Source organism: Osmerus mordax, chromosome 15 (assembly GCF_038355195.1).
Source record: "Osmerus mordax isolate fOsmMor3 chromosome 15, fOsmMor3.pri, whole genome shotgun sequence".
In the NCBI taxonomy this organism is placed as follows: Eukaryota; Metazoa; Chordata; class Actinopteri; order Osmeriformes; family Osmeridae; genus Osmerus; species Osmerus mordax.
In genome coordinates, this window is record NC_090064.1 from 17,068,151 (window position 1) to 17,140,239 (window position 72,089).

A 72,089-nucleotide genomic window follows, 5' to 3' on the forward strand; every position below is an offset into this window, starting at 1 on the left:
GACTTTACTACAGGAACTAACAGCTGTACGTGCAAATCATGCAGATAAATCAATTACCCAGGCCTATGTACTGTAAACGCACCCATTAATTAAGCAATGTCAGATACATGAACCGTGAAGTTCATCACATCTCCTGCAGTCGTGTTGTTAGGAGAGAGAAGCACTGGCTCACCTCTCATCCCGGTCTCTCTCAAACCCTGCTCTCTCTCATCTCGGTGTCTCTCATCCCGGTGTCTCTCACCCTGCTCTCTCTCATCCCGGTGTCTCTCATCCCGGTGTCTCTCATCCCGGTGTCTCTCACCCCGGTGTCTTCCTGTCTGACTGCTGTCACTCTCTCCACTCCCCCAGCATGGCTGTGCCCCGGGGAACAGGGTGTGTGTGTGTGCGTGTGCATGGCTGTGCCCCGGGGAACAGGGTGTGTGTGTGTGCGTGTGCATGGCTGTGCCCCGGGGAACAGGGTGTGTGTGCGTGTGCATGGCTGTGCCCTGGGGAACAGGGTGTGTGTGCGCGTGCGTGTTTTTATTTAACCTTTCACATATGGCGTCTGGGTGCAGCTTTGCCTAGTGGAGGGAAGAAATCACATGACTTCTCTCACGCACACAGGATGTTTGTGTGTTTGCTGGCATGCATGTGTGTATGTGGATCTATGCATGTGTGTGTATGTGTGTGTATGTGTGTGTGAGCACTTGCATAGCGTGTAATCTCATGACCCTGTGTGTCATGCTGGCTGCAGTATTTAAGATGACAGTGGGAGAGAGGAGAGGTGAAGGAAGGGAGAGAAGGGGACAAAAGAGGTGACGGTAACATAGGTTAAATGTTATGTTTGTGTTGGTTGTGATTGTATAGGGGATATGTTATGTTTGTGTTGGTCGTGATTGTAACTTCCAGTGTTCAAGGGAACGAGACACAACTCTGACTGCAGGATTAAAGTTATTCAATAAAGTAAGTCTAGTAATTAGACTTTGAAATGGGAAAACAACAAGGTGTGCTGTTTTTTTGTTGTTGTTAGAATCCTTTTTATGTTTAAGATTCTTATTGTATCTTCACAGCTGAATAAGAAATAGCAGAGCAAACCATATCCATGTAAATATTTATGTGAATTGAATATGCCTTCAAACAAGCCTGGTGGAACCACAAGCCTCTCTGTGATCTGGGAAGATGTTCCAGTACAGCAGAGAGGCGTTCACAGTCCGGAAACACAATTATATTTAAACATCAAACAAAGAACACAATGCTGCAGATGAAGTTGGTGAAACATCCTTAATACGCATTTACAGTTCAGTCAGTGAGAGAAAGAACATGTTCTTGATCAAAAGAAATGTGTTTCCCATCACACCTGCTGCTCACAGCACCTGACAGGAACGGCTGAATTTGAATCCCTTTTATTTAGTCAGACCACTTTAACTTTAATTCAAATGAATCGCCGCAGCCAAGAACAGCCTGCAGAGACGCCTTCTCTCTGCGCCGCAGTGCTCAGCGATCAGCGCTGCACGTCTGAACACAGCGCTTCTGCAGCACAGGCTGAGGGCCACATCTATATAGAATTAGACAAAGTGTTATTTCTTTTATGTCTTTTCTCCCCCCCCCCCCCCACTCCCCATTCACAAGCAACACCCCAGGTTCTGGGCTGTGCAGATGTATACGCCGCCTACTTCAAAAAGTTGCAGCTCCCTCATGATAGAGCTGAAAAAGCCTTTTTCTTTTAACTTAAATCAGCAAATGTGAAGCAGAGACCTAGGGCCATCCTGCTCCTGGGGATCGATTTGAAATTTAAATCGCAGTGAAACGGTGTTTGTCATTAGCAATCAAATATTGGAATACTTTTAAGTCTCCAGGTTGGAGTTGTTTGTGCTGCGCGGGGCAGCGTGAGAGCGGCTCCTGAGGTGAGAATAGTTCACATGAAGAGAGAGCAGGAAGACAAAGCAAAAGCGTTCATCAAATGTTTACAAGCTATTTACATATCCAACACATAATGAGACTGGGATGTAATAATGCATCCCTGGTCTGCTGGTGTTTCTGCTTCACACCATCAAGCACACAGCTAGCAGAACAATCTATTGCTGGAATTGACCGTAGAATGTGTGTCTGTGTGATGTGAATGCGTTTGCATTGTTCAAGAATATGAAATAGCTGACTTTGCAAGTAAGAATGGAAGGTGTTTTGTGTGTGAATGTGTGTGTGAGCGGGTGAGTGTGTGTGTATTTAGGTAAGTAGGTGTGAGCCTGTGTATTCTATGGACAGAGCAGGCCCTTGTCTCTAAGTAGCAGAGTCTGCAGCCTTCATTAGCAGCCTGATTGAATTGGAGAGTGTAGCTCTGTCACTGCTAATGGAGTATCTCTAACTGGAGACATGACCTCCACAGGCTCTGGTCAACATCACAGAGGCAGGCAGGCAGGCAGGCAGTATAAGAGATGTTTTTGTCCTTAAGGAAATTTGTCTTGGACACATACAATTTCTGCGGTTAAAATACTAATGACATAGTGCATCCATCATGCCCAGACACCCAGGTGAGCAGAAGACCAGAGCCAGGGAGACGACCCCTCCAGCCCCCGAATGGCCGACCCAGCACACCCGTCCCTGCCAGAACCTGAGCCGTAATGGCCGCCCATAAAGGGAAATCATCATCAATGAAAATGACAGGTTATTAAGGTCCTGGTATGAGGGCTATGGGTTTAGTATGATAGGTTATCTATAAAACCTTTACAACCTAGCGCGTCCCGAACACATTCCAGCGCCCGCAAACCGCACCTCCGACACATGTTAATAAGCTCACAACCTTTAATTAAGCAATATGTATAAGTAGGTTCCCATTAACCACTGATTTGTGGGCTGATTCATTACGTCAAGCCTTGGCCAGGAGACACATTTTCAATACAAATCAAGAAGGCACGAATATTATCCTGCTTAATGTGGGACCGAATATTGATATTTTATCACACGGTTGTGATGTAGTGACTTTTAGAATCTTAATGTTTCATGGTGTGGAAGCACTAGAGATGGACTTCTACCACCAGGGAAGACATTAAAACCAGCTGTGTATTACCTGCTGGACACTCGCTCTTTGGAAGAAACACATTTGTCACAGCGACCATCCGCAACGATTATAAACTGTACATGTTTGTAGGCAGTGTCTTGTCTGAGTTGAGTCTGTGGTTCTGGAGTGTTAGTCTACAATGAATACACAGTGTCTTTAGTGTTCTGTACATATGTGATGTAGGAGGATGAAGGAGAAAAATAAGAAAAATTTCCTCTCTGGATGGAAAAGAAAGTTTTATTCTGTTCTATACAATTCCAATGTCACACATCACACAGAAACAGTGTCCAGAGCATCTCTCTCCATCTCTGCAAGTGGGTTTAGCTGAGTGGCAGAGCATCTAAATACAGTTTAAGAGGTTGCAGGTTGAAATTTCCCCCACTGTATGTTACCTGATAAAAGTGAATTGTGATGATTGACAGCCAGTTCTTGGAGCTCATTGGTTAAGGTCTTGCAGAGCGATGCTGGAGACACACCCACTTCCTCCCAGCGGCTCCACGCGACGAGAACCTGAGGAGAACAGCTGTCATGTGACTAAACATTTGACAGGAAGTGACAACACAGAGAGCGATGAGAGCACACGCACGCAGGAGAGGCTTCCTCCTCTTCCTCTCCCTCAGGTGGGCGGGGAAAGAGCCCTCCTCTTCCTTCCAATTGGTCGACCTTTGACCTGAGCTGGGCTCCATGCTGGCTTCTGGCTCCGCCCCCTCCAGGTCACCAATCACCTTCAAGGAACACAAGTGTTTGATGAAGAGCCCACTGAGTACAAATATTCCACGTTCACATGCAGCCCTTATCTCAGCGTTATCATCCATGCCTAATGCTGCTTTTCTAGGCTCCCTAACTATTTATTACTGCAAAAGGCCTCATCCCCGGATGTGCTTCGCAAATGATGCAGAAAGCAGAGAAGCAGAGCAGGAGAGCGTCTCCTGCAGGCTGCTGTGTAGAGGAGAGACCTGCAGGCTTCTGTGTGGAGGAGAGACCTGCAGACTGCTGTGTGGAGGAGAGACCTGCAGGCTGCTGTGTGGAGGAGAGACCTGCAGGCTGCTGTGTAGAGGAGAGACCTGCAGGCTTCTGTGTGGAGGGGAGACCTGCAGACTGCTATGTGGAGGAGAGACCTGCAGACTGCTGTGTGGAGGAGAGACCTGCAGGCTGCTGTGTGGAGGAGAGACCTGCAGACTGCTGTGTGGAGGAGAGACCTGCAGACTGCTGTGTGGAGGAGAGACCTGCAGGCTGCTGTGTGGAGGAGAGACCTGCAGACTGCTGTGTGGAGGAGAGACCTGCAGGTTGCTGTGTGGAGGAGAGACCTGCAGGCTGCTGTGTGGAGGAGAGACCTGCAGACTGCTGTGTGGAGGAGAGACCTGCAGGCTTCTGTGTGGAGGAGAGACCTGCAGGATACGGGGTACTTCAGAGAGGTTATTCTGCTCAGCAGATATAGCTGGCAGGGAGGGATTAGTCTCCCCACGTTACACACAAGGCCAAGGACATCTCTGCAGCACACACACGCACGCACACACACACACACACACACACAAACACACACACACAACACACACAGAACACACACAGAACATAAACACACAGACACAGAAAAACAGACACACCCACACACACGGCTCACTCACTTCCTGTTTAAATCTGATTAATATTTCTGAGGGCTTGTGATGACCTCACAACAACTGAAGCGTGGTTCTGGCTTCTACGCAGCGATCAGAGGAGAGTAATTACTGCAGAGGCAGGACTCAGGATTGATGCAGTTTGTCGATTAATGTTGCTGCAAGGTGTTTTTGAAAGGTTAAATTCTTTGTTTTCCCGAATGCCAAATTAGGTCAATATTGGCCGTCGAGGAGTCATCTGTGGATGTGAAGACCTGAGTCACTAAAGAGATATTAGCCGTCGAGGAGTCATCTGTGGATGTGAAGACCTGAGTCACTGAAGAGAAGACAAAGGATTGTGGGTAATGAGAGGTTTGATGGATTATTAGGCCATACAGGCCTGACATGGGATAGCATCTCACCCTCTTTCTCTCCATCACTCCATATTCCTTCTGTCCCTTTGTTTGACTCCCCTCCCTCTACCCCTCTCCATCTCTGTCTCTCTCTCTCCATCCCTGTCTCTCTCTCCATCCCCCTCCCTCTACCCCTCTCCATCCCTGTCTCTCTCTCTCCATCCCTGTCTCTCTCTCCATCCCCCTCCCTCTACCCCTCTCCATCCCTGTCTCTCTCTCTCCATCCCCCTCCCTCTACCCCTCTCCATCCCTGTCTCTCTCTCTCCATCCCTGTCTCTCTCTCCATCCCCCTCCCTCTACCCCTCTCCATCCCTGTCTCTCTCTCTCCATCCCCCTCCCTCTACCCCTCTCCATCCCTGTCTCTCTCTCTCCATCCCTGTCTCTCTCTCCATCCCCCTCCCTCTACCCCTCTCCATCCCTGTCTCTCTCTCTCCATCCCCCTCCCTCTACCCCTCTCCATCCCTGTCTCTCTCTCTCCATCCCTGTCTCTCTCTCTCCATCCCCCTCCCTCTACCCCTCTCCATCCCTGTCTCTCTCTCTCCATCCCTGTCTCTCTCTCTCCATCCCCCTCCCTCTACCCCTCTCCATCCCTGTCTCTCTCTCTCCATCCCCCTCCCTCTACCCCTCTCCTTCCCTGTCTCTCTCTCTCCATCCCTGTCTCTCTCCATCCCTGTCTCTCTCCATCCCCCTCTCTCCATCCCTCTGTCTCTCTCTCTCCATCCGTCTCTCTCTCTCTGTCTCTCTGTCTCATGTTCTTGAGGGCTGGAATGACAATTGTTAATCTGCTACTATTCTTCACAAAGCCTCCATTCAAACTCTGTTTCTGTAATAACGATTAATTCAATTCAAGTTACACTCTGAAGACAGGCCCCACATCAGTGTTTATGAATGAGATGTAATATGAAAGTGTTCGATCTAACCTCCGCAGACAGAAAACTTCAAAAGCTGTATTTTTCTTCTTTTTTTTCTCCTGGCCAAGCAAAAATGATGAAATCGCATACAGAAGTGTTTTTATTTACTGCGCAGTTTAACGTGCATCAGCGTGTTAACGTGCATCAGCGTTTTTTGCGAGCCATAAATAATTTGCAGAGAGGTAATATCCAAGCTGGTGAAGCTGTAGTTGTGCATCTTTAATGGAAGTTTCCAGAAGCCGAGGCAGGTCTCGCTACACATGGAGCAGGAGAGAGGAGGCTCACAGTTGGCCCATCTTATCTGTTTTACAAGTCTGAAGGCACTTAAACACTCGCCCCAGAGCACTAAGCACACAGGCTCAGATAAACCCACTGTGGTTTTAGCACAGAAGATAATCATTTCACCCACGTTTTAATTCTTCCGCCATCTTGTTTTCCCCAGACGAAGCGCTGCCTGGCTGTCTGACACTGACACAGTCACTGGCTGCTGCAGCAGCTGGTTGGCAGCTGGCTGCATGAAGTTAATGTCTGAATGTAATGGTAGTTTGGAAAGTTGGTCCTCATTCTAACTTCCTCTAAGTCGACGTCTGTTTTCAGGTTAGTTTAAAGCTGCAGTGACCCAACGAAGGTGATCAAGTCGTGTGATAGGAGACCAGCAATGATGTATCTCATGTTCAAGATAAGGATTTATAACGTCCCATAATGGAGTCATGTATAATGTATCCATGTAAACGCTGTGGATTTAATGGATGTGTGTCTTCAAGATGTATCCTTGAGGGGAAACCGTCTGTCCAATCAAACTACCCATATCAAACGTTAAAAACACACACACACGCGCGCGCACACGCACACGTACACAGCCGTCAGCATGTGTGTATGGGAAGGACTCTGTTGTCAGTCCCAACGTTCTCTGAACCCACAACAGCAAAGAGACCCGTGTAACTGCCATCTCCCTCCATCTCCACGCTGGGGGCGTCTCTTCCAGCCTGTGCAGGCCGTTAGCAGCACTGCATTCTGGGAATGAAGGAGCGGATCACGTGACCAGCCCCTGCAGCTGTTGTTTGAGGTCCTCTGGGCATAGCTTTCCAGGAAGCTGTCTGACAAAACTGCTCCTTTTAGTGCAAATGAAGACTTCTGTCAACATTACCTCAGTACACTAAGTCAACAATAATTCTTCTGTTTTCTTCAGACTCAAGAATTAAGCAACATTCATGTCGTCTGTGCTGCTGGGGATGTGCTACTAACCCTAACCCTGATGACATTTGATCGTGATGTATTCTTCTAACCCTAGCCTCAGACTCAGGTGGTTTCATATTGGAGATGTTTCACTTTGCACATAAACAAGTCAGATGTTTAAATGATGATGAGCTGGTTTAGAGACTGCACACACGCGAGCACACACACGGGTGCGCAAACACACACACACAGCTGCAGACATACTGATGCATGCTTACACACACAACACATACACACAAAGACATACAGATACACAGATAAATACTAAACTGAACTAATAGATACGTTCCAGTCATCACTCACAGTTAGACAGTTAGACACTGCCCAGATCTACTGTCAACTTCCCGACACATCAATCTCTCCTTTCTTTTTTTTCTCACCTCGACGTCCAAACAGTGAAACATGAATCTGCTCAGGATGATTCTGTATGCTCGGAGGGGAAGGAGGGAGGGAATGCGTTTGCTAGCAGTTGTAACAACGAAGAATCAGTCCTACTTTTAATTAGACTGCAATCTGTGCATCAGTCTGTTCATCCTGACTGTGTGTGTGTGTGTGTGTGTGTGTGTGTGTGTGTGTGTGGGGGGGGGGGGGTAAGAAAGAGCAGGGTTTTGACTGGGGAAGGGAACAACAGGCAGCCAGTCTGACCGTAGGTCAGTTATGTGGGTTAGAACATGGATGGGGAAGGTCACACATACAGATCTCCCTCCATCTCCTCCTCTTCCTCCCTCTCCTCCTCTTCCTCCCTCTCCTCCTCCATCTCAAGTCTCTTGTTCCAGTACACAGACACAAACAAATCTCTATGATACCACACACACACCTCCACGATGGCCCCATCAGAGTGGCGCAGGAAGTGTCTGTGTCTCTGTCGCAGCCCGCTGGTGAACAGCGTATACACAGACACATGGGTGCTGCTGCCAGCCTCCCTGGGGGGGGCTCCAGGTGGGCCCAGGGTCAGGGAGGGGTGCTCCTCTGTCCAGGTGTAGTCACACACTGCCACCTGGTGAGACACAGGGAGGGGGGAAGTCAGTAGAGACCCCTCCATCTGAGACACACATACAGTACACACACACACACATATACAGTACACACACACACACATATACAGTACACACACACATACACACACACACACACATATACAGTACACACACACACACACACACACACATACAGTACACACACACACACACACATACAGTACACACACACACACACATATACAGTACACACACACACACAATACATACACGCACACACACACGTACATGCTATTACAGTGCACACGTCATCCAGACTGGGGGGAAAGAGGGAGGGAGGAGGAGAAGAAGGGAGGGAGGAAGAGGGAGGTAGGAGGAGAAGGGAGGGAGGGGTGGAAGGGCCAGACCTCTACAGATCGTCCTCAAGTGTTTAGGGACGCATACCTTTACAAATGCTCAACTTTAACACTATTACGTTGCCCTCACCATGACCATGCAAAGGGCTCTTAAGGAATTAAATCCCAGAGAGTTGACAGTAATCCTGGGTAATTTGCTGTGAGCCTCACATGCAGAGATGAGCTCAGTCCTGGAAACTAGGAAGAAGCAAGGGGATCAAGTTGCCAAGACGATCTCAGCTCCACCCCCTCCCCCCAGGAGCCTCGTCTTTTACAGAAGACACAGGAGGAGACACGAGCTGCAGGTAGAGACTGTGTGAGACAGCGCATGTCGACATGTGTTCAGAGAGAGAGGGAGGGAGGGAGGGAGGGAGGGAGGGAGGGAGGGAGGGAGGGAGGGAGGGAGGGAGGGAGGGAGGGAGGGAGGGAGGGAGGGAGGGAGGGAGGGAGGGAGGGAGGGAAGGAGGGGTTGATATAGGGACTGATATGCTCTCCTGTTCAGCTCCGGTTTCTCCAGAGAGCAGCCAGACTGCAGACTGGGTTAGAGAGAAGGAGGTGAGGGTTAGAGAGGAGGTGAGGGTTAGAGAGGAGGTGAGGGTTAGAGAGGTGATGGTGAGGGTTAGAGAGGAGGTGAAAGTTAGAGAGATGGTGAGGGTTAGAGAAAAGGAGGTTAGGGTTAGAGAGGAGGTGGTGAGGGTTAGAGAGGAGGTGGTGAGGGTTAGAGAGGAGATCAAGTATACTGGTATGCTTGTTTAGCATGGGAGTGCGAGTGTGGCTCTTTACATTTGTGTGCGTGCTTGTGTGTGGTTGTTTACGAGTGTGTGTGTGTGTGGTGTTTGCATGTGTGTGTGGTTGTTTATGTATGTGTGTGGTGTTTGCGTGTGTTTGTCCTGCACCTGTAATGCTCTGCTCTCTGCTATTAGAGAGGCGGCCAGCAAGCGAAGCGTGTAACATGCTATCTGGGTCATGGAAGGCAGTCATGTGTGAAGATCATGGAGCTTTACTCTCTCTCAGCCTCGCTCGCCCACACGCTCACACACATCTGACCTGACACACACACTCAGGTAGGGCCACACTCACACACACACACCATGGAATAATAACACATCTCCTGTGAGTGTGCGTTTGAGAGAGAGACGGAGGGAGAAAGAGAGAGAAAGGGAGAGACAGAGAAAGATAGAAATAGACTAAGAGACTGTCAGGGAGAGAGGGGTTGATGGCCTTGCTAAAATGGAGACAAGATATGGGGCCTGAGAGTGTGTGTGTGTGTGCGTGGGGGGGGGGTCAGGCAGGTAGAGGCAGGCTTGTGTCCTGGCTGGTTCAGGGCAGGAACCTAATTAAAGCATGAGTCACTTTGGAGACAAAACCTTGAAACTTACACACGCGTGACATACACACACACACACCTACACAATCATACACACATTCACACACAGACCCTCAAACACACACACCTACACACCAACCCATTCACACACAGACCCTCAAACACACACACCTACACACCAACCCATTCACACACAGACCCTCAAACACACACACCTACACAATCATACACACATTCACACACAGACCCTCAAACACACACACCTACACACCAACCCATTCACACACAGACCCTCAAACACACACAGTGATTCGATAGGGGGCCAGGACAAGCAGAAGTTTCCAAACTGAAGGTGACCTCCTAATTGGCTCTTTAATTATGATTCATCTACAAAAACATGGAGGGAAAGAAAGCAAAGTGATGGAGGGGAGGCAGGGTCAGGCAGCAGGGGAGACCTCATTTGGTGCATACTGATGTTCTGGTTCCTCCCACTTAAACCGCTGGCCAAACACAGCTCACCATTTCAGAAGCACAGGCCTTTAGCTCTGCTAACTACAGCTCACCATTTCAGAAGCACAGGCCTTTAGCTCTGCTAACTACAGCTCACCATCTCAGAAGCACAGGCCTTTAGCTCTGCTAACTACAGCTCACCATCTCAGAAGCACAGGCCTTTAGCTCTGCTAACTACAGCTCACCATCTCAGAAGCACAGGCCTTTAGCTCTGCTAACTACAGCTCACCATCTCAGAAGCACAGGCCTTTAGCTCTGCTAACTACAGCTCACCATCTCAGAAGCACAGGCCTTTAGCTCTGCTAACTACAGCTCACCATCTCAGAAGCACAGGCCTTTAGCTCTGCTAACTACAGCTCACACAGAGAACGGCCTTGTGTGGAAAACGTCACCATGCAGACTGAGGTCGTTACGACTACAACACAGACAGGTAGTACTTGGACGTAGCTGTCCGTTCAATATCACGGTCGCCACAACGACCCATCCAGCTCGGTCCAACAAGGGAGAAGCTGATTACAAGATTCTGTGTAAACTTGAACTTCCACATAGCAACCGCTTAGTAACCACCAACCAACCAGTTAAATTCCTTATGCAACACATTGAGAGTTCTTTGAGGTAATAAATAAAACAGGTGGCAGGTGGTAGTGTTCTGGGTAGTGTGCTGGGTAGTGTTCTGGGTAGTGTGCTTGGTAGTGTGCTGGGTAGTGTGCTGGGTAGGGTGCTGGGTAGTGTGCTGGGTAGGGTGCTGGGTAGTGTTCTGGGTAGTGTGCTTGGTAGTGTGCTGGGTAGTGTGCTGGGTAGGGTGCTGGGTAGTGTGCTGGGTAGTGTGCTGGGTAGGGTGCTGGGTAGGGTGCTGGGTAGTGTGCTGGGTAGGGTGCTGGGTAGGGTGCTGGGTAGGGTGCTGGGTAGGGTGCTGGGTAGTGTGCTGGGTAGTGTACTAGGTAGTGTGCTGGGTAGTGTGCTTGGTAGTGTGCTGGGTAGTGTGCTAGGTAGTGTGCTTGATAGTGTGCTGGGTAGGGTGCTCGGTAGTGTACTAGGTAGTGTGCTGGGTAGTGTGCTTGATAGTGTGCTGGGTAGGGTGCTAGGTAGTGTACTAGGTAGTGTGCTGGGTAGTGTGCTTGGTAGTGTGCTGGGTAGTGTGCTAGGTAGTGTGCTTGATAGTGTGCTGGGTAGGGTGCTGGGTAGGGTGCTGGGTAGGGTGCTGGGTAGGGTACTGGGTAGGGTGCTGGGTAGGGTACTGGGTAGGGTACTGGGTAGGGTGCTGGGTAGGGTACTGGGTAGGCTCAGTATCAGCTGGTAGAACAGGAGACTTGATGTGTCTCATTCAGGCTTTGTTCTTCTTAATCTCACCAGACCTGAATGTCACTCTGGATCCAATCCCTCTTTAGAAACACCAGTTGTGGCTCTGCTAAATCTGCAGCGGTGTTGCATCAGCTGTTCCAGAGACACGTTAGCCAATTAGCACGTGAAATCTCTACGACAACAGCGGACAAAGGTGTGGTGTGTGGTTGGAGAAGCCGCTTCATGGTTCTGAGAAGGTATCAAGGAACATGGAGAGCTCTAAAAGCCTGTAGTGTCGTGGAGATAGCAAGGCTGGTGCCCTGGCCTGAAAGCTCCTCGCTCCTCATTGGCCCACTTGAGAGCACTAAGTGATTGATTTAGATTCAGCGTCTGTGTGTGGCAGGGAGGCCAGCTGTGGGCTAAACAGATAGCATTCAAGTGAGCTAACCTAATTCCAACCCAATCTAGCCTGGATTTATTGTCCGCGTCTGTATTTAGTAAATCTGATAGAGTCCATACCAGTCCCTTGACTTGCATCAAGAGGGATGAGCATTATTTCTTTTAGGGGGACTATAAACAGCAAACCATGTTTTCCAGCACGGACATAAATTCAGGATTTGTAGACATTACCGCCAAAGCAGAGACAGGAGAGAATACAGGAAGTTCAGATGAGACATGCCGTCTGTTCCTCACAGGAAACCTGCATCTCTGACACGCACTCCGGTCACAGCCAAGCTAGGAGGCTACAACAGCTACCCACAAGAAGAAAAAATACTAATTACAACTCAGTAATGGTTCTAAAAAAGGATTTTGCATTTCAAGAGAATATCGGGTGTTTCCACATAGATATAACAAAGCCTTTCCAAGAATGTGTCAGTATGACATTTTGAAATATAATCCACGCAGCGCTAAAATACTAAAGCCTCTCTATTTAACAGTTTGAGGCTAAAAATTAGCCTTGCCGAGATTAAATGCACTACTTAAAAACGACCCAAATTCGTACACCTAAATAGAGATCTAAACTTGCAACTAACAACTATAAAGAGGACACATCTCCCGGAAATAGCAACTTTCCATCAGGGTTAGAGACTGTTCCAGACAGCGAGTGGTGCATCTGGTAGAAGCGACCTTGACAGCTTCAAATATCCCTGAGTGACATTTGCTCTGTTTGGTGATGTCAGGGTAAAGACTGGTGTGAGAGAGAGTATCTAATTAAAAACAAGCATGCGTCCCTTTGACCTTATTCTGTGAGACTCAGAGCAGTGCTGGCACCGCTGATAGGAGCACAACGGTACAAAACACTCAAAATCCTCAGAGCAAAAACCTTCCCCAATAAGTCATGCTGGCCCAGGAAGCAGCAGGCTGTACAGGCAGCCATGTCGAGGCAGCCATGTCGAGGCAGCCATGTCGAGGCAGCCATGTCGAGGCAGCCATGTCGAGGCAGCCATGTCGAGGCAGCCATGTCGAGGCAGCCATGTCGAGGCAGCTATGTCGAGGCAGCCATGTCGAGGCAGGGGAATGCATGGCTGGGTAGTAAACACGGCCCGGCCCGGCGAGGGGGGGAGGGTTCCAGCTCTCCAGGTAAGACGGAGGGACGACTGTAATATTAGTTATGCAGTGAGGTGTAAAGGAGAGGCCTCCACGGACCCAGAGTCACAAACAGGCTGAGCTGGTCTGGCTGCTGTCCAGAGATGGAGCCTGGGGCCTGGGCACAAGCAGCCTGTCAGCCCCTGATCCCTGGGTGATTGATCCAAACTAGATAGCTATCATTACCATTCAACCTCATCCCCTGGCTCCTTCGCAGGCTAATTTTACCCTGCATTTACATGCTCCTGTGGACTAATTAAATCTATCTCTCTTTCTTTCTTCCCCCCCTTTCTTTCTCTCTCTCTTCCCCTCTCAAGTCATTGGCATGACAGATAATGCGGAACATTTTTGGCACATTATTATGTATGAAATGTGGGTTATAATGTATTCCACTCTGCTGAACATCTCCAGAGCTGTGTATGTAATGAGAACAACATCAAACCAGCTCAAGCTATACTGTGGTGAGCTTTTCTCCCTCTGTCCCTCCTCTCTATGTGTCCCTCTATCTCTCCCCCTCTCTATCTCCCTCCATCTCTCTCTCCCCCTCTCTATCTCCCTACATCTCTCTCTCCCCGTCTATCTCCCTCCATCTCTCCATCCCCCTCTCTATCTCCCTCCATCTCTCTCTCCCCCTCTCTATCTCCCTCCATCTCTCTCTCCCCCTCTCTATCTCCCTCCATCACTCTCTCCCCCTCTCGTCCTCCTCAGGTCCGTGGCTGTTGACCTGTTTCCCCAGACGCTCTGCGCTGGGAACCTCTGCATTGTAGTTCTGTCCCACTTGGCTTTAATTTACACTGGGAAAATAATTAGAATCTCACTTTTGCAAAGACTGGTGTGAACATGTAAACAATGGGTCCCTGCAGGCAGGTGCTTCATCACAGTGACAGCTGCATCTGAACATGCCTGGGTGGCAGACAGACACAGCCATGTATGTGTCAGCTGCACAGGAGAGCCCACACACTGGGGCTAGGGCTGGGGCTGGGGCTAGGGCTGGGGCTAGGGCTGGGGCTAGGGCTGGGGCTAGGGCTGGGGCTAGGGCTGGGGCTGGGGCTAGGGCTGGGGCTGGGGCTGGGGCTAGGGCTGGGGCTAGATGTTAAGCTAGGCTAGACTGGGACTGGGCTGGGCTGAGCTGGGCTAGACTGGGGATAAAAACTGATGTGTGGGTGTGGATTCCCAACAGGCTGGGCCTGTCCTGTCCTGGCCTCAGAGCAGAGCAGCAGGAAGGTTCTGCCCACTCTTACTGCTGGCAGGACCATACTTCCATCCTGTCCTGCTGAATCCATCCCTTCTGTCTTAACAATATCCCACAAACGAATGATTAAACACTGCTAATAAAGATATGTTGCACATTGCTAATAAAGATATCCTGTACAGTTAAATAACTGTACAGCATGGCTGGTTCCTTTGTCCACACATAAAAATCCACACACACACAAAGGCACAGACAGACACACACTCACACAAAGGCACAGTCTCTCAGAGACACGCATGCGTGCCTTCCCAGACCCTGGGGCACATGAGGCTAGTGGAGGAGGGAGGGAGGGAGGGAGGGAGGGAGGGAGGGAGGGAGGGAGGGAGGGAGGGAGGGAGGGAGGGAGGGAGGGAGGGAGGGAGGGAGGGAGGGAGGGAGGGAGGGAGGGAGGGAGGATGTATATTTATGTGTATGTCCGGTATGTACACATGTATATGTAAATATAAATGAATGATTGTATATGGATATTTTTTTGCTTTGCCAATATTTGAAACATCTCATGCCAATAACACAGAGGGTCAGAGCAGAAAGAAAGAGAGAGAGAAAGAGAGGAGGAGAGAGAGAGAGAGAGAGGGGGGGGGAGGGAGAAAGGGAGAGAGAGGAAGAGAGAGAGGAAGAGAGAGATGGGGGCAGGGAGAGACGGAGAGAGAGGGAGACAGAGAGGTAAAGAGAGAGGAAGAGAGAGAGAATGATGGGGGGGAGAGAGGTAGAGAGAGAGGAAGAGAGAGAGTGCAGACTCTCTCTGAGTGGTGACCACCCCACCCCGCTGCCCCCCAGGTCTGGCAGGAGCTCAAGGCATGTTTGTGTGCTGTGAGGGTGAGGAGGATGGTCCAGGGCACGCATGCATGCCCAGCCAGCTCCTGCCATCAGGATGGAAATAGATCCTCTATTATTGTAAACTGCTTCAATAAGGGGCTGGTCTGCTCATGTAAACTGGAGCAGCTTTTAAACGCTGCCACAGCATCCAACGTGGGGCGCAGATCTGGCTCCCGCCCCACTCCCTGTCCGCCCCGCCGCTCCAGAGGAGCGAGCGGGGCGATGGGGCGCGGACACGGACACTAGGAGGGGACAGCAGGCTTCCAGCTAACCCTAACCGCTTCAACTACCCTCCCTCGCCCTCGTTCTGCTGTGAGAGCGTTCAGAGCTTCTAGAAATCCACAGCAGAGTAATCCTAGTCACCGTATGATAATGACCCACGCCCCAACTGCTTTGATTTAAACGGGGACTTCGAGAAAAAGATAAACAAGCAACAATGAATATTTAGACTCTGAATAAATTGAACGACTTTAAAAAGATTTTCTGTCGAGATAGTATCTGTGACTGCGGGAGATAATCCAGTAAAATAAGATATGCATAATTCACTGTTGCTAATCTCCTTTTCTCCTGGTGGAAATAAAGCCAGCTAGCATCCCACGGTAAACATCTGAGATGTTAACGTCTCCGAGCGAGCGCAGCCTGCTGCAGGCTCCGGTACGCTCAGAAACGCCACCACATCTGCACCCAGACCCCGCTCACCACTCTGTTAAACACTCTGTTATAGATTCAGGTAAATACTGTATTAAATACCAAGTTAAATACAGTTAACAACTGTGTTAAATACTGTGCAAAATACTGTTGAATAGTGCATGAAATACAGTGTTAAATGGTTGTAGAGGGTTGGTGTAGCTCAGTGGTTAGAGCATTTGCATGTTGATCAGGTTTGATTCGCCTGGGTGCGTTGCTTGAAAGAAAGAGATCTAGAAGGTTATAGGAGGCAGATGTAAATAATAATAACACTATTACACAACTAATGACACTTTCCTCCACAGCTATGCCCGGTACAGGGAGGGGAGATCTGAGCCTGCAGTGGGATGCTCTAACCACTGAGCTCTAACCCCTGGAGAGGAGGTATTAAAGACGGTGTGACTGAGGATGTCAGATGGGTGGCAGCAAGACATCTGTCAGAGTCTCCCAGTCAGCAGGGCTCTGCCCTGGGGACAAGAGACTCTGCCAAGGTCACACTCCTTTAACAACTACAGCAGAGGGACAATACAAACCATCACACCATCAAACCATCCTTCTAGGACCCAAGAGGATTTGACAGGTCTTGGTGTTTAACTGCAGTGTTTTACTTGCATTTGTGATTTGCTGATTTAGTCATTATTGCTGGTCGGCCTTAAAAACCTCTCAAACGTCCTGCTTGCTCCCTGGACAGAAACACTCGACCACAAACCCCCCGGAACCAGCTAGAGGGGAGAGAGAGAGAGAGAGAGAGAGAGAGAGAGAGAGAGAGAGAGAGAGAGAGAGAGAGAGAGAGAGAGAGAGAGAGAGAGAGAGAGACAGAGAGAGAGAGAGAGAGAGAGAGAGAGAGAGAGAGAGAGAGAGAGAGAGAGAGAGAGAGAGAGAGAGAGAGAGAGAGAGAGAGAGAGAGAGAGAGCGAGAGTGTTCCTTCACAGGAAGGTGGTTTCCTCTGCTGTTCCCTCGCTCGCCGACAGCCCAATTTGTTCCTTCTGGTTTACATTATAGGATGCAAGAAGCCTCTAAGAAACTGTAGGAGAGAAGGGGGGCTTGGAGGGCTGGGGGGGGCAGCTGGGGGAATAGGGGGGGGGCTCTGTGTTGACAACATGTGGACCCCAGCTGCATGCGTTTTGACAGCTGAAGAGGAATGCAACGTATTAGAATACAATCGAGCTAAAGGGCCAGGGTCCCCCACGACAACCATATCCTCACCAGAGCCTTCCCCAACATATCCTCACCAGAGCCTTCCCCAACATATCCTCACAAGAGCCTTCCCCAACATATCCTCACCAGAGCCTTCCACAACATATCCTCACCAGAGCCTTCCCCAACGTATCCTCACCAGAGCCTTCCCCAACATATCCTCACCAGAGCCTTCCCCAACAGACCGGAACACAAGCACCTCTGGCTTTAACCATGGTCATGTTTTTATTCGGTCTCTTGTAATTAAAGAATAGAGGGTGATAACCTGCCCATTTCTGTCACTCTCCCTCTCTCTTTTATCCAGCTCTCGCTCCCTCTCGCTTTCTATCTAACTCTCTCTCCCTCTCTCTTTCTATCTATCTCTCTCCCTCTCTCTTTCTATCTAACTCTCTCTCTCTCCCTCTCTCTTTCTATCTAACTCTCTCTCCCTCTCTCTTTCTATCTAACTCTCTCTCCCTCCCTCTCTCTTTCTATCTAACTCTCTCTCCTCATCTCAGAAAAGCCTGCCCAGACTTTAGGAGATAATAATATCCTCTTCCTGGATTAATTGTGAGGGACACATTAAGCAGAGGGTGACACTCCCTGTAATTAAACGTTCACACGGACGAGTTCAGACACAAGCTACCTTCCACCGCCGGCAATGTGCATGTTGGAACTGAGCAGGGAGAGGAGAGAGGTAGGTGTGTATGGTATGGAACTGGGCAGGTAGGGAAGAGGTAGGAAGAGTACAGATAGAGAACTGAAAGTTGACTGTAACTGTAATATAATTTGAGGCGCTAGCAGTATGTAGCTATTGCTAGCAGTATGTAGCTTGGTGCTAGCAGTATGTAGCTAGGCGCTAGCAGTATGTAGCTGGGTGCTAGCAGCATGTAGCTAGGTGCTAGCAGTGTGTAGCTAGGTGCTAGCAGTGTGTAGTTAGGTGTTAGCAGTGTGTAGTTAGGTGCTAGCAGTATGTAGCTGGGTGCTAGCAGTATGTAGCTAGGTGCTAGCAGTGTGTAGCTAGGTGCTAGCAGTATGTAGTTAGGTGCTAGCAGTATGTAGCTGGGTTCTGGCAGAAACAGCAGTCAGTAGTGTGGATTAGAAGATTCTCCAACATGGAGGAGAGCTACTCCTATTGGCTGCCAGAGGCCCTGACCTCACGACGGGGTCACCTTCAGTGTCTGGTCTGTTCTACAGAGACTGTGTGTGTTTGTGTGTGTGTGCAGTGAGAGGGAAGGGTCAGTGAAGCAGGCAGCCCCTCTCTTTATATATTTCTTTATCATTGTGATTTTGTGCCGCTCTCACACGTTAGTGGCCAGCCGTGACCTTTTCAGGAGCGCAGCCATGTACCCTTTCCAGTCACATCTCATATTGAGCTCTCTAATGCTGCAGCCTCACCCCTCCCCCACCTCCCCCCGCCAGCCTGCCATCGCCTTGGGGCACCAAGGCTCACAGCACTGTCCACTAATAGCAACCCCCCACCCCCACTCACCCACTCCCTGTCCCGGCCCTACCCCCCTCCCCTCCCCCGTAATTGAAGAAGCCACCCTCAGACCTAATTCAACCCCCCCCCCCCCCCCCCCCCCCCCCGGTGAGGGCTGACTGGCTGATGGGAGGCTGCACTTTGGTGACCCCACACAGAGAAGTGTGCACGCACACACACACACACACACAGGGACAAACACAGAGACACACTCACACACACGCTGCCTCTAGTTGACCCTCTGCAGTCTGAGAGCTCTCTCTCCAGGTCCCTGTTTTGGGTTCCTGCTCAGCGGTACTCCCTCTGTTCTGCCTCTATTGTTCCCTGACAGCGGTTCCTGTGGTCCCCGTCACACACCAGCGCTTCTGTCTGAGACCTCGCATCCTACTGTACCTAACACTGCAGGAGGGACCGGTGTGGCTCAGTGGTTAGAGTATTTCAATGCAGACCAATCAGAATGGGCTTTATTCACCATCTAAGTTCACACGAACAAGGAAGAGGTCGCAGGTTAAAATCCCCCCTGTGCATCGCTTTACATGAAAGCAGTTGCTAAATGTACACATTATTATTATTATTATATTATGATGATAATCTTCATAATACAGTACAGAAGTACAGAAGAGAATCTGAAGCTGTGACCTGCAGTCAAATGCTCTAACCACTGAGCTAAACCTGTCCCCAGTTTAAGTGTTTCATATTTAAGTTTAAGATCTTAAATACAGGCGGATGTAGGATAGTGGTGGTGATGAGGTGAGGGGGGGAGGCAGGAGGAGGTGAGGGGGGGAGGCAGGAGGAGGTAAGGGGGGGAGGCAGGAGGAGGTGAGGGGGGAGGCAGGGGAGGTGAGTGGGGGGGACAGGAGGAGATGAGGCAGGAGGAGGTGAGGGGGGGAGACAGGAGGAGGTGAGGCAGGAGGAGGTGAGGGGGGAGGCAGGGGAGGTGAGTGGGGGGGACAGGAGGAGATGAGGCAGGAGGAGGTGAGGGGGGGAAACAGGAGATGGTGAGGCAGGAGGAGGTGAGGGGGGAGGCGAGGGGGGAGACAGGAGGAGGTGAGGGGGGAGACAGGAGGAGGTGAGGCAGGAGGAGGTGAGGGGGGAGACAGGAGGAGGTGAGGGGGGGAGACAGGAGGAGGTGAGGGGGGGAGACAGGAGGAAGTGAGGGGGGAGGCAGGGGAGGTGAGGGGGGAGACAGGAGGAGGTGAGGGGGGGAGACAGGAGGAGGTGAGGGGGGGACAGGGGGAGCAGCTAGATTAAAAGAGAGATCACATCTCGGTGCTGCATGATGAACAACCTGCCACACTGCTCCAGTTATCACCCCTCCTCCCATCAGGGCTGCCTCTAACCACACTGCTCCAGCCCCCCACCACTTGTTTTCGCAAAGCACCTTGGGTGTTGTAGAACTCCCCCGCCGGTAAGCCATTACCTAGACACACGCAGACTAACGGGGAAGGGGACGTGCATGTTGATGTGATACCGTTAGGAAAACATCTGCAGGCACGGGGCTTCTCCCAATAACGCAATGTCACCGCCAACAGAACTTTCTGGTGAATTACTGCAAAGATTTCCGTCTAACCAGCCCCTCTACTCTGTCACTGTCACAACCCTCTGACAAAACAGTTTGCATACCTGCTTAAGTATTACAGAAGTTACCTCCTCCCTTCCAGGTACAGTAATCAAGGGGGTGACGGGAGACAATTCATTAGGACCATCTGCATCACTGCCTTTCCATAATGAATGAGCTCATTACTGAGATCCGCCATGATAGTACTGGTGGGCTATGGAACCCACAATGCTAGCTGCTAGGCGCTAACTGCTAACAGTTAGACTGGAATGATACAGGGGACACACACCAATGGAAGTGCTGGTAAAGCTATTCACTGGGGAGCTCTGAGCAGCTGAAGACCACTCTAACTTCCATCTATTTTGACATTTAAAGACTTTTGATGGAAACTGATTCCCTCTCTTCTTCAACATGCATCCAGGTTACATTACAGCGAATGCATGTTGTACAGCAGGCTCACCCAGTTGGTTCAACAGGCTGCCTCTTAGGGTGTCACAACTTAGCAGTCATATTTAGAGCTTCCAGCGAAATAACTGATCACATGGCCTAGTGGAATGCAAAGTGTAATATAAACTTAATTGCTAGGAAAGTAAAATTAGATTTTGTTTTATGACCTTCTTGTGAAAATTACAAGTTTGCTAATAATAGGCCATTTGCAGATTGGTTATTGAATGTAGATTCTTCTTTTATAGTTTCAGCGCTTGCGGGAAACGTCATCTTCAGCAGTAAGAACTGGTTCCAACGTTAGAAGGAAACCATGAGAAGTGTTTTAACTTCCGGTGTCATTATCTGCCTCTTTCCCTTCACTTTGCTTTTATTGTTAACTAGGTTCTACAAGTGAACATTCAAACAAGCACTTAACATAATGATAGTAGAGTTGCATGAAGCAGATGTTTAACATGTCATGGCTGCTTATATTCACCACAGGTTGTCTGCTGCGTTACTGTGGGCCTTCTGCTGCTGACTTGAGTTGAAGTTAGTGGGGATATAAGTTAGTGTTAGTATTCAGGAGAAGTTAGTGTTAGTATTCAGGAGAGCATGCGACAGCAGGGATGTTCTGGTCAGCTCAGTCTGCCCCAAACCCTGACCCTCATCCCAACCATAACCCCTAACCCTCATCCCAACCCTCACCCCAAACCCTAACCCTCATCCCAACCCTAACCCCTAACCCTCATCCCAACCCTCATCCCAAACCCTAACCCTCATCCCAACCATAACCCCTAACCCTCATCCCAAACCCTGACCCTCATCCCAACCATAACCCCTAACCCTCATCCCAAACCCTGACCCTCATCCCAACCATAACCCCTAACCCTCATCCCAAACCCTGACCCTCATCCCAACCATAACCCCTAACCCTCACCCCAAACCCTAACCCTCATCCCAACCATAACCCCTAACCCTCATCCCAACCCTCATCCCAAACCCTAACCCTCATCCCAACCCTCATCCCAAACCCTGACCCTCATCCCAACCCTAACCCCTAACCCTCATCCCAACCCTCATCCCAAACCCTAACCCTCATCCCAACCATAACCCCTAACCCTCATCCCAAACCCTGACCCTCATCCCAACCATAACCCCTAACCCTCATCCCAAACCCTGACCCTCATCCCAACCCTAACCCCTAACCCTCATCCCAACCCTCACCCCAAACCCTGACCCTCATCATAATGTCCTCTTGAAGGGCTCCTCCCCAGCCCCTCTACTGTCCCTGGGAGGAGCCCTTCCTCTCCCCAGCCCCTCTACTGTCCCTGGGAGGAGCCCTTCCTCTCCCCAGCCCCTCTACTGTCCCTGGGAGGAGCCCTTCCTCTCCCCAGCCCCTCTACTGTCCCTGGGAGGAGCCCTTCCTCTCCCCAGCCCCTCTACTGTCCCTGGGAGGAGCCCTTCCTCTCCCCAGCCCCTCTACTGTCCCTGGGAGGAGCCCTTCCTCTCCCCAGCCCCTCTACTGTCCCTGGGAGGAGCCCTTCCTCTTCCCCGCACCGTCTCCTTCATCCTGGGAGGATAACAAACGCTTCGCGGCCCATTGTTATTAAAATGATGCCCTCCCCTCTGATATTAATTGGGCTGTAATAAGGAATGCGTTGGCTTCATTATTTAATTGCAAGGGCACATTTCCAATACAGTTTCTGAAATGCATTTTTAATGAAAAACACTACATCCCGACCTAATCATATCAACCTTATTCTATCTAATTAAGGATGCAAAAAATCATTAGAGTTGCAAAATATTAGTTTCAGCTCTGTCTGGCTCCTTGCATGGAGGTTTTGTCCTGTCCATGATAAATAGTTAATGAGGTAAAAATGACAAAAAATTTGCATGTAGGCAAATTAGTTTAATAGGATATGTCTTTGCTGAGTTAGGAAAGTGACCCTTTTTTGCAGGGAGAAATTGCTACAATAATTATGAAATAATGGCAAGGCCCATCTTATTTCTATGAATTATTGCCTGCCTGAATAATGTAAAAATCATAAAATGCAATAACCCTCAGTTTTCATCACCCCGGCAAACGTGTTTAATGTGTTAGCATTTTATCCGTTTAACAAAGCCAAATCAGGGACAATATGAAGTATGCTAATTGTAGCAGTGAGAGGAGACTAATGTACGGGTGATTTACTAGCAGAACAACTATGGGAGCCATCAGCTAAATGGAGCATCATCTTAATCACAAACTTTGAGGGGATCATTTCTCTCAGTGACTGCAGAAGCAGAGGTTCAGTAAACAGGAACACAAACCATACTGAAACTTCATACATGTTGGAGTTCTTTGGAGTTTCAGGACAGCAGACCAGAAGTCTCCCCAACACAGTCTCCCCAACACAGTCTCCCCAACACTGTCTCCCCAACACTGTCTCCCCAACACTGTCTCCCCAACACTGTCTCCCCAACACAGTCTCCCCAACACAGTCTCCCCAACACAGTCTCCCCAACACAGTCTCCCCAACACAGTCTCCCCAACACAGTCTCCATCGTCTCTGACAAACATCCGTGGGCCAGTTCTCTGCAGGACGCTCGCTGATTCATTAAGACAACCCTGTATGAAACATGTTGATGTCGTTGAATCACCATGATTAGCTTCCAGGGTTCATCTCAGGGTCACAGTGTTGAGCCTGGGCATTATTACATGTGAAACCCACATTCCGTATAATTTGACATTTGGTCTCAACGCTTCTCCAGACATAATTAAAATGTACGTAATCAATGTGATTAACCTAAACACAGTTTGAACTGAATGTGCTAGTGATCGCTTGCTTTGATGGAGTTTGGACGGGAACAGATTGTATATGAGGCAGCACATCCTGACTGGGTAAGCTTAATAGATGATTTGTGGTTTCATTGTGTGGGACCATGAATATAATTTGCTTAAACAAAGACTGAGAAGCTTTTATAAAACTTTTTTTTTTTTTTTACAATTACCATCTTTGATCATCATGGAAGTATTTTTCAAGGAGGACAACAAGTCACATTTTCAATCACTATGCATAGATTCAGCGTCTCACGGCACGGTGCAAGGGCTGTGCTAGTGCACGTGTCATCGCTACGGACTGCAGTCGCCTGTCAGGAACATGACAGCTTCCCTCCTATTGTAATCATGTCATGGAGACATGATGTCATGGATACATTCATTTATGCAAACTGTAATTTCCTAACCCCCAACCTTCTGACATCAAGTTGTCGATGCCTAGTTCATATTATAACAGGATGCAGAGTGATGTTTGCCACTGTGTGCCACTGTGTGTGTGTGTGTGTAAGCACGTCTGTGTCTGTGTGTGTTGATTGAGTAGTCTTTCTCTAATGAAATATCTTTGGAAATTGGTTTCCACTGCCTAATCAGCAGCCTGTAGCCGAGTGTTTTGGTAATTATCTTGTACTAATTAGAATGAAGCTAAAGACCTTTGAGATGAATTCTTGGCTTTCTGAAATGTAAGTAAGGAAAATGTAACGATACAAAGTAAAGTAATGCTATATCTTGTCTAAGACTTAAAATCTGTGTTAAAGAAGCCAAATGATGGCCAGTCATGACCAGCACCAATAACCTCATGATGACGACCATTCCTCCCTCTTAAGAAGGTTCTAGTCTCACCTTGCGTCTCTCTCCGTTGGAGCCTCTCCACTGCTCCGCCTTCTTGACAATGTAGCTCAGCTCCTGATTGGATAGCTCCAGGTCATGTGGCAGGAAGTAGGTTCCTTCCTTGGCGGTGAGGCGTTGGAACAGGTCCAGCATGCGCCCATCGTTGTGGAGCCTAAGAAAGGTTGGGGGGGGGGGGGGGGGGGGGGGTCAGCCATGCTGCATCACTGTGAGCTCTGTAAAGGTTAAAGGTGACGTGTCTGAGTGGGACAACATGTCTACTGAGCTAATGCCAGCGTTCATGAGTGTACAGATGCAGTGCGTAGGTTGGCTACCAGATTCCAGTCAGTTCAGGAGCATGTTAGCTCCTCCTCCCTGGCGTCTCAGCTGGACCAGCCTGGGCAGGCGACCAGCCTGAGCAGTCGACCAGCCTGAGCAGTCGACCAGCCTGAGCAGTCGACCAGCCTGGGCAGTCGACCAGCCTGGGCAGGCGACCAGCCTGGGCAGGCGACCAGCCTGAGCAGGCGACCAGCCTGAGAAGGCGACCAGCCTGAGAAGACGACCAGCCTGAGAAGACGACCAGCCTGGGCAGGCGACCAGCCTGAGAAGGCGACCAGCCTGAGAAGGCGACCAGCCTGAGCAGGCGACCAGCCTGAGCAGGCGACCAGCCTGAGCAGGCGACCAGCCTGGGCAGTCGACCAGCCTGAGCAGGCGACCAGCCTGGGCAGGCGACCAGCCTGAGCAGCGTTTAACAACATTTGTCATTGGGATGTGTCTGTATTCTCAGGAGGCCCAAGAAGCCGTTGTTACAGAAAACATCCTCATGTTTCCAGCCATTACACTAAATATCTCTGTCTCACAGCCATCACACAGCTGCACAGGACTGCCTGCGTTCCTGCATCCATCCAGCAACCAGGGAAGGACCCAGATCGGGTTAGGGTTAGGCTGCTAAACTGCCCTGTGAGTGGGAGTCTCTGTGTGTTGGGCCCGGGCTGGTTGGGTGTGCGTGTGTTAGGTCCGGCTGGGTGTGTGTGCGTGTGTTAGGCCCGGCTGGGTGTGTGTGTGTTTGTTAGGCCCGGCTGGGTGTGTGTGTGTGTGTTAGGTCCGGCTGGGTGTGTGTGCGTGTGTTAGGCCCGGCTGGGTGTGTGTGTGTTAGGCCCGGCTGGGTGTGTGTGCGTGTGTTAGGCCCGGCTGGGTGTGTGTGTGGGTGTTAGGTCCGGCTGGGTGTGTGTGCGTGTGTTAGGCCCGGCTGGGTGTGTGTGTGTGTGTGTGTTAGGCCCGGCTGGGTGTGTGTGTGTTAGGCCCGGCTGGGTGTGTGTGCGTGTGTTAGGCCCGGCTGGGTGTGTGTGTGGGTGTTAGGTCCGGCTGGGTGTGTGTGCGTGTGTTAGGCCCGGCTGGGTGTGTGTGTGTTCGGTCCGGGTGGGTGTGTGTGTGTGTGTTAGGCCCGGCTGGGTGTGTGTGTGTTAGGCCCGGCTGGGTGTGTGTGCGTGTGTTAGGTCCGGCTGGGTGTGTGTGTGTGTTAGGTCCGGCTGTGTGTGTGTGTGTGTTAGGCCCGGCTGGGTGTGTGTGCGTGTGTTAGGCCCGGCTGGGTGTGTGTGCGTGTGTTAGGCCCGGCTGGGTGTGTGTGTGGGTGTTAGGTCCGGCTGGGTGTGTGTGCGTGTGTTAGGCCCGGCTGGGTGTGTGTGCGTGTGTTAGGTAAGGCTGGGTGTGTGTGTGTGTGGGTGGAACAAACACACACACCTCGGGATGTTCCAGTTCTTCAAACATGGCACCGAGGGAGAGCCTGTTGATTGAGAATGCGTCTGGCGAGGTTGGTGTGAGTCACATGGCTACAGCAGCACGGGTATTGATCCCAGTCTCCAAGTGATCGTACATCACACGGTGGAGGGGGGGCTTTCTTCCACAGCAAAGCTGTAAACAAACATCTTGGCCAGTCATCAGAAGCAGCTAACCCCTGACCCCTCCCTGAGAGCTCCTGCTCAGCGTGAGGGTAATCATACCTCAAATCAAACTAACATCAAGGAGCTGTGAAGCATGACGCCGTGTGAAGCTTTGAACCCAACATCACTCTGCAGCTCTCTTGAGACCCTTCCACGTTACCACTCACTACTTCCCTGACCTCAGACATGAGAATAGCTTGCATTCTTCATCAAACACCAGCTTTTCATTCATTTATGCACTCTCTTAGTGGAATCCATTGTTGTGTAGTACAGTCCTGAAACACACACCATCCTCAGCCTGGGAAACCCCGGAACAGAAACTCTCTTTGGGTTTAAGAATTCTCCTCAGAATGGTTCTGGTCTGTGATGTGGATGCATCTACCGCAAATCCATTTTACATGGAAGAAATGTACTGATCTTTCTTCCAGAGTAACTGGGTTTGTGGGTGTTGAGAGGTAAGATACTCCTGACCAGCTTGCTCACAAACAGTCTGAACTCTGAAGTCTCTCAGTCACAGTCTGGTCTCCAGAACCTAGCTAGCCACTAGCAGTGTGGTCTCAGAACCTAGCTAGACACTAGCAGTGTGGTCTCAGAACCTAGCTAGCCACTAGCGGTCTGGTCTCCAGAACCTAGCTAGACACTAGCAGTCTGGTCTCCAGAACCTAGCTATCCATTAGCAGTCTGGTCTCCAGAACCTAGCTAGCCACTAGCAGACTGGTCTCCAGAACCTAGCTATCCATTAGCAGTCTGGTCTCCAGAACCTAGCTAGCCACTAGCAGTCTGGTCTCCAGAACCTAGCTATCCATTAGCAGTCTGGTCTCCAGAACCTAGCTAGCCACTAGCAGTCTGGTCTCCAGAACCTAGCTAGACACTAGCAGTCTGGTCTCCAGAACCTAGCTAGACACTAGCAGTCTGGTCTCCAGAACCTAGCTAGCAAGCAGTCCAGAGACAATGCATGGATTCAACACTCAGAAACACTTATATCTGGATTCATGTAAATCTTATATTTCTATTATAATACATACTATTATGTGTTATATTATGTAGCATTGAGATGATTAGAGACAGCAAGATGGACACCCCGTGTTTTCATGAGGACTCCATTGATTGCCCCCATCCCACCTCACCAAAAACGTAAAAATAATATATATATATATTTATATCTTTCAGCTTATAATCGTGGATGTAATACAGCGCAACTACAGGACTACGTCTATTTAGATGGTTCTGGCAAGGTAAGCGAGTAAGTAAAAAGGCAACACTGAAATGATTTTACAACCAATGAATCAAGGCTGCCTAAAATGTAATTAAAAAAGGATAACAGTTCATTCTATCTATACATTTATCCCAGGGGGTTATTTTAGAAATAGGTCACAGTTCTCCCGACAGCCAATAGAAAACAGTAAAACCCATAAAATGATCATCCCAGCTCAGCTCCTGGCCTAGATTCAGCCTCACAGCAGAGAGGCACAAGTCCTTATTCTGGGCTGCAGTTTAGTACAAGCTCCATAAGAGGTGCTTGGAACCTTCTTCCACGGCTGATCCCCGGGTGATTCTTTCACATACTTTAATAGACCTGGGTCTGATTTCAGGGTAGGAAAACACCCTGGATGAGCCATCCTGGCCTGGCTGTGATTCATCTCCCTGTTCCACCTCCACCCCTCTTCCTCAAACAAACACACTTTGGAGCGAGGTCAGACCTGCAGTGAAGCTGCCGTGAGTGGTAGGCACCAGAACATGAGGAACTACCAGAACATGAAGAACTACCAGAACATGAGGAACTACCAGAACATGAGGAACTACCAGAACATGAAGAACTACCAGAACATGAAGAACTACCAGAACATGAAGAACTACCAGAACATGAGGAACTACCAGAACATGAAGAACTACCAGAACATGAGGAACTACCAGAACATGAGGAACTACCAGAACATGAAGAACTACCAGAACATGAAGAACTACCAGAACATGAGGAACTACCAGAACATGAGGAACTACAGATGAGTCCTCCTGTCTATGCTGCTGTAACAACCATGATGACCATAGTCCTCTCTGTATTACAGCCTCAGTCCTCCCTCTGTTACAGCCTCAGTCCTCCCTCTGTTACAGCCTCAGTCCTCCCTCTGTTACAGCCTCAGTCCTCCCTGTGTTACAGCCTCAGCCCTCCCTCTGTTACAGCCTCAGCCCTCCCTCTGTTACAGCCTCAGCCCTCCCTCTGTTACAGCCTCAGCCCTCCCTCTGTTACAGCCTCAGCCCTCCCTGTGTTACAGCCTCAGCCCTCCCTCTGTTACAGCCTCAGTGTGTGTAAGAGCATCAGTGTGTGTAAGAGCATCAGTGTGTGTAACAGCATCAGTGTGTGTAAGAGCATCAGTGTGTGTAACAGCATCAGTGTGTGTAACAGCCTCAGTGTGTGTAAGAGCATCAGTGTGTGTAACAGCATCAGTGTGTGTAACAGCATCAGTGTGTGTAACAGCCTCAGTGTGTGTAACAGCATCAGTGTGTGTAAGAGCATCAGTGTGTGTAAGAGCCCGTAGACCCAGACATCCTCGGTCTCAGGAGGCGTCCTCTCTGCAAGACACATCGACATGAGGACATTGAAGCAGTTTGAACAATCGGATCACAACACAAACATACAACGCCAAGGACTGAGCACAGATGACCTCAATCTGAGGCACTGGTGCATTGTGGGAAGCCCATCTTCTACAGCAGCCGTGGCTTATTCAAGACGTCTGTAAAAAACTGTGATCAACCATGCAAAAGCTCTACAGCGTATCCGGTAATCGCATAACTTAACAATGCTCACGCTATATCAAAACAAATCTACCTTTCCAGTTTCGACATGCCTTTGAATTTTTTCCCACCAACCAATAAGCATGTTCTATACAACAAATGCGTTGTGTGTGTGACAGTTGGGTTTATGCAGAACTGCATAAGTAATTGCATGCGACTTAAAAATCACAAGCAATTAGATCAACACTTGTTTTTGGCGGTCCGAGGAAGGAGCGCGAGGCTGCGCAAGGCTGCGCGGGTCTGCGGGTGAGCTGTGTCTGAGAGGGCTGGTAGTCAGGCAACATACACGTGTTTTCAGGGGGTATGGGTCCTCATTGGCAGAATGTCCCTGCAGGCAGCTCTGTCCAGAACCCAACCATAATCCCCTCGCACGCTGGGGCTCTTCCTGCGTGGTACGACAAGGTCATAGACTGGCTTCAACCCTGGGATGAAAGACCAACATGACAGGAGGGAAGTCTGTTTCTGGTCCAACCGATGGTGTTTATCCAGGAACCGTAACATCAAACCTCAAGCCTTACCTGTGGTGTAGTGAGGGGATTGGTAGACAATATATTTAATGACTGACAGGACATGGTGACATGTTTATGTGAACCCACCTGGGGAGGAAGAGGAGGGAGGGGAGGAGGATGGTGGAGGAAAGGACTCACCTGAGCAGGTAGAGGAGGAGGATGGTGGAGGAAAGGACTCACCTGAGCAGGTAGAGGAGGAGGATGGTGGAGGAAAGGACTCACCTGAGCAGGTAGAGGAGGAGGATGGTGGAGGAAAGGACTCACCTGAGCAGGTAGAGGAGGAGGATGGTGGAGGAAAGGACTCACCTGAGCAGGTAGAGGAGGAGGATGGTGGAGGAAAGGACTCACCTGAGCAGGTAGAGGAGGAGGATGGTGGAGGAAAGGACTCACCTGAGCAGGTAGAGGAGGAGGATGGTGGAGGAAAGGACTCACCTGAGCAGGTAGAGGAGGAGGATGGTGGAGGAGAGGACTCACCTGAGCAGGTAGAGGAGGAGGATGGTGGAGGAAAGGACTCACCTGAGCAGGTAGAGGAGGAGGATGGTGGAGGAAAGGACTCACCTGAGCAGGTAGAGGAGGAGGATGGTGGAGGAGAGGACTCACCTGAGCAGGTAGAGGAGGAGGATGGTGGAGGAGAGGAGGGAGAGGACGGTGTACAGCAACAGGGTGATGACCACCCCCGCTGCTCCTGATTGGTCGGTCCTGTAGAAATGCCAATAAAGCTTTGCTGCGTCACCCACAGGCGTGTTCGGACTGTAGGCAAGATTCTGAAGACACAGAAACACAACTGCACTCTGCATCACCAGCATAGAGACACCTTTACAATGATGTATTATGATACATTATGATATATTATAAACTGCTTGCATAGCGTAATCTGTGTGATTATAGTAAAATGAGCATGGAATTCTACAGTGGAAACAGACATGACCAAGCGGAGACACATCTTCCGAGGTGTCACGGTCTCCGAGGAGAGACTCAACACTGAATATTAACTGAAAGTCATGTGAGATGAAAACGGACAGCCCAAACAGACGGAGAACCCGACCTTGTGGGAGCTTTTTTCTCCCATTCTTTCCTTTTAATCTAAAGTCACTTTGCCAAGATAGAGTGAACTCCTATTTAAAGTGCACAAGTGTCCAAGTTATTTTAAGTGACTTACCCCCAGGACAGCGTCCACCAGAAACACGGCCAGGGGGTCCAGGAACGTCCAGACTCCCTGAGCCAGGACAAGCAGTGACAGGACGGACGGCAGTGAGCCAAACGCCAGCTGACAGCCCCATGCCATCAGAACCAGGAGCAACATGAAGGCGTTCAAGGTTAGGGGTCCCACCACCACCATGGCCATCTCCTCTCGGGTGTGGAGCAGAGAGGTCTGGTAGAGCAGCTCCACCGTGTGGGCGTGAAGCTGGAACCTTGGGGGGGGGGGGGGGGGGGGAGACATCAGGATACCAGGAGAGGACGGCTGCTTCTAACCTCTAGGTACCTCCATGTACACACATGGTCCTTAGTTCAGACAGTGAGGCCTAACCCTAACCCTCCATGTACACACATGGTCTAGTTCAGACAGTGAGGCCTAACCCTAACCCTCCATGTACACACATGGTCTAGTTCAGACAGTGAGGCCTAACCCTAACCCTCCATGTACACAACATGGTCTTAGTTCAGACAGTGAGGCCTAACCCTAACCCTCCATGTACACACATGGTCTAGTTCAGACAGTGAGGCCTAACCCTAACCCTCCATGTACACACATGGTCTAGTTCAGACAGTGAGGCCTAACCCTAACCCTCCATGTACACACATGGTCTTAGTTCAGACAGTGAGGCCTAACCCTAACCCTAACCTAGGAAGGTCAAGACAGTTCCTTGACTCCGACCACTAAAATGCTGGAAGCACTTCTGATCCTTGTTCTGCTTTACTTTCTGCACTATTTGTATGTTGTTTTTGATAAAAACGTCCGCTAAATGAATAAAAGTGTTGCATATTTTTATCAGCACCGCCATACACTGCTTATTGGTATTGTAAAATGTATGAGCAAACATCTCTGTTCAGCCCCTGAACTGAATGTCATGTTATCAGTGGATCTGGTCAGACAGATTTCTCCTTGTCAGGTTTTCATGAAGCAAGGCTGCTGGGTAGCGCTGTCTCACACATCTCAGGACTGAAGATGTTTTGAAGCTCATGAGCTTGCTAATCTAGCGTCGTGCTGTTGTCCTGTCGGACCGGGACAGTCGTTGGTCATTAGTTTCCGTGTTGTTATCAGAGAAGCGCCTGGTGTTCAGATCCTGCTCATTAAACCTGCAGGACCTGATTCTCATCATTAAACCTGTCAGGGCTGTTGGGTGTGTTCCTGGACCCCCCCCCAGGGGGCACAGACCTGGGGGGGGGTCCAGCCCCCCCCAGGTCTGTGCCCCCCCCAGGCCCCCCCCCCCCCAGGGGGCACAGACCTGGGGGGGGGGCCTGGGGGGGCTGGGAGGGAAGGCGGCAGTTCGAAAGGGGGGGAGTCCTCCAACAACATCTGTATCCAGCTGTAAGCTTTCAGTAACGAGGACAAGAACCCTCCTATTTACACATTTAGTCATTATACACCTATAAGCATCGTATATGTAAATAATTCAGTATAGATCATTTATAACCCTCGCTCTACATATTATATCATTTATACCATAATTTCACTCACCCTACATATATACCATCTATAGCTCACCCTACACAAGTTTCATACACTAATATGTACACAGTATACTCTAGTATATACACCTGAATCATCATGAGCTTTCTGTGAGTCATCCAATGATGTTGGTGCCTTTGTGTTGGTGTGTATTGTTGTGAAGCATCAGGGTGAGTGTGTGTTTATGTGTGTTTATGGCGTGTGTGCGTAAGCGTGTGTGCAGAGTGCTGGGGGTGAGGGCCAGAGAGAGAGGATTGCTCCTGAAGGGGCTGCTTTGGTGCCTGGCTGATGTCCCAGGGGCATGGAGGGGGAGGAGGGGGGTCTGACAGCCAAGGGAAGGACAGCATGCTGTCAGCCCCCCTCCTCCCTGGCTGCCAGCCTCTCTCTGGGTCTGAGTAGAGCCTCCCACGGCATCTGGACATGTGGAACATGTCATCTGCTGTTGACCCCCTCCATCCACCTTCTCTCTCTCTCTCACTCTCTCTCTCTCTCTCTCTCTCTCTCTCTCTCTCTCTCTCTCTCTCTCTCTCTCTCTCTTCTCTCTCTCTCTCTCTCTCTCTCTCTCTCCTCTCTCTCCTCTCTCTCTCTCTCTCTCTCTCTCTCTCTCTCTCTCTCTCTCTCTCTCTCTCTCTCTCTCTCTCTCTGGCTCTCTCTCTCTCTCTCTCTCTCTCCTCTGGCTCTCTCTCTCTCTCTCTGGCTCTCTCTCTCGCTCTCGCTCTCTCTCTGGCTCTCTCTCTCTCTCTCTCTCTCTCTCTCTCTCTCTCTCTCTCTCTCTCTCTCTCTCTCTCTCTCTCTCCTCTCTCTCTCTCTCTCTCTCTCAACATGTTTCCCATGTTCTGTCACAATGGTTTCCATGATTGAATGCTGGTTGTTTGTTCCTTGTTGTAAAACCTGGCTTGTAAGCATATTCACAGTCTTGCTTTTAATGCGATAAATTAAATCACAACATATGGCAGAGTTGTAATGACTGTGGCATCTTACTTTGTTTGTTATGAAATGCTGTCTACAAAACAATAAATTCTTTCCAAATAATGCAGACTTTTGGGACGACAGGATTGCATGCTGTGGTGCCCCCCCCCACGCTGAAACAGGCCTTTTTTAAACTGATAATGGGCCAAACAAGGTCTGGACTCTATAGAGGGTGTATGTGTGTGTGTGTGCGTGCTCACAAACATATAGACACACATTTCGACACAATGCTAGCCCTAGTTACACCCACATCTCCCCCCCACACACACCCCCCACACACACATTAACACACTCACTAACACACTCACTAACACACTCACTAACACACACACCCCACTAACACACTCACACAGACCTCCACACCCCCCCAAGGAGAGGCAGGCGGGTCCAGCACTCTCACCTGTTGACAGGAACAGCGAGCGCGTGCAGCATCAGGGCCTGGCTGCAGTAGTGGAGGTACAGCCTCACCTGCCACGTCAGCACCGTCACCAGCAGGGCCAGCAGGGGGCGGGGCCAGCTCCAGGGTCGCCATGGACACGGGCTCAGCTGGGACGGGAGCATGCCCAGAGCACACCGAGTATGCTGAGCACCCTGGAGAACACCAGCATTGCTGCTGGGAAGAGCAGCCCCCCCCCCCCCCCCCCCCCCACACACACACACACACACACACACACACACACACACACAGACACAGAGACAGAGACACACAGACAGAGACACACACACATTAATTAATGGGAGAAACACAGATGCATGTCAATGCACACTTTTAAATTCTAATAATACTCTTATTATGTACACATGTTCAGTGCCTCCTGCTCCTCACACACACACCCTCTCCTACTCCTCACATACACACCCTCTCCTACTCCTCACATACACACACTCTCCTACTCCTCACACACACACCCTCTCCTACTCCTCACACACACACCCTCTCCTACTCCTCACACACACACCCTCTCCTGCTCCTCACACACACCCTCTCCTACTCCTCACACACACCCTCTCCTGCTCCTCACACACACCCTCTCCTGCTCCTCACACACACCCTCTCCTGCTCCTCACACACACACCCTCTCCTACTCCTCACACACACACCCTCTCCTGCTCCTCACACACACCCTCTCCTACTCCTCACACACACACCCTCTCCTACTCCTCACACACACCCTCTCCTACTCCTCACACACACACTCTCCTACTCCTCACACACACCCTCTCCTGCTCCTCACACACACACCCTCTCCTACTCCTCACACACACACCCTCTCCTACTCCTCACACACACACCCTCTCCTACTCCTCACACACACACCCTCTCCTACTCCTCACTCCACTCCCCAGAGCAGTTTGACTCTTGCCTGCTCTGTTATTCCCTTTCATGGAGGGAGTGGGGAGGAGAGGAGGAGTCTCTCCCTGGACATGACTCTCTCTCTCCCTGATATGACTGTCTCTCTTTAGACATGACTGTGTCTCCACCTCCACATTGGAGATTCCCTTTCTAGTTTGTATCCAGGGAAACCTGCAGCACCCTACGCCAACAGGACCAGAGAAAATAATCCATTGTTGTTTTTTTCCCTTGTGAACCATTTGAATGGACCTGCAGATGTTTATCAAGGGCAGCTTAACAAGCGCAGGATCCAGTGAGGAAGCTGGCAGCTCCTGCAGAGTCCCAGTCAACTAACATGATCATCTCCAGCCCCCTGAGGAGCCCACGCTGAGAAGGGGGACATGATTTGAGGATATCAGGTTTCCTTGCTGATGAACTGCTGATGAGCCTATCCAATGTTCCTCTCACAACACAACACCCAGAGTCTGCTGTCTACACACACACAACACCCAGAGTCTGCTGTCTACACACACACAACACCCAGAGTCTGCTGTCTACACACACACAACACCCAGAGTCTGCTGTCTACATACACAATATTTTAGTACTCAGAATGCAGTAGTGTGTATCGTACTGTAAGCACACACTCTGCAGTGTGTCTGGGTGCACACACTCTGCAGTGTGTCTGGGTGCACACACTCTGCAGTGTGTCTGGGTGCACACACTCTGCAGTGTGTCTGGGTGCACACACTCTGCAGTGTGTCTGGGTGCACACACTCTGCAGTGTGTCTGGGTGCACACACTCTGCAGTGTGTCTGGGTGCACACACTCTGCAGTGTGTCTGGGAGAGCTTCGACACAACACAAATATTTGTTGTGTTGTACAAAAAACGCTTTCCGCATGTCGGCAAAAGTGAAATTACACAGTAGACAAAAAAGCGATGTGTCAGCGACACAGGAAAGATGCTCTCCTGTCAGACATCATCACGACACACCAAAGCCAACTGGACAGCGTCCTCCGTGTGATGAAGATATGGATGATGAGAGGATGCTGCTGCCTCCTCACAGGAAGACGGCTGACAGGAAGTGAAGTCTGTTACCACAGAGCTGATGGCATTACGGCACCTCCAATCACAAATACAACACGGAGGAAGCTCTCCCCAACACCACCCAGACACCACCCCAACACCACCCAGACACCACCCCAGTTCCACCCAGACACCACCCCAGTTCCACCCAGACACCACCCCAGTTCCACCCAGACACCACCCCAACACCACCCAGACACCACCCCAGTCCACCCAGACACCACCCCAGTCCACCCAGACACCACCCCAACACCACCCAGACACCACCCCAACACCACCCAGACACCACCCCAGTCCACTCAGACACCACCCCAGTTCCACCCAGACACCACCCCAGTTCCACTCAGACACCACCCCAGTTCCACCCAGACACCACCCCAGTTCCACTCAGACACCACCCCAGTTCCACCCAGACACCACCCCAGTTCCACTCAGACACCACCCCAGTTCCACCCAGTGAAGTTGACATTCGCAAACATTTGAAAAATTATGTTTTGACCATGGGTTTGTCATTATGGGTAATTGAGTGTAGATTAAGAGGCAAAATTGATTTTTTTTTCAATTTAAAATGTAATCAGGCTCGCTCTCCCCCGCTCTTTGGTGACTCGTAATCTGGGGCCACAGAGAAGCTGACCTCATCCCCTTCTGGAGCGTCACGCTGATTGCTGTCACTTGATAGATATAAGGCCACTGGCGTTGTTTAGGAAATGTCCTGAAACCGCTTTTATTTACTTTTGTTAAACGTCAAATAACGTGTTTCCTGAGTGGGAACGGAACAGTGTGTGCTGATGTCCGGATAAGTTGCTGTTTACTCTCAAACGGATGATATCTGATACCTGAGATCATAAACGGACGCGATCACAGGCGTGACAATGTCATAGGGGCGATATAGGCTCACATCCCAGGTGGTGAGAGAGGTGGACCGCTGTTTCTCAGAAGCAAATCTGATTGTCAGTTATGCATGTTTGCATACACACACACAACTTTATGTTTCCCTGCTTTCAAGGAATAGTTCTTAACCAGAAGATTTCATCAAAACCCCTCACCAGCACATCAACATGTTCACCTGCTCTCTCCATCTCCTACACCAGCACATCAACATGTTCACCTGCTCTCTCCATCTCCTACACCAGCACATCAACATGTTCACCTGCTCTCTCCATCTCCTACACCAGCACATCAACTTGTTCACCTGCTCTCTCCCTTTCCCCATCTCCCTCCCAGCATGTGAGGTGCTGGGAGGGAGATGGGAGCGCCGTTGTTATGGTTATTGGAGGTAAACTTCTGTCCCAGTGTGCATGTCTTCCTCACAGATCTCTCCTGCAGCTTTGAACACACACACACTCACACACACTCACACACACACACACACACAGTTTAGAAGCTTCAATCAGAGCAGGAGGGACTCAGTGGGCTCCTCTCAGAGGAACAAGCTGACCTTTCCAGTCCTGCTGACTACTAACCAGGAACATGGCTCCTGTCAGACTAGAGAGTATCACCATATGCATCATCCCCAGACTCACTCAGGGGAGTGTGTGTCCGTATGCCTTCATGTGAGTGTAGAGTGTGTGTAGTGTGTTCCAGTGCCAAACACAGTCTGATATGAGGTGTGGTCCCTGCTCACCTTGGGGCTCCCTCAGGGGCTGGGAAACCTCAGGGCTTCTGGGTAAGATTGAAATCATCTCATGAGAAGTTTTATTCATTTATAATTTTCAGTTGTTACTACATTTCCCTCAGAGTTAACTTTTATATTGTTGTTATTTTTCTCAACAGTACCCCAATTAATTGAACATCTTTCCTTTTACAAGCCCCTCTATTACGGAGACCCTGGCAAAGCCTGTTCTACATAAACAAGTTTCATTGAGAAATCGTCCGAGCGGCAGGCATGCGGGGTGCAGTAAAACCAGTAAAGCATTCTGACCCTGGTGACTCAGCAGAACTACATCATGCCCTGCTACATTACCCACAACCCACTGCAGCTGTGCTCATCTGGGAGCCCAGATACACCAGCCTAATCAAGAAAAGAAAAAATATGTTCCACTTAATTAGAAGCCCTCGTTTGACTAATAGCTGGCTGTTCCTTGTTTAATGTGGGGAGGCATGTAGCTGCAGAGTGATTTGGTGAAGTGGATGAAACTATAGTGTTGTAATGGGGCTGTGGAGTTGGCAGGGTGTGTGTGTGTGTTTATATGAAGACCAGGCTGCTTCAGCGAGATGCAACATGTGGGGTTTAATAGACAGACCAACTCCTCGCCCGACGATTAAGACATGGAAACGACAGGTCTCACAGTGCTCCGTAAACAAGGCTTCATCAGCGTTAATACACACTGGGGACACACTAACCACCTCCCTCAACACACACCTATACACTCTCACACACACACACACACACCTATACACTCACACACCTATACACTCACACACACACACCTATACACTCACACACATGACCACACATACATATCACCACACACACCTCAACACACTCCTTAAACACAGAACATTAGGAGCAGGTCGTTTTTCCATAACCTAATAGTATAATTCTGACCTTTAAAAGTAATCCCAGGTCTGCCAGCATGGTAGGAGGCCTGGGACTGATACAGCTAACCAGGACAAGATCCTGACAGGCACCCTTCTAGGGGGGAGGGAGAGAGAGAGAGAAGGGGAGGCAGGGGAGACCAGCATCTGTAGGGAGAGATAGAGGGGGAGGCAGGGGAGAGATAGGGGGGGAGGCAGGGGAGAGATAGAGGGGGAGGCAGAGAGAGAGAGAGAGAGGGGGGGGGGAGCCAGGGGAGACCAGCATCTGTAGGGAGAGATAGAGGGGGAGGCAGGGGAGAGATAGAGGGGGGAGGCAGAGAGAGAGAGGAGGGGGGGGGGAGGCAGGGGAGACCAGCATCTGTAGGGAGAGATAGAGGGGGAGGCAGGGGAGAGAGTGGGGGGAGGCAGGGGAGACCAGCATCTGTAAAATGTAAATGTTTCCAAAGGTTGAATTTTTTTATATATATAATTTTCAACCGTTGGAAAACTTTTTTCAAAACTTTTTTACAAATATATTTTTCAACCTTTGGTTAAGGCGGGGTTTGGGTCAGAGCAGGAGAGAGAGACAACAGGGTGTGATGAGCAGGAGGAGAGAGACAACAGACTGTGTTGAGCAGGAGGAGAGAGAGACAACAGACTGTGTTGAGCAGGAGGAGAGAGAGACAACAGACTGTGTTGAGCAGGAGGAGAGAGACAACAGACTGTGTTGAGCAGGAGGAGAGAGACAACAGACTGTGTTGAGCAGGAGGAGAGAGAGACAACAGGGTGTGATGAGCAGGAGGAGAGAGACAACAGACTGTGTTGAGCAGGAGGAGAGAGAGACAACAGGGTGTGATGAGCAGGAGGAGAGAGACAACAGACTGTGTTGAGCAGGAGGAGAGAGAGACAACAGACTGTGTTGAGCAGGAGGAGAGAGAGACAACAGACTGTGTTGAGCAGGAGGAGAGCGAGACAACAGGGTGTGTTGAGCAGGAGGAGAGCGAGACAACAGGGTGTGATGCGTCACGCCAGCAGTGCACCAGTTCAGTCCAAAGCTGCTTGTCAGACATGTTTGTCTAACAGGAAATAACTGCTTTGTATGTATTTGAACAAGACAAGGCTTCAACCAGTATGATAGCTTGTGCTACATTAGCGAGAAACACTCTGTATTTTAAACATCCCCATCCATCCAAGTAAAACTCAAGTAACAAGGAAATACTCTTCTGAGTGTGATGTCTCTGGTGTTTATTGATGTTTGCTGTGGTTTTAGACTCTCGTGTTGTTCAGGGAATGTGATAAGACAGATGGAAAGAGAGAGAGACTCAACCTCTGTCCTGAGTGAACACTGCAATCTCTCTCTCTCCCTCTCTCTCTCTCTTCCTCTCTCTCTCTCTGTCTCTCCACCCCCCCCCAACTTTCTCTCTCTCTCGTATGAACCATTCCCGTCATACACATGTATGACTCCCCTGTCTCTCCACTGTTGACTAGACTCCCCAGTCATGGGAAACAGCTGGGGCAGGATGGGGGTGTGGGGCGTCTCCAGGGCGACGTGGAGAGGTGAAGCCTACATGCACCCAGAGGCCCAACAGTCCTGCCCCCCCCCCACACTTCCTGCTTCTGAGCACAGGAAGGAACCCTGGGACCTGGAGGTGAACAGCATCACCCCAGAGCACATCGTCATCCCAGACATTCTCTCTCCTTCTCTCTCTCTCTCGTGGAGGTGTAGGTGGGTGTCTTCTAACGCCCTACAGACCAGTGCTGAGTTGTGACCTGACTGTGTTTAGCTGTCTGTCTGCTCACACACACACACACACTACCGCACACACACACACTACCGCACACACACACACACACACTACCGCACACTCTGCCAGCGAGTCCCAGAGCCCTGGGGAGCAGGCTGGTTGGTTCCCCCGATACTCAGACTGGAAGAAAATAGGTCACACACACACACACCTACACACTAACACACACATCCACTCACACTAACATGTAGCACATACACACACACCATAAATAGGCACTGTTGACCAATGCTGCACCTAAATTCAACATAAATATATAATAACTTTGTATTCATGACTGAGCACAATACTGTAGTGAATGTATATAATTAATATAGAATGCATTTAGTGAATGTATTCAATTATTATAGAATGTATTTAATGAATATATAAAATGAATGTAGAATGTTATTTTTGAATATAGGAAATAATTATGTAGAATGCATTTAGTGAATGTATATAATTAATATGGAATGTATTTAGTGAATATATAAAAAGGATGTAGAATGTATTTAGTGAATGTATATAATCAATATGGAATGTATTTTGTAAATATATAAAAAGGATGTAGAATGTATTTAGTGAATGTATGAAATTAATATGGAATGTATTTATTATTATGATGTATTAGTGAAGGTATAAAATGTATGTAGAATTTTTTGGTGAAGGTATAAAATGACTGTAGAGTGCATGTAATGAATTCTGTGTGTGTGGAAGTTTCAGAAAGTTTTATTTTATTTTATTGTCTGTAGTCGTCCCACAGAACTGGCAGAGCCATGACTAGAAAACAGCAGCTCTGTGTGCCTCCATGTGTAGCCATGCTCTGCTCCAGTTCACCCTGGTGATGGTTAGGATGAACAGACAGCCTCTGGAGGTAATCTCTCTCCTCTCTCTGCCAAGGCAGGACAATCACACTATAATTGATATGAGATTTGGGGGGTACATCTTAATGTAATTAGAATCTCTGGTAATTGGGCTAATTAGATCTAATTGTTATGTGAGAGTGAGTTTGATTAAAACAGGTTTCCCCAAAACGAGAGCAGAAACATTTATGTGTTAGGTTGGATGATACTGGTGTGATTGACATGAATGCTGTGAAAAAGTTCAAAGGTTTGAACTTTTAGTTAAAGAAGTAACTGAATCTTGAGACGGGACTAACAGGGAACCTACACAACTACAGTCCTATAACTAAGAGATAATAACTAACTAACCTTTTATTCATTTAGCAGATAATTTCATCCAAACTAACGTATGAATGTTGCTTGTAGGAAGTGCTGCAGAAGATCAAGGTTCAGCAGTACAGTGTTGACAGTGTTTCAGTGGTCAGAGTCAAGGAACTTCATTACAATACATCAGAAATGTCAAATCATCACAAACTGCCCAGATGTTGAAATGTTTAGATAGCACAGGTTGTTTTTATGTGGTTGCCGAGTGAGACAGTTTTACTTTGTTTAACGACAGTGAGAGCTGTTGCCGTGGTACCAGCAGCAGATTTGTCCTATTGAATTACAACACCACGTTCAATCCTGCTCTTTGATATCTGTGCTTTTATGTTCTTTGAGAGAAAGCTGGTTGGAACTCTACTTTCACACATCAAATAAGGACGATGGTTGGAAGGAGCTTTCATGTCTCTTCAGACAGACACACCAGGCAAGAACGCCTCATGAAGATGTTCCTGCTCTATTTTCATTTGCCCGGAATTGACTGTACTATTGTCAATACTTGCACTAAGGAGCATTGTGTGTTGTCTTTGAAATTGTAATTTATGGTTTACGGTCATTACGATTCAATGTATGTTTTGGGGGTATGCTCCAGAGGCCTGCCTTGGTTTTGTATATGCAAATCAGAGAGGAGGAACTAAGAAAAAATAATCAAACTGCGAAGAAGGAGAGCAGTGATCCAGATCTGGCCCATCGAGCAGAAACTTCAAATATTAAAACATTATTTATGTAGGCCCTCTTGTATTATGAACACTGCAGAATATCTAAAGTCTTTTAAGAGCTGCCAGAAGGTTGAAGTTGTGTTATGAATACTGCAGCTACTCGTATTCTGTGTCTTCTGTGATTCATCCTGATTCTGATGTAGTTCTTGTCTCCTGTAATGTGCCATATCTTTCATCGAGGATGAATTCCACTTGTCACTGATAGATTCAGATATTTATTTTTCATCTTTATATCAATAAATGTTTTAGCGGTATGTGGACTGATACGTTAGGAGGTGACAGTTGGGGCTGGAGTGTGATAGCTGGGCTGTGTGTGTGTGTGTGTGTGTGTGGTATGTACAGCCTCCCTCGGTATGAGTGGGGGGGGGAGAACAGTCAGAAGCTCCTCGGAGGGTGGATGTTCTCTAGGTGGCAGTAATATCCCTCCTAACCCTAACCCTCCATCATCGCAGAAGAAACAAACAGAAGCAGAGCTGCAGATGAAGTTACTGAGGAGCGACACACTGGATACACAGAGCAGTCTATCCCAGAGCCTCACCCTATCCCCAAGAGAGGTAAAGGAGCCCAGAGCTAGTCCAACTGCACAGCAGGGCTGGTAGAGGGGATGGTAACAGGGGATTTTTTTACTAAACGTTTACAGACACCGTGAGTCGCTCTACCAATACTCTGATGCTCCAACTAACAATTAGCTCAGTCAGCACAACAGACTCAAGGTGCTGGATAAGTGTTTCATCTTCACATGACATCAGGAGTGTTTGTGAGGGGCAGCAAGGAGGTGTGGTTCTGAACCTGCTGCTATAAACCCTCAGAGACCGGCAACCTTCAGTAACAAGCTCTAAGACTGTTAAAATAGAACCACAAATGATCCTTAAATCACTGAAATATTTAATTGCGTTCTATTTATCTAGTTTCCTCTCCTTCCAGGCTGTCATCATGAGTTCTGGCTTGTTTCTGTAGTGATCCCGGTAGTTCTCTCACTACACTGGTGCTGCCAGCCTCTCATCTAGTTTACGAGATCAGGAGCTCTAATCTGGCCTCTCCCAGCCAGAAGGAACATGGACGTCACCAGAGCCTCTGTCTCTCTGGAGCAGAGCGTGTGGTTTTCACTTCTAGCTAAATCAAATGAAAAACAAACACCTGCATCTCTTTTTGTTTCCCGAACAGGAAAATAGCACTTTGACATCATGTTCCTGTGTTGTAGGACACAGGGGGCATGTTGTAACTCCGCGCTGTGTTCACCGTTTCATACGTCCCTGTTTATGTATTAAACTCAAATGCTGTGAGACACAGTGAGACCGGAAAACAACTATTTGGGTCCAAACATAATTTTTACAAGTGTGTAAAATGGGCAAACCTCTCCCTTCAGGTCCCCTGGACTGGTTACATTTACATTTAGTCATTTAGCAGACGCTCTTATCCAGAGCGACTTACAGTAAGTACAGGGATATTCACCCCGAGGCAAGTAGGGTGAAGTGCCTTGCCCAAGGACACAACGTCAGTTGGCATGACCGGGAATCGAACTGGCAACCTTCGGATTACTAGCCCGATTCCCTCACCGCTCAGCCACCTGACTCCGTGTTTTCCCTCATTTACATTTTGAATGTTTAAACGGTGGAGATTTAATTGAACATTTCTGAGGGTGTTGGAGGAACTTGTTTGTTTCCTGTCAGTTTGGTCTTGACTTGGAGCTGACAGGATCCCAGACCCTCACGTCAAAGCCTCCAGCAGCCTCTGTCCCAGCCTCAGACAGACTCTGTCCCAGCCTCAGACAGCCTCTGTCCCAGCCTCAGACAGACTCTGTCCCAGCCTCAGACAGCCTCAGACAGCAGTTGATACACAACTTATCAAGCTCAACATCGGTGATTAGAAACAAAAAGCTCCCCTTCCCTAGCAGCTGTGTTTCCAGTACGTGAGACAAACTCTGGCGTTATTCCAGAAACGTCTCTCTCTCTGACTGACATCTGGCCGTCACAGTGAGCAGAGAGCCACCACGTGCCTCGCTGTGTCCTGTGTGTGAGGGGAAGTGTGTGTGTGTGAGGGGAAGTGTGTGTGTGAGAGGAAGTGTGTGTGTGTGAGGGGAAGTGTGTGTGTGTGTGTCTGTGTGTGAGGGGAAGTGTCTATGTGTGTGAGGGGAAGTGTCTGTGTGTGTGAGGGGAAGTGTGTGTGTGTGTGTCTGTGTGTGAGGGGAAGTGTCTATGTGTGTGAGGGGAAGTGTGTGTGCGTGGAGGTCTTACTGCAGAGAGAAGGTGTACAGATCCATATCTTCTTTGGAGATGTTACACAGTGTCTCCTGTTGGTCGGCGTGGCAAAGGTGCGATGCACTGGGGTTGTTCATCCTGATTGGCTCCCTCTGCTGGGAGACGGAGGGGGAAGACAGGAGGGGGGTGACAAGATATGTGTTGTCATCAGAGCAGGAACTATACTAGCTAACCCTAACCCTCATGTGTCTAGGGGAGAGGAGGGAACCAAGACATCAGTCACATGCTGCCTAACACACCTCCATCAGGAAGTGACACGCTGCCTAACACACCTCCATCAGGAAGTGACACGCTGCCTAACACATCTCCATCAGGAAGTGACACGCTGCCTAACACATCTCCATCAGGAAGTGACACGCTGCCTAACACACCCCCGCCAGGAAGTGACACGCTGCCTAACACATCCCATCAGGAAGTGGCACACTGCCTAACACACCTCCATCAGGAAATGACACGCTGCCTAACACACCTCCATCAGGAAGTGACACGCTGCCTAACACACCTCCATCAGGAAGTGACACGCTGCCTAACACACCTCCGTCAGGAAGTGACACGCTGCCTAACACACCTCCGTCAGGAAGTGACATGCTGCCTAACACACCTCCATCAGGAAGGTAAACCACGGAGAGATGAATGTGTCAGGTTAAATATGTGATGTTCATCGGAAGGTTGGAACTGCCAGGGCGGTTATTCAGCGGGGTCGTTTTCCTGACGTAAACACTGTGCAAGGCTGTTAGGAATGGGGTTTAAATATTTCACCGAGGTGCAGCAGAGCTGATATTATTTGTTAAGCCGCCAACAAGTAAACGCCTGGCTCTCTCAGGTCCTGTCAGCTGTGCCCCTGGGTGGGCTTACTGAGCTGCTACTAGTGAAATACTGATGTATGGAAATGAGATCAGCAGTTTGACTAAGAGCCCCCCTCTCTCTCCCTTCTCTCTCCTTCCTTCAGAAAGACACCCACCCCTCTCTCTCTCTCTCTCTCTCTCTCTCTCTCTCTCTCTTTCCTCTTTCTGACACCCCTCCCCCCTTCTCTATCCCTCTAGCAGGGTACCTGGGCCAGTTTTAGCAGGGTACCTGGGACAGTCTTAGCAGGGTAACTGGGCCAGTCTGGACAGAGTAAATGCACCATAGCGCTCACACAGAAACCCACACACAGCAGTGATGGTCACAATGAACAGGTTGAGAGAGAGAGAGAGAGAGAGAGAGAGAGAGAGAGAGAGAGAGAGAGGTAAAGGCAGAGGCAGATACAGAAAAAATAGCACAAATATAAAAACGGCAATGTTCTCCTGTGCTTTTCCACAATACATTTAACACAATATCTACAGTGTGTCCAACCAGGATACCAGCCCTCCGGGCAAAATGGCCGCCTGGAAAAACTTCATTTTAATTAGCCCTGTGGAGGAGGGAGGAGGAAACACTACCCCGCTGCTCCAGGTCCAGGCAGGCTGGAGATCACTCCACTTAATCATTAGACAACTGCCTCTCTACTCAGTGACATTTCACAATGTTAGCAGTCTCTGAGAGAGAGGGGGAGAGGATGGGAGAGAAACAGGGGGAGAAAGAGAGAGGGGGGAGAGAATGAGAGAAAGAGATATAGTGGGGACAAGAGGGGAGAGAGAGAGAGCACCACGGCTGTGAAGAACTGAAACCTGGTATCAACAAACTCATTCATTAAAAAGGTCAGTGTTGATTAGCGTGTGTTTTCCAGGCACATGGGCTCAGCGTGAGAGAGAGATACTTCCTCGTCGTAAAGGTGCTCAGAAGAGGGAGGCGTGAGCGGGGCTACCACAACAATAACATCTCAACAACAAAGGACTGCAGACAAGACACAATGGCAGGCCGGAATGGGAGTCGGCAATGCCAGATCAGCATTGAAAGTAATTCTTCAATTACCACTTCAAAGTGTGGCAGGTAACATCAGGCTTTGATTCATTTAGCTTAAGTCCTCTGAGCCAGAAAGAGGCGTGTTGGAAGCCAGGAGAAGAACGCCTCACTGGCATCGCTGATTTCACAGAATTTGAGCTGCTTTGGCATGTCAAGCACATCAAACTGGCTTTGAAGACTGAAAAATACCTGTTAGTGTGAAATGTATTTTGACAAATCTCAGATAATAAGGCAGGGCCTGGGAGGGGGAGGGGGTTGGGAGGAACACTTCCCCTAAATTGTGCCGTTACCTTGTGCTGCATTCCAGCTTCTCCTTTCACAGGATCAGCCCCCCCTCCTCCCCGCTCTTGCACCGCCACGGAATGCTTACCTGAAAAAAACAAAACACAAACCACAAGCATTTTTTTACAAGCATTTACCACACCTGGCACTGAGAGTAAAATAGTAAAACATTTGTGAGAATGGATGAGAAAATAGTATCATTATTCTCATCCAAAATGGCCACCATGTGAATAAAGTTACTAAGATGAGTTGTACATTTAAAATAAATAAATATAAGTTTCATTGCACTCAGTGGAAAAAACATGATACACTGTATATATATAAAAAAATAAAATAATGATTGAATAGTCAAAATCAATTGTTAATTTGTTAAATACACCATACACAAAAAAAATTTTTTTATTGATACTTATGAATTGCAATAATGTTAAAATTACCAATAGATTATAATTTTTTGTTGGTTTGTTTTACAAATCTATTTATGTTAGACATATGCTGGTAGATCAAAGACGCTGTGTAGATGTGTGTAATGCATCAAACACAGTGTTGTTTAACTTCCTATCCTCAGCCTCCTGTTTGGGAACAAGCATTCAGGTAGGAAACTAGTTTAGCTGTCTGGACTCAGCAGCAACGCAGGCAGACCACTATCTTTCCAGGAACTTATGAAACTCCTCTCAGATCTCACACAATCTGAGACTCAAACATCCAGTCTGAACGCTCTAATGCATGCAATTACACACAATGAAAAATCGAAAAAGAAATTAAATTTGGTTGTAATACATTTCTCCATTCTTCTCTCCTTTGGTAAATTACTTTTGAAGTGTTTTTTCCTTCCTTCTTGTCTCCTCTCCTCTCGCCCTCCTCTCCTCTCGCTGCTGTAATTTAAATGGTAAGCCGGCAGATGTGTGTCGCATGCTTGAAGAGCCAAGCCTCTGCATTATTTAGCATATTAACATTCACAGAATTTAAAAAAGGGTTTCTGCATTGCCCGGAGGTTGTAATTAAGTAAACCTGCTTGATACATGTAAGAATCTCTATGTGAAACTGGAGCCAGTCACATCTATATAATAAATATGGAAACCTCCAAGATGATATAATTTTTTATCTTGCTGCAGGATTAAATACTTCGGTAATAATAACTTTTCTATATGGGAGACAGATCTGCAATCCTCCTGACAGCTAAAACGTTCCTAATGACGAGAACATTCAGCCCGTCTCAGAGCAGACAGCAGGCTCAACCCTAACACAGATGTAGATTTTAATTATCAGGTTTCTGGTAAACATTTGGTGTGTGCCTAGAGTTACAAGGTAATAAGGTTTTATTTGGGAGTTTCTATGGCAGGATATGTAGTCTTGTTTGTAGTTCCTAGCTCTCCGTGGGATTGCATAATAACGAGGGGGCTGTAAGGGCTGTCTTGCCATCATCATTTAGAATATAAAGAGTTATGTATCTGTAATGAATATAAAGAGTTCTGTATCTATATTGAATATACAGGATGCTCCTGATTGGGAGACGACTGCAGAGACGCAGGAACAGACTGAAGACAGGAAGAGAAAGCAGCACAGTAGGTTCAAAAACACAAATATTCCAAGAAAATCCATCACGTATAACATTCACTAAGCATACCCGGAACATATTCTATTTAGTTTGGCTACAAGACGATAAAAATACAAATACAGAACAAATCCAATAAGTTGCTGAGAGGGGTTCCCAGCTCTGTGCTGGATGGACACAGCTCTGTGCTGGATGGACACAGCACTGTGTTGGATGGACACAGCACTGTGCTGGATGGACACAGCTCTGTGCTGGATGGACACAGCTCTGTGTTGGATGGACACAGCTCTGTGTTGGATGGACACAGCTCTGTGCTGGATGGACACAGCTCTGTGTTGGATGGACACAGCTCTGTGCTGGATGGACACAGCTCTGTGTTGGATGGACACAGCTCTGTGCTGAATGGACACAGCACTGTGTTGGATGGACACAGCTCTGTGTTGGATGGACACAGCTCTGTGTTGGATGGACACAGCTCTGTGCAGGATGGACACAGCACTGTGTTGGATGGACACAGCACTGTGTTGGATGGACACAGCACTGTGTTGGATGGACACAGCTCTGTGTTGGATGGACACAGCTCTGTGCTGGATGGACACAGCTCTGTGCTGGATGGACACAGCTCTGTGCTGGATGGACACAGCTCTGTGCTGGATGGACACAGCTCTGTGTTGGATGGACACAGCTCTGTGTTGGATGGACACAGCTCTGTGCTGGATGGACACAGCTCTGTGCTGGATGGACACAGCTCTGTGCTGGATGGACACAGCACTGTGCTGGATGGACACAGCTCTGTGTTGGATGGACACAGCTCTGTGTTGGATGGACACAGCTCTGTGTTGGATGGACACAGCTCTGTGTTGGATGGACACAGCTCTGTCAAGACTTGTCCAGTGAGATGACGACACAAGCTGAGCGGACCAGGAGGAAGTCTCCCTGGTGACGTGAGCGTGGGCTGGGGACGGAGGGGGAGGGAGGCCAGGGTCCACACACTGTAAACCCTGTCAGTAACTGGGCTGGTGACTCCTTGGCCAGCGAGGGTTTTAATGGGAGGGCAGCACAAGGCCGTCTGGCCTCTCTAATCACGCTCTCTCCCGGCCCTGCTGCTGAGCCAGGAGGGCGGCGGTGTCGACAGCTACAGGCTGTGTCCCTGACCTGGGAGCAGGCCCGCCTAAACCCTGCTTCTCCAGGGCAGCAAGCGCTCCTTGTTATCCAGCACTCAGTGAGTCCTGGGAGGGGGGCGGGTGGGCCGGGGGGGGCTCTGGAGAGAACCAGACCCACGTAACGAGAGCGGAGAGGATGTGACCACCAGGACCAGACCCCACCTCACCTGGGCTCTGACCCCCTGCGAGCCCCCAGCGCTGGCCAGGGACGGGAGGTCGGTGATGGGGGATCACCCAGAGAGGCCCGCTGGCCAGGCTTGTGCCCGGCTGCTGATCTCCTCTCATGGTGGGATCAAAACACAAGGCTGATGCTAGAAAGTTACGCTCTCCTCTCAATCTGGTTCAGAGTGTACATAGTGTACATACATGTAGAAAGTGTGGTGCTGTAAACTGACAGCCTGGTGAATCTCAGACCGGCCGTAGTGAAGGTCATGTTTTTGTTTTGTGTTCATAAGTCGACATTGAGGATGGATGGCGTTGTCTCAGGGTGAGGGTTTGTTGTCTGGAAGATTCCAGCTGGCTGTCTCCTCCTACCTTAGTTCCTCAGCGAGGTGACGCTCATATCTGCACACTAGCGTCACACAAAATCCCATATTGCAAAGGTTACATCACTCGTTATACGGAGACAGCAACTGAGTTGTCAGAAGGAGAGTTGACTGACTGAGGGGGGTGAGACAGGCTGGTTGTGACTGACTGAGGGGGGTGAGACAGGCTGGTTGTGAGGGGCTGAGGGGGGTGAGACAGGCTGGTTGTGAGGGACTGAGGGGAGTGAGACAGGCTGGTTGTGACTGACTGAGGGGGTGAGACAGGCTGGTTGTGAGGGACTGAGGGGGGTGAGACAGGCTGGTTGTGAGGGGCTGAGGGGGGTGAGACAGGCTGGTTGTGACTGACTGAGGGGGGTGAGACAGGCTGGTTGTGAGGGACTGAGGGGGTAAGACAGGCTGGTTGTGAGGGGCTGAGGGGGGTGAGACAGGCTGGTTGTGACTGACGGAGGGGGGTGAGACAGGCTGGTTGTGAGGGGCTGAGGGGGTGAGACAGGCTGGTTGTGAGGGGCTGAGGGGGGTGAGACAGGCTGGTTATTAGGGGCTGAGGGGGGTGAGACAGGCTGGTTGTGAGGGGCTGAAGGGGGTGAGACAGGCTGGTTGTGAGGGGCTGAGGGGGGTGAGACAGGCTGGTTGTGAGGGGCTGAGGGGGTGAGACAGGCTGGTTGTGAGGGACTGAGGGGGGTGAGACAGGCCCAGGCGCTCCTCCAGGAGCAACATCTCCATCCGATGAAAAACCCTGGAAACCGTCACGGTGCTCAAGGCCGTGTTTATTATGATGCATTTTCTGAAACGGGGAAAATGAAGAGAGAGCTGGAACATGTCTCTGCTCCTCTGTGTGGTTACTGATCCACTGATGGCAATCACAGAACACAACGCTAATCTAATGAGTCGTTTGAATTCAAACAAACCCAAAGAAACCGGATCGTTCTGTTAATGTGAAAGGTCATCTCACCCAGACAGCCTCCAGCTAGTTTCTGTGTTAAAAAGGAAAACATCCTCCACTCTGCTCTGATGGGTCACGGGAAGGAAAACAGGAGAGATGTGAGAGGAGAAAGATTCTCTGACACAGCAAACTCATCTGTGTAAAACCTCATTTTTCCTGTTCATGAAGCATTCAGTAGCTGTTTTCACTAGACACCTCATCAAGTGCTGCAATATTTTAAAAAGTGAATTAATTAATTTAAGACCCAAAGGATCAAAAACTTTCAGTTTGACTGTCAAGTCAGAAGTTGGTGACTTTTACTCAGATATGTGGTCTCCACTACGTGTCATCGCTCTGAGAAATACCTCCAAACAGTACCTGAAAAACAACCCTGAAACAGAGAGAGAGGGGGGGGAGAGAGAGAGAAGGGGTGGAGAGAGAGAGAAGGGGTGGAGAGAGAAGGGGTGGAGAGAAAGAGAGAGGGAGAGAGAGAGAAGGGTGGAGAGAGAAGGGGTGGAGAGAGAGAGGGAGAGAGAGAGAAGGGTGGAGAGGGACTCCACACCAGAACAGCTCAGGATAACAGGAATCATTTGTTCCTCTTTTCCTCGCGGAATTATATTTCCATCTGCTTTTAGGTTAAAGTTGTCTCTCCAAACACCTCTTCCACCTTGACGTAATCTCCCCATCTGCATGTGTCCTGCTGTAGAGAGGGGCTGGTGGAGGGCTGCATGTGTCCTGCTGTAGAGAGGGGCTGGTGGAGGGCTGCATGTGTCCTGCTGTAGAGAGGGGCTGGTGGAGGGCTGCATGTGTCCTGCTGTAGAGAGGGGCTGATGGAGGGCTGCATGTGTCCTGCTGTAGAGAGGGAATGGTGGAGGGCTGCATGTGTCCTGCTGTAGAGAGGGGCTGGTGGAGGGCTGCATGTGTCCTGCTGTAGAGAGGGGCTGGTGGAGGGCTGCATGTGTCCGGCTGTAGAGAGGGGCTGGTGGAGGGCTGCATGTGTCCGGCTGTAGAGAGGGGCTGGTGGAGGGCTGCATGCTAATGAGGGCAGTCAGCTCCACTCAGGGAGCAGCCAGACTGAGGCGCTTTGATCGCTGGTCCTGGAACAGATCAGGTTCACTTCTCAGCACACCTGACTCCCCGTGTGTGGATGTGTGTAGGAGAGAGTGTGTATAAGAATGTGTGTGTGTGTAAGAATGTGTGTGGATGTTTTAAGAGTAAGTGCCATTGTGTGTTTGTGTGTGTGTTCCGATACCTTTCGGCTGTGTGGCTAAACATAAATCTCCCACAATGCCTCCGTCTCCATGGTGACGATGGGACCCTTCCCTTGTGGGGTGTTAGGATCTCGGTGGGAGGTCAGAGTTCATGGAGCAGAGGAAGTGACAAGCTGTGAAATGTAAAAGACCAATTTCTTCCACATGTTGCAGCGCTGGGAGAACTGTTGCTGAGCTGTCAGGCAACATCACGTCTAAAATGGGGCAGGTTCCACCCAGCAGACCTGTCACAGCCTGTGTGTAATTAACACGGCTGCACATGCTTAAAGCTGAGCACCCCAGAAACTTTTCAGGACTGTTAAATAAAGATGAGCCCTGCCAAAAACGTGATGTATTAATAACAGAGAGGCATGTCTTTGTACTAGATCAATACCAAGTGAGCCGGGGCGGGAGGGGATGTGGGAGGACCTGATGACCACATGAAAAGTGTGTTTCCAAGGAAGGAAGTGGCCGCACTTCTACTTCCTGTTTCTGGAAAAGTAACTTTGTCCCTGCTGCATCTCCCGGTCTCTCCTCCCTGCTCACTCTTCTGCCTTCCACAGCCCAGCACAGGCAGGGATCCGTGATGCTGCAGTGATCCTATCAGCCAGGTCACATCATTCTGCCAGTAAAATATCAAAAATGCAAAAGTATAAATGTTTTTGTTCTTTAACAAAACATCCGTGATCATCTGATGCAGCCAGGCTTGGTGGGTTTGTTGTTCTCCTGCAGAGGAAGCTGAGGAGATCTGCTCTGTGTCAAAACTGCTTTACAACCCTAACCCTAAAAAAAATCATTCAATATGTCAAAATAAAACCATATTCTTGTTTTTCTTGTCGTGCCTCACGCACGCTACAGTATGACCTTCCCACATGGCAGGAAAGGCTTGAGAGTAACACGTGTGTTTGGACTGATCTCCACAGGGGGTCCTGATGTTCCTCCAACAGTTATCTCATCCTCCTCAGCTTGGTTCCTGGGAGAAGATGATCTCTGTGTTCCATCCCAGAGAGGCCTGTTCTGTCATCTAGAAACACTGGACCTGTCCCGCCAGGCTACATCATCACCATTGTTTGTTCAGTTTGTTTACGTTAGCTAAAAGATTATCTGGATTTGGAGGAAAACACTTTGCCAAACACTCAATATTTGCCATGTGCAAATATTTGACTCAAACTACAATCTTAACAGATCATCTTGTTTATGTTAGGTAAAAGGCCATCCTAATATCTGAGCAAACATTGACGTAGTGCTTAACCACGCGGTCCAAGCTAATGTGGGACAGAGTTGTCCAGGCTGGTGTGTGTTCAGGCTGGGGTGCTGTCTCCAAGCCTGGGAGCTCTGTCACCTCTGAGGACAGCAGGCAAGCCCTGCCACTCTCACCAGCCCCACGTCAGTGACATTAGGTGACATTTGCCCCCCACTGTGGTAGTCGTGGAGACGGAGCCCCCCCACCTACCTGGCAGGGAGGAGGATGAACAGCCAGAGTCAGCAGACAGGTGTAGGGTGCACCCCCCGCCACACTGCTCCACAGAGGTCTCCCCTCCCGCTTCCCCTCCTCCGGTCTGGATGCCACCGGGGCTTGGCTGCTGTTGCATGGGTGTGTGTGGGGGCGGGGGAACCGGAGGAGGGGCCTGGGGAACTGGAGGAGGGGCCTGGGGAACTGGAGGAGGGATTGGCAGGGGGACTCTGCGTTGGGAACCCCCGGAGCTGTCGCTGGGAAGTCTCCTCACCTGAAGAACAGCGGAGGGGAGGAAGAGAGGGAGGAGAGGAGGAGGAAGAGAGGGAGAAGAGGAGGAGGAAGAGAGGGAGAAGAGGAGGAGGAAGAGAGGGAGGAGGAAGAGAGGGAGGAGAGGAGGAGGAAGAGAGGGAGGAGAAGGGGAGGAAGAGAGGGAGAAGAGGAGGAGGAAGAGAGGGAGGAGAAGGGGAGGGAGAGAGGAAGAAGAGGAGGAAGAGAGGGAGGAGGAAGAGAGGGAGGAGAGGAGGAGGAAGAGAGGGAGGAGAAGGGGAGGAAGAGAGGGAGAAGAGGAGGAAGAGAGGGAGAAGAGGAGGAGGAAGAGAGGGAGAAGAGGAGGAGGAAGAGAGGGAGGAGAGGAGGAGGAAGAGAGGGAGGAGAGGAGGAGGAAGAGAGGGAGGAGAGGAGGAGGAAGAGAGGGAGGAGAAGGGGAGGAAGAGAGGGAGAAGAGGAGGAGGAAGAGAGGGAGGAGAAGGGGAGGGAGAGAGGAAGAAGAGGAGGAAGAGAGGGAGAAGAGGATGAGGAAGAGAGGGAGGAGAGGAGGAAGAGAGGGAGAAGAAGAGGAGGAAGAGAGGGAGGAGAGGAGGAGGAAGAGAGGGAGGAGGGGGAGGAAGAGAGGGAGGAGAGGAGGAGGAAGAGAGGGAGGAGAGGAGTAGGAAGAGAGGGAGAAGAGGAGGAGGAAGAGAGGGAGGAGGAAGAGAGGGAGGAGAGGAGGAAGAGAGGGAGGAGAAGGGGAGGAAGAGAGGGAGAAGAGGAGGAAGAGAGGGAGGAGAAGGGGAGGGAGAGAGGAAGAAGAGGAGGAAGAGAGGGAGAAGAGGAGGAGGAAGAGAGGGAGAAGAGGAGGAGGAAGAGAGGGAGGAGGAAGAGAGGGAGGAGAGGAGGAGGAAGAGAGGGAGGAGAAGGGGAGGAAGAGAGGGAGAAGAGGAGGAAGAGAGGGAGGAGAAGGGGAGGGAGAGAGGAAGAAGAGGAGGAAGAGAGGGAGAAGAGGAGGAGGAAGAGAGGGAGAAGAGGAGGAGGAAGAGAGGGAGGAGAGGAGGAGGAAGAGAGGGAGGAGAGGAGGAGGAAGAGAGGGAGAAGAGGAGGAGGAAGAGAGGGAGGAGGAAGAGAGGGAGGAGAGGAGGAGGAAGAGAGGGAGGAGAAGGGGAGGAAGAGAGGGAGAAGAGGAGGAAGAGAGGGAGGAGAAGGGGAGGGAGAGAGGAAGAAGAGGAGGAAGAGAGGGAGAAGAGGAGGAGGAAGAGAGGGAGAAGAGGAGGAGGAAGAGAGGGAGGAGAGGAGGAGGAAGAGAGGGAGGAGAGGAGGAGGAAGAGAGGGAGGAGAAGGGGAGGAAGAGAGGGAGAAGAGGAGGAGGAAGAGAGGGAGGAGAAGGGGAGGGAGAGAGGAAGAAGAGGAGGAAGAGAGGGAGAAGAGGATGAGGAAGAGAGGGAGGAGAGGAGGAAGAGAGGGAGAAGAAGAGGAGGAAGAGAGGGAGGAGAGGAGGAGGAAGAGAGGGAGGAGGGGGAGGAAGAGAGGGAGGAGAGGAGGAGGAAGAGAGGGAGGAGAGGAGTAGGAAGAGAGGGAGAAGAGGAGGAGGAAGAGAGGGAGGAGAGGAGGAGGAAGAGAGGGAGGAGAGGAGGAGGAAGAGAGGGAGGAGAAGGGGAGGAAGAGAGGGAGAAGAGGAGGAGGAAGAGAGGGAGGAGAAGGGGAGGGAGAGAGGAAGAAGAGGAGGAAGAGAGGGAGAAGAGAAGGAGGAAGAGAGGGAGGAGAGGAGGAAGAGAGGGAGAAGAGGAGGAGGAAGAGAGGGAGGAGAGGAGGAGGAAGAGAGGGAGGAGGGGGAGGAAGAGAGGGAAGAGAGGAGGAGGAAGAGAGGGAGGAGGGGGGGAGGGGGAGAGAGTTGGAAGGAAAGAGGGAGAGAGTATTTCAGACTTGAACAAGATGAGCGTGTGAGGCCAGGATAGTTGTGATGTCCTGAACAACAGTGATATTACTGGAAGTGTACTAACAGCACGTCACACAGCCAGGGGCCGCATGCTGACTACGGCATGCATAGGAGAACAATACAAGAGAAACCATTACATAAGGAAGCTTTGTTCTTGCATTTTAATTCAATTAAGCTGTCCAGTAATTGGATCAATGCATACACACTAATACGTCCGGATGTGTTTCATAAAGATGCGGTTTGTTTACAATCTGGGGACAATTTATAATTTCTCTGCTAAAGCCATTTCCACACACAGCCTCTCACTGGTGCAGCACACTCTCTAGAGCGTGGGTCACATCAGGGCAGACGGTGTGTGTATGGCCTGTGGGCTCAACGATCACACTGGCTATGCACACACGCACACACACACACACACACACACACACACACACATCAACAAACACATATAGAAACACAAACAAAAGTGAAGTGCGACTGTGGAGACAAACAGACAGGTCCAGGACAACATAACTCTTACCACTCCAGGGAGAGATTACACACACACACACCTGGATGTACAGGTTGCAGACTCACTCACTCACTCACACACACACCTGGATGTACAGGTTGCAGAGCCAGGTGTCCAGGTCTGAGGAAATGAGTGCCTCGATCTTCCTGAACTGGTCCAGGAGTGGCGAGGGCCCCCCTCGGAGCAGCGGGGCACGGAAGCTGCCCTGGACAGGCTGCAGGGAGAGGCCACACAGGGGCCAGGGTGCCCAGCCCAGCACCACCACCCCTGGGCAGGACCCACTCCCCAGCAGCTGGAACATCATCACCATAGAGGAACTTCTGGAGGTAGGTAGGGTCTGGACACACACACACAATACACATATTTAATAAATGCACACACACACACAATACACGGGTGAATATTTACATACACATTTGCTTAATACATGCACACACTTATATTTAAACACTCATTTTAATATGCACACAGCCAAACTCATGGTAATACCCACAGTAATCTTAATATACACACACACTCATGGTAATACACACACATACACACACACACACACACATGTTAATACACACACACTATAGGGGCATGGGGGGTGGGGGGGGTGAAGACAGTTAAGTGCTGTAAATCATGCTGATGTGCTGTGTTTCATCTGAGCCGGATCCTGCTCTGGGTTAGACCTAACCCTAACCTCCAAACGGCAGATCGGACGTTGGAATTCCGGTGTTTGTTTCAAACGATCTGGCTGAATGCCAGGAGCGTTGTCACGGTGATGGTTTGAATAGCAAAAAGTCATATATCTGTAACGGTCAGCTATATAACTCTGTTTACAGTAACTATCTTTGTAACACTATTTACTTTTGGCCACCCAGTTTTCTTCATTCATGCTGATGTCTCATTGGTTGAAGAAGTTTAGGTGTGTGTGTATGTGTGTGTGTATAAGTGTGTGTGTATAAGTGTGTGTGTCAGGTAAGGACCTGGTCTGTGCGGTGTAGAACCCAGCTACACCAGTACAACATTACTACTATCATGTTTCATCACAACACACATCTCTGCACAACACTGACAGGAGGAGGGCCAGGCCAAAGCCACCAGACTGGAGAGAAGGACTCCGTTAGAACGCTTTCATCTGTGATTCCTACCAGTGGAAAACTCCTTACCAACTCTTTCTCTGGAGAAACTAAAGGGGATAAGAGAGATACACTTGGAGGAAACTGAACATATTGAGTTCATCATCCATCCCTGCTCAATGTGCTGCTTCCCACTAGCTGCAGTACAAAGATGCAGGCCCTGCCAAGCCTCTCCTCCCATCCAGGATCTCCAAGACACATCCAACTGTTCCTTCTAAACCAACCAGGCAGAAAGGAAGAAAGAAAGAAAATAAGCTCCTATCCTCCTACTACTGCTGCTACTTCCTGCTTCCCTCTGAAGGATGCACTAACAGTCGCTCTAACGTGGCCAAGCGCTCCCTCCACACACTGGTCTCGGCCAGATCCGGCCCTCGTTCCCGTCCTGACAGACGTCTGTGGAGGAGGGCAGCCAGGGGAGGGGGGACACCACACTACAGCAACTAAACCTTTTCTATTCCAGATCCACACTGAGGTCCACATTCAGGTTTTGCCAAATGTGCTGCCTTTCTTGCTGTCTGAGCTGCAGATGAACAGGCTGGATGAATACGCCCACCAGTCATTGACAGTGTCCACACGTGCTAGTGAAGGCCTTTATGGTTACTGCTGGAAGACTGTCACCAAAGCACTTGCAGAATCCCAGAAGAACCCATCTGATGGAGAGAGAAGCTCACAGTGGCTTTGGCAGTTCATTGTTGCAGTTAACATGGTTTAGACGTAAATGAATTAGGCAGTTCCAAGCTGAAGACCCACAAAGGTTTTAATCTCAGAAGGGTAATCCCTGTTGGTTTTGAAGCTACTTTAAGGGTTTGTTTCTCAAGCTGTTTTGGGAGTAGTGAATAATAACTAGAAAATACAAAATGGTGACTGTAATAGCAGTAGTAACTGGAAGAGCAAACAGTGTCTTTAAGAGATATACAGTACATTATGTTCCTATAATCACAGGCCACAAACTTTCTCTGTGACATAAACTCAAACACGTCTAGAAAATTCACTATATTTTTCCTTCATTTTAATTCCAATAAAACAGCCCAGGCCTTATATAAATGAATAATCTCTCTGGTTTGATTTACCACGCATGGATTAAATGTCCTGTTTGAGTTGGTCCAGTTGTATTCATCCTGGAGATCCCTGAAGACTAACCAGAGGCTCCACAGCATAATACCATGTCTCTCCACAAATCACTCTCATATATACTCACTGTTTAATATCACTCTCATATACACTCACTGTTTAATATCACTCTCATATACACTCATTGTTTAATATCACTCTCATAACCTCCCCTCATTCAGTTTCCCCTCTGTCACTCTACAGCCACTCTGACAAACTGCGGAAACAGGAGATGGAGTTGGAAATATTACTGAAGTATAAAGTAAAAACGACACACAAAACCTACAGAGCTGTTATTTAAATATGAGAGGTGTTTGTTTCTTTTTACCTGACAGATCACCTCTGCTTGGTTTTTACCTGACAGATCACCTCTGCTTGGGTTTGGAGACAGCATTCAGCAGATCCCAGATTGGATTTCACTTCAAACACTTTTCCCCCTCTTGAAAGTGAGTGTGTTTTAATCCTGAGTCTTAAGTGTCAAAATTGCTTTCAGATGAAGAATATGTTTTGTTATATATCCATTTTTTCCCTACATCACACATTCTGTCTCAGAAGGACTTGACTGGAAGTGGTCTCCTAAGACTGCGTTTCAATAACCACTGTCTTATTGAATGAACTCTCAGCCACAAATCACATCCTGGGTTTCCCTGCTGAATAAAAACCCCATTCCTCTCAGCAGAGAGAAGAGAGTGGTGTGTCACCATGTCAGGGAACTTCCTCCACGCAAGAAACGTTGCCTCTTCAAAGAATCCATTTCAGCTCCATGTCATGACCAAGCTGAAACCTAATCAACGGATTTCTCAAATACCCATATAGCTTTTCAATAAAAATGCAAAATGTTCACACATTAACATAACAAGGGAGTCAGATGGCTGAGCGGGGAGGGAATCGGGTTAGTAATCTGAAGGTTGCCAGTTCGATTCCCGGTCATGCCAACTGATGTTGTGTCCTTGGGCAAGGCACTTCACCCTACTTGCCACGGGGGAATGTCCCTGTACTTACTGTAAGTCGCTCTGGTTAAGAGCGTCTGCTAAATGACTAAATGTAAATGTAAATGTAAATAACTAGTCCAGGGAATCTGAAGGGAGAATATTAACACTCACACAAACCAACCATGACCACCAACCATGAGCACCCAACCATGAGCACCCAACCATGACCACCAACCATGAGCACCCAACCATGAGCACCCAACCATGACCACCAACCATGAGCAGCTTACCATGACCAGGCTCTGGTTGAAGTGCAGCTCTGCATCGAAGAAGCGTCCTCGGTGCTCCACAGGCCGGGTGGTCCGGGCCCAGCCCGTCTCCTCATCCCCAGACTGGCCCAGAGGCGCGGCTCCCAGCCGGGAGTGCAGGGCCAGGCTGACGGAGTACAGGCCCCTGGGGAGCTTGTCCCTCACGCCGCTCAGGCAGCGCACGCACACCTCCAGATGCCCAGAGATGCCCTCCTCCTGGGGAGCACAGGGCCAGCCAGTAGAATCAGAATCAGAAAGGGATTTATTCGCCATGAAAGTTTGCACAGACAAGGAATTTGCTTTGGCAGGAAGGTGCATACAATAAACATATACCTAAAATTTAAATATGTGGACTAACTATACTAAGGGTACATAAACTAGCAGTACTAAGTGGGATAAATATATATATATGGAGCATTAGCATTAGAGGTGAGAGCTGTTAGAATTAGCATCAGTGGTAAGAGCTGGGTCAGCATTAGCATGAGTGGTGAGAGCTGGGTCAGCATTAGCATGAGTGGTGAGAGCTGGGTTAGTGTTAGCATCCATACTGAAGGGAATAGTTAGCATTTAGCATTCGCCTCAAGGCTACATGCAGGAATCTAGTGAAGGGTTAGCATTAGCTTTAGCCTGAAGGTCACATGCAGGGTTTTTTTTGCATTGAAAATAAGGCGGCCCGCCTAAGCCTTCTAGCAGAAATAGGGCAAAAAAAAGAAAGAAATCCCTGTATTGCTGTAATTCGTGCATCCCACAATCCCGCAGCGCTAGTTAGCCTATACTCAGAAGACAAAGAAGACCAACCGAGGTACGCTAACTTTCAGAATCACCTGAATCACCTGCCTGAACTAGTCTGGACAGACGGTCAAAACAGACGAAAGCATTCAGTAAGCTGTTAACCGCCACAACAAAAATAATAATAAATAAATATATTAGTCTCCAAATGATTGTTTAAAGGTGATTCATTGTTCTTGTCATTGACAGATCATGGACAAGAGAAAAGGGGAAATTAAAAAGAAAAAAATATATATACAAAAAACGCGCCCGACACAAAGTAGCCAGGTGAACAGATGTTACTACAAGTGTGAGTGAAAGCGCATTCAAACATAGATCTTCACGACTGTAAATTGCATTTCAAAAGTACGATGTTCAAGAGGAAAAGCTTGATAATTGTTAATTACCTGGGGGGTCGGGTGGGGTGGGGTTACACCACCTAAACTTACATTTTTGAGCCAGGAAAAACCCTGACATGATGGATTTAAATAAAGATTTAACCATTGCATTAGTCTGGAGGCTACATGCTAGTTAGCATTAGTCAGGAGGCTAAGATGGCTGAGCAGTTAGGGAGTCGGGCTATTAATCAATAGGTTGTTGGTTCGATTCCCGGCCGTGCGAAATGACATTGTGTCCTTGGGCAAGGCACTTCACCCTACTTGCCTCGGGGAGAATGCCCCTGTACTCTGGATAAGAGCGTCTGCTAAATGACTAAATGTACATCATAGTGAGGTAGCCTCAATTTATATTCCCTCTCACTCCAGTAAAGCCAGAGTCTCTCTCTCAACCAGAATCTGACTGATTCACTGAAGAAACATTCATTTTAAGATCCGTTTACCCTAAACATGTGTGTGTTTGTGTGTGGTTTGTGTTTACTGTACATCCGGTGCCCCTAGATACATTCCTCGTCTACATGTTAACAATTACCCAGAGCTCTCTGTTCCCTCCCAAAAATCTGAGCTGCCCTTCTTGTCCTGTTGGTGTGGTAAAAGCTTTCCTCTCCTCTGCATCCCTGAACACCTGCTTGCCTCACCTCCCCTCCACACCCCTGCTAGCCTCACCTCCCCTCCACATCCCTGCTAGCCTCACCTCCCCTACACACCCCTGCTAGCCTCACCTCCCCTCCACACCCCTGCTAGCCTCACCTCCCCTCCACACCCCTGCTAGCCTCACCTCCCCTCCACATCGCTGCTTGCCTCACCTCCCCTCCACACCCCTGCTAGCCTCACCTCCCCTCCACAACGCTGCTTGCCTCACCTCCCCTCCACACCCCTGCTAGCCTCACCTCCCCTCCACACCCCTGCTAGCCTCACCTCCCCTCCACATCGCTGCTTGCCTCACCTCCCCTCCACACCCCTGCTAGCCTCACCTCCCCTCCACACCCCTGCTAGCCTCACCTCCCCTCCACACCCCTGCTAGCCTCACCTCCCCTCCACACCCCTGCTAGCCTCACCTCCCCTCCACACTCCTGCTAGCCTCACCTCCCCTCCACATCGCTGCTTGCCTCACCTCCCCTCCACACCCCTGCTAGCCTCACCTCCCCTCCACACCCCTGCTAGCCTCACCTCCCCTCCACACCCCTGCTAGCCTCACCTCCCCTCCACACCCCTGCTAGCCTCACCTCCCCTCCACACCCCTGCTAGCCTCACCTCCCCTCCACACCCCTGCTAGCCTCACCTCCCCTCCACACCCCTGCTAGCCTCACCTCCCCTCCACATCGCTGCTTGCCTCACCTCCCCTCCACACCCCTGCTAGCATCACCTCCCCTCCACACCCCTGCTAGCCTCATGACAACACCCTCAGGTGTAAATACAGCCACAGTCTCAACAGCACAAACAATCAAACTAGAATTCCAAAATAATTTTGGAAGCGAAACCAATGAATCAGTTTTCCAAGCCGTTACAACGCAGAACCCACCCACCCCCCAAACTATACACATATACAACTGGATGCTGTATTTACAGCTGAACTGTAATGATGTACAACTGGATGCTGTATTTACAGCTGAACTGTAATGATGTACAACTGGATGCTGTATTTACAGCTGAACTGTAATGATGTACAACTGGATGCTGTATTTACAGCTGAACTGTAATGATGTACAACTGGATGCTGTATTTACAGCTGAACTGTAATGATCTTCTCGTCTGCTGTACCGTCTGTAGAATCAGTTTTCCACTTTGAATAAAAGCATCAGCTGCAGAGTGAATCAGAGGGAAGGTAAAGACAACGCAGGTGTTTAGGGTCCGCCCTCATCTGCATCTACACACACACACACACACACACACACACAGGCTTGCAGGATGATCCTCCCAGTGCCCAGCTCTCTGCCAGTCTTACTGGAGCAAAGCCCCTCCCTGAGCTCCTCAGTAATGCCCTGCAATCTCCTCGCTGAGCATCTCTGCAGACCCAACAACAAAACACTTTAGGAGGAAGTGAAATGAGTGTAATTGCTGGTAAAGCGGTTTATCCCACACATCCTGCAGGTTGGGCTGTAAGCTCTCACCACTGGGACGGCAGACGGGCTCTCCCAGCTGTAAGCTCTACAGCATGTGGGTTTGGAGATATTATTATGTTAATATGTTGCTATTATGTTGTTAATATAATGTTCATATTTTTGTTGAGTGGCTAATATGTTGTCATTAAATTTGTATTCTGTTATGTGATTAGTAAATTGTTAATGTGATTATTATTATGATATTATGTTTTTATTATGTTATCATTGTGTTGCAACAAAGTACACATCCACTGTGATCAGGGGGGTTGGTGCAGGGAGGTGAGGGGGGCAGGTGCAGGGAGGTGAGGGGGGTTGGTGCAGGGAGGTGAGGGGGGCAGGTGCAGGGAGGTGAGGGGGGTTGGTGCAGGGAGGTGAGGGGGGCAGGTGCAGGGAGGTGAGGGGGGTTGGTGCAGGGAGGTGAGGGGGGCAGGTGCAGGGAGGTGAGGGGGGTTGGTGCAGGGAGGTGAGGGGGGTTGGTGCAGGGAGGTGAGGGGGGCAGGTGCAGGGAGGTGAGGGGGGTTGGTGCAGGGAGGTGAGGGGTGAGGACAGATGGTCCAGGGAGGTGAGGGGTGATGGGTGATGGTTCCTTCATCACAGAGCTGTTGTGCCCCAGCCTCAGATCATACTAAAGACACAGTAGCGGTACACAGTCTACAGTACAGTAGAAGGTTCCAGCAGCAGATCAAGGCCCTGCGGCTGCCAGCCCTCACAGATATCTGTTCAAGGTTGCACACTCACTCATCTCACACACACAATACTCTTTCACATACAGGAAATGCCACATACAAAAACTTCTTTTCTTTCTAAGTACAGCCTAATATTCAGAGATTAAGCTTTCTCCTTAATTATTTTCATTTTAATTAGTAAATCTTAATTAACAATGAACATTTACCCTTAAAAATTTTTGGCTTTGGAATGAAGGAGGGGGAAAACTAGAGAATAAATATGACAGTGTTCCCGGGACCCCAGGGCAGGATTACTGATGCAGGCACACTCCCTTATTAAACACATTCTAAATTAAATGCCTCCATGAATTTTGCACAGAAATATATTTTCATAGTTTTGCATGCCAAATGTGACATTTTATATTTTAGATTCATCTGCCGCAGTCATTTTGGGGAAATGTCATATAAACAAAGATTTTGTCATTTACCAATGGAAATTACTATGCATGGCAGCCTGGCCACCCCCCCCCCCCCCCCCCCTCCTCCCCTTCCCCCCCCCCCCCCCTTCGCCTCGGCTGCCTGTTTCAAGTCAGCAAGCCATAAAAAATCTTTATCTCTCTGAAACACAGCAATTTGGGAGATAATCGAATGGTGACTGGGGGGCAGAAATGCCAGTCTGAGGAATTATACCACAATCTCCCCTGCGTTTACAACCTTCCTCAAAGCCAGTTGTCACCCTGGAAGGAGAAGCTGACTGAAGATTCATTACAACTCTAACCCTGCCTCTAACTAACCCTGCATGGTGGTACCCTGCCTCTAACTAACCCTGCCTCTAACTAACCCTGATTGGTGGTACCCTGCCTCTAACTAACCCTGTATGGTGGTACCCTGCCTCTAACTAACCCTGCATGGTGGTACCCTGCCTCTAACTAACTCTGCATGGTGGTACCCTTCCTCTAACTAACTCTGCCTCTAACTAACCCTGCATGGTGGTACCCTGCCTCTAACTAACTCTGCCTCTAACTAACCCTGCATGGTGGTACCCTGCCTCTAACTAACTCTGCCTCTAACTAACCCTGCATGGTGGTACCCTGCCTCTAACTAATTCAGTGGTGAATGTAGGAATTATTGTCTGTGTGTGTGCGTGTGTGTGTGTGTGTGTGTGTGTGTGGTGTGTGTGTGTGTGTGTGTGTGTGCTAGTGGGAAAGAACGGCAGATTGAAAGAATGAAGGAGAGAGAGGTAACAAAGAGGTAACAAATAGCTGTCAGGATCCATTCAGACCAGGATTTCACATAATTACATCAGATGACTTCAGTAAACGCTCCGATCCCTCGTCTCATCCAGTGACATCTCACATCAGGACACAAAGAACCGTGCCCACATAAACAAACAAATGCACTTCCTGTTGCTGTGCCTTCTGTTTCCTCTCTGGGATCCTACCTGCCAGAGTACACGCGTTTCCGCAGCCCAGGGAGCAGAGGGTCCTGGGAGTTCTGTCGTCAGGTTGCCGTTGGCGATGACTTCCCCCTGTTGTTCCCATGGCACCCTCAATGACGGGCTCTCAGCTCTGTGAACACAGCAGCTAACCTTGTTAGCCGCCGCTGCACATCCCACTTCCCTTGTTCCACTGTTGCCAACAGCGTCCGATCTAATAACACCACAACCAACATCGGCCACTGCTCCTCCCCCAACTCCCAGCTCGGCCTTTCAATCTGATCACAGCTAATGTAATAGTCTCCTCTCCTATCTCCTCACCTCCTGTCTCTTCCTCTCCTCTCCTGTCTCCTCCTCACCTCCTCTCCTGTCTCCTCCTCTCCTGTCTCCTCCTCTCCTGTCTACTCCTCACCTCCTCTCCTCCTCTCCTGTCCTCCTCTCCTGTCCTCCTCTCCTGTCTCCTCCTCACCTGTCCTGTCTCCTCCTCACCTCTCCTCCTCCTCTCTCATCCTCTCCTGTCTCCTCCTCTCCTGTCTCCTCCTCTCCTGTCCTCCTCTCCTGTCCTCCTCTCCTGTCTCCTCCTCACCTCCTCTACTCTCCTCCTCACCTGTCTCCTCCTCACCTCCTCTCCTGTCTCCTCCTCACCTCCTCTCCTGTCTCCTCCTCTCCTGTCTCCTCCTCACCTGTCTCCTCCTCACCTGTCTCCTCCTCACCTCCTCACCTCCTCTCCTCCTCACCTGTCTCCTCCTCCTCTCTCATCCTCTCCTGTCTCCTCCTTTACTCGCTTCTCTCCTCACCCCCTCTCCTGGTTTAAAGAAAGACAATTCTACAAATTATTGTTCCACATCGAAGGCTACAGTTTCTATCCTTGTATCAAGTATTTCACACATTTTCATCAGTCAACAACAAGGCACGGAGCGCTTCCTAATGCAATTATTCAACCTCCATTAAATAAAAAACAGTGAAAGAGACGAATAAATGAATTACACGTTGCTTTTTCTCCACGTCGGGATCTGTATCTGGGAGTGAGGAGTGATTCCTCGTTGAGTCTCAGTGATGTAGCCCCAGGTTGTGAACACACAGCCTCCCATGTCTACCAGCCACCCACCAACCATATCAGAAGGAATTTACTGGGTTCAAGGCTGTGTACAGAAGGTCATCTCCAACTGGATTCAACTGACAGTGCTGGTGTCCAACTAACCACCCACTACAAACAGCAAGCACACAGAGACTGAGCTACTCTCTCTTGATGTTATCATGTCAGCCTTGAATGGTAGATCATAATTACTCCAAACTTAAGCATGGCTGCTGCCTGGGGGCGAGCGGAGATGCGTGATTCCAGACTGGAGTGGATGGAGCTAAGATGGCGTCTCTTCTCTTCTGAGCACAACGACATGGACAGCTTTCTTCATGCCTCCCAGCCATCTTACCCACAATGCAGCAGTGGGCTGCGCCTGTCATCACAGCGCAGTGTGGAGCACATATAAATGATACGTCTTTTCAAATGTCAGCCAAATACAAATGGTTTACACCAAATGCATGGTTGTGTTCATGGCTGTATATGCATGCTGGTGATGGAGTGCAGTAGTGTGGAGGTGTGGTGGGCTGGAGCCAGGTGTGGGTCTGGGTTCTGGACCCACCGTGGAGCCAGGTGTGGGTCTGGGTTCTGGACCCACCGTGGAGCCAGGTGTGGGTCTGGGTTCTGGACCCACCGTGGAGCCAGGTCTGGGTCTGGGTTCTGGGAGCACAGACACCTGCATCAAACTACAAAGCTACATCTCAGACACTCAGCACACAACAGCACAACATTCTGTACTGTTACTAGTGTTTAAATAACAACTCATAAAGCACTTATATAGTGCTGATTGTGTCTGTGATGTTTAAATCATTCCACAAACAGGAAATATGATCTGACAGAGTAAATATATGTTAATATCTGTACTCTGAATATGTTTTGAGATGCAGACTAGTACCTTAGTTTTACTTCTGAGGAAGGATGTGAGTTTTGAGTTCCAGTTACATTTCCCTCTCCGATGCTGTGATTTCTGCAGGGGTAGAAACAGACACCTAGAATGTCCCACAGCATAGCACAGCACAGCACAGCACAGCACAGCACAGCACAGCACAGCATAGCACAGCATAGCACAGCATAGCACAGCACAGCATAGCACAGCATAGCATAGCACAGGGCTTTACAGTTAATTCTATAGTGATTATTGGTGATTTTATGCTGATTATTTTCTACTGATTAATGGTAATTCTATGCTGATTATTATATAGTGGTGTGAAGTCACCTACTGCTTGATGAATATTTCTGCCTCCACATTTCACTGCCTCCACTCTTCACTGCCTCCACTCTTCACTGCCTCCACTCTTCACTGCCTCCACTCTTCACTGCCTCCACTCTTCACTGCCTCCACTCTTCACTGCCTCCACTCTTCACTGCCTCCACTCTTCACTGCCTCCACTCTTCACTGCCTCCACTCTTCACTGCCTCCACTCTTCACTGCCTCCACTCTTCACTGCCTCCACTCTTCACTGCCTCCACTCTTCACTGCCTCCACTCTTCACTGCCTCCACTCTTCACTGCCTCTCCTCTTTACTGCCTCCACTCTTCACTGCCTCTCCTCTTTACTGTCTCTCCTCTTCACTTCAAATATGTGGATTCTACTTAGCTTGAAGGTGCAGTTGGAGAGTAAATCCACATTCTGAATGTGTGTTAGAGCAGCAGTCTGCAGTAGAGCAGTCTGCAGTCGAGCAGTCTGCAGTCGAGCAGCTCTCCAGCTGATCATCCTCATGACTCAAGTCTAGCTGCTGCCTCCATCCCGCTGCCTCTGGACACCCCTGGCTACCACATCTCGCTCTCTATGTTTGGTCTAATTCGCAACTCCTAATTCTATCTCTCTTTTCAAGTCAGATTATGTCTATAAATACGCTCGATAGTTTTCTTCAGCAGTTTAGATATGCATTAATGTTTGTGTTTTGCTGCATCTATGGGACTCCACATTCCTCCTGCTCTCCTGCTCTCCCCTTGTGCTTCTGATACAGGATGAACACTCATTTCATAAGCTTCTTCACATCTTTACGCTACTTCACAAAATCCCTTCTCCAAAAACACAAGCAGTTGAAAAAATTGTCACGCTCTATTTTTCCTGAAAAGAGTCTTAAATGGTTGACAAACCGAGGCGGAAATCCAGACTTGGAGTAACAGCAGTATAATGAAAACAACACTGTAGCCACAAAAACTAACTAACTGTTTTTTTGAGAGCACATTCTATTTTCACACAACATTCGATTTAAATCAACTCTCTAAATCTGGGCGAGAGCTGAATCAGCAACACATTAAGTAGCTTGAATTCATGTCACACAGACACATTGCACTTCAGTGACTCTGAGAGTCAGATCAACTACATTACAAACAAAACTGGGCAACTTTTGAAAAAGCTCTCAAAAAATAAAAACCAAAGAAAGCTAAAAGAAAGAAGAGGAGAATAAAGAGAAGTGGAGCAGCAGAACACCATGATGCCCATCCCAGCAGGCGGGCGGGCGGGGCGTGTGTCCATTAGAAGCCCCGTAATGGGTTGCCCCTCGCAGCCTGCTGGATACGGGAGATGACATAGATATTCTCTTTGTGGCGCTGACCTGCTCTGCTGAAAGGCTGCCAAGCGTGATCATGTCAGCCTGCACCAGCTCCCTCAGCTGCCTGGAGTAGCAGGGGATCACCTCTCCGGCCCTCCTCCTCCCGCCCCCCATCTCCTCCTCTCTCCTCCTCCTCCCCTGCTCCTGCAGAGCCCCAGCCTCCTCTCCTCGCCCCTGCTCCTGCAGAGTCCCAGCCTCCTCTCCTCGCCCCTGGCCAGGAGCGCCTGGTCGTGGCCCTGGGTCCTCCTCCTTACAAACCTCAGTGTGGCATCTGGCTGCAGCCAAACCTGGACAGACACACGTCAGTGAGCACACCAGGACACACACACACAGGCACACACACACACAGGCACACACACACACAGGCACACACACACACAGTGCATAATAATCAAAGCTGACACCATCAGTAACAGTTTTGACTTGACCACTGTATTCAATCCTGGACTTGAAATAAAACATTTGCATTTCATATCCTTCCTTCTGAATCACTCAACACACACACACACACACACCGTACACATCTAACCATACAATATACAGGGAAATAATAATGCTGGTGCTGAGATAATGTTTCTGTCGCTTGGCACTGATACAGCAGTTTCTCTACAAACAGCAGCTCCAGCTAGCTGACCACCATGCTGGCTGCTTGTGTGTGTTGTTCTTGTGGATCTGAGACGTTCACTGTGTAAATATTCTGCAGCTGAGCCGCAGTGTTGCTTAGACAGCATTACCAGTGAGCCTCGACCCTTCCTCACTGCAGCTGAGGAGGTATTACAGCGCTTCACCACGTGTGGAGCCCAACACGCCAGGAACACACATCTGAAAACCACCCGGCTGTCATATCCAACCAAGAAGACACTGGAACACTCGGAGATTTCACACACAGTTCCGGAATCTCATTGGCCTGTGTCCACTTCATTCATACCTAGTGTCTTTCTCTCTCTATCTCGGGGCACTCGGCCTGTGCTGTGAGCCTGTGCCTGTGCTGTGAGCCTGTGCTGTGAGCCTGGGCCCCTGGCTTGTGCCTGGGCCCCTGGCCTGTGTCTGGGCCCCTGGCTTGTGTCTGGGCCCCTGGCCTGTGTCTGGGCCCCTGGCTTGTGTCTGGGCCCCTGGCCTGTGTCTGGGCCCCTGGCCTGTGTCTGGGCCCCTGGCTTGTGTCTGGGCCCCTGGCTTGTGTCTGGGCCCCTGGTTTGTGTCTGGGCCCCTGGCCTGTGTCTGGGCCATGGGCCTGTGTCTGGGCCCCTGGCTTGTGTCTGGGCCATGGGCCTGTGTCTGGGCCATGGGCCTGTGTCTGGGCCACGGGCCTGTGTCTGGGCCCCTGGCCTGTGTCTGGGCCCCTGGCCTGTGTCTGGGCCACGGGCCTGTGTCTGGGCCACGGGCCTGTGTCTGGGCCCCTGGCTTGTGTCTGGGCCCCTGGCCTGTGTCTGGGCCCCTGGCCTGTGTCTGGGCCCCTGGCTTGTGTCTGGGCCCCTGGCTTGTGTCTGGGCCCCTGGCCTGTGTCTGGGCCATGGGCCTGTGTCTGGGCCCCTGGCCTGTGTCTGGGCCCCTGGCCTGTGTCTGGGCCACGGGCCTGTGTCTGGGCCACGGGCCTGTGTCTGGGCCACGGGCCTGTGTCTGGGCCATGGGCCTGTGCTGTCAGCCTGTGAGAGAGCATTCACAGAGCCACAGGATCCCAAAGACAGCAGCGTGGAGGCTGCCTGCTTCCACAACAACAGAAGGTGACTGACAGTACTGAGGCTCACCGCCCTGCCGCTGTCTGGAGCTGCATGCTAGCAGAACGGAGAGAGAGATGGAGAGAGGAAGAGAGAGAGAGGGAGAGAGGAAGAGAGAGAGATGGAGAGAGGAAGAGAGAGAGAGGGAGAGGAGGAGAGAAAGGGGGGGGGGGGGCTGTAAAACTATAAATCCAAGATCCTCTTTAGTTTTTTTTGCGGGATTTCATGTACATTGTCAGACAATGTAAGGGCTGCTAATCTCGGTGCTACAGCTAAATCCACAACAAAGCCAGATAATGGCAGCGGGCAAAATTCTAGCATGTTGAAGCAAGTCTAAACCCATCACTTGTGTGCTGGAATTACAAGGCAGATGCGTCAAGTCTGCAGAGGATCCTGTTTGACTGTCTTCTGCCGAACAATGGCCAGCTTACACCACCTCAGAGTGGCCTGTTTGGTGTATACTGAAATGAGGGCCTAGCTAATGGGGAGCGGCAGGCCTGCTGCACAGCAAGGACCTGCTCCCAGAGAGAACAGCCGTGAGGTGCAGGTCTGACTGCTTGTCTTTGTTCTGTATGAGAAGTCGCCTCTTTCCAGTAATTTTGTTAGCTAACAACACATTATTGTCTGGTTTCCAGTCCAGGAGTCGGGCGATGTTGTGCGGGGTTGTTGAGGAGAGAGGGTTTGGTGAAGCAGGTATGAGAAAGGGAGGAAGGAGGGAGGAGGAAGAGAGGCGGGAGGAGAAAGAGAGGAGGCTCACATGGTAGATCCAGGAAGGTCTCTGCCTCATCTGCCTCCAGTAGATCTCTCAGCCTCTGATACAGTCCCTGTTCATCTTCCTTTCTGATGCCTGAAACATTCAAACAGTCAGGAGTCAAGCAACAGTACGATGTGACCAGGTACTGACACGTGTGTTCAAGTGAGGACTACTACCAAAATCATAATAGTCAAGTATCTTTTAACTTGTGAAGCATTCAAACTGATGTTAGCAGTCAGTGAGAGCCTTGTCTATTCTGGGGTTCAAGTTCAAGTCATTTATTGGCCAGGTGGTCATGAGAAACAGCCGTCGACATGTCCTTCTGTCATCCTGTGAAGGGATCTGGTTCAGGGGATCTTGTGATAGGACATGGCAGAGATATCCAAAAGATACAGATGTGATAGCTTCTCTGTTAATAGTCAGGTTTCATTATAACATGCATATCACTGGAATCCCTAGAGCACAGTTTTAATAGGAAGATGGGGGCACAGCAATGATGGCTCTGTGTCTGTCACTAGCAAGGAAAGCCAAGGCGAAATGAAACTGACCAATGATACATAACCTTCATCAATGACAACCAATGGGAGCACTCGCTGGAGCCCCCTGTCTGACCGTCAGCAGAGGTATTTACATAGCCCGTCCTCCCGTCAGAAACGGCTGGCCACCAGTGATCTTTCTCACCTCACTTTAATGAACCAAGGAGAACTATTCAGACAGAAGTGGCGTACTTAATTCCAGCTCATCTTCCGAGTCGACCCTCTCCTTCCCACACCGCCCTGGGTCGTCAGCCCCCACCATCGCTGGGTCAAAGTAATTTCGGGCACGTTCATTTCCTGTGGAAAGTATGTGAGGCGAGAAAGGGAGGGTGAGAAGGAAGGGGTGGGGGGGCTGCAGGTTTAGGTTGGTGGAGGTTACTGGTTATTAGAAGCATATGAAGCGAAATGTTAATTTTGAAACCCACACTGTTGAAGGCGAGGCAACGCGGCTACCTGATAAGGCGAGCACTGGGCACACTAGCGCTGCTCTGGGCCATAATTAGCATGCCGTCAAAGGTCACACCAGCCAATCTCTTAAATACAACTGCCATATGTTACCGGTGTTCAAAAGGAACTAATGAGAAAGTGTACAAGTGAAAAGTACTCGGAATTTCAAAGACAATACCCTGTAAATGGTCTGGGGTCAGCGGGCGAAGGCCTCTGTAGGTTTGGGGGGACGAACTGGGGGGGAAATAGAAGTGAGGCCCGTGTCTCATCGACTTCTTATTAGCAATCACTGA

The 72,089-nt window shown here is 49.6% G+C and overlaps 1 protein-coding gene across 1 annotated transcript; it reads right to left on the reverse strand.

Moving 5' to 3' along the window:
• Positions 1-3,425: 3,425 nt before the first annotated feature.
• Positions 3,426-44,295, reverse strand: ofcc1 (orofacial cleft 1 candidate 1). The gene is made up of 9 exons (XM_067252261.1): positions 44,290-44,295; positions 44,087-44,205; positions 33,590-33,706; positions 30,709-30,961; positions 30,150-30,313; positions 24,323-24,482; positions 8,007-8,186; positions 3,621-3,759; positions 3,426-3,544 (listed from the first exon to the last, which is right to left on the reverse strand). Exons 1-9 carry the CDS (start codon positions 44,293-44,295, stop codon positions 3,471-3,473), a joined length of 1,212 nt encoding a protein of 403 aa, XP_067108362.1. The 3' UTR covers positions 3,426-3,470.
• Between the last annotated feature and the right edge of the window lie 27,794 nt (positions 44,296-72,089).

Excerpts from the sequence above, each read along its gene's own strand:
- ofcc1 (XM_067252261.1), bottom strand. Across the intron at positions 24,483-30,149 it reads CTCCTCCTCTACCTGCTCAG|GCTCCACAACGATGGGCGCA; the intron begins GTGAGTCCTCTC and ends AACCTTTCTTAG. Across the intron at positions 3,760-8,006 it reads CTGATGGGGCCATCGTGGAG|GTGATTGGTGACCTGGAGGG; the intron begins GTGTGTGTGTGG and ends TGTTCCTTGAAG.